At 32.5% G+C, this 72,089-nt stretch overlaps 2 protein-coding genes across 2 annotated transcripts; both read left to right on the forward strand.

The window, feature by feature from the left end:
- The first annotated feature begins 30,399 nt into the window (after nucleotides 1-30,399).
- Nucleotides 30,400-52,549, forward strand: LOC139889340 (synaptotagmin-3-like). The gene is made up of 13 exons (XM_071872298.1): nucleotides 30,400-30,452; nucleotides 30,549-30,621; nucleotides 40,530-40,580; nucleotides 40,656-40,706; nucleotides 40,773-40,896; nucleotides 40,982-41,100; nucleotides 41,193-41,267; nucleotides 41,349-41,423; nucleotides 41,798-41,874; nucleotides 42,004-42,151; nucleotides 42,478-42,612; nucleotides 51,673-51,740; nucleotides 52,048-52,549. Exons 1-13 carry the CDS (start codon nucleotides 30,400-30,402, stop codon nucleotides 52,547-52,549), a joined length of 1,551 nt encoding a protein of 516 aa, XP_071728399.1.
- A 78-nt stretch (nucleotides 52,550-52,627) lies between these two features.
- LOC139889346 (uncharacterized) lies at nucleotides 52,628-58,039 on the forward strand. Its single transcript, XM_071872304.1, has 3 exons — nucleotides 52,628-52,830; nucleotides 52,920-53,223; nucleotides 57,239-58,039. The coding sequence occupies exons 1-3, from the start codon at nucleotides 52,628-52,630 to the stop codon at nucleotides 58,037-58,039; spliced, it is 1,308 nt and encodes a 435-aa protein (XP_071728405.1).
- Nucleotides 58,040-72,089: the final 14,050 nt, after the last annotated feature.

The raw sequence follows: 72,089 nt of genomic DNA on the forward strand, positions 1-72,089 counted from the left end.
GTTTTATAAAATAAATAATATAAAAATAATATTTTTTATAAAAATTGTACTTTTTACAACTTTTAGTATATTTTTATATTTTGTCCCTTTTTATTCGTTTTAGCATAATTTTTGTATTTTTCGCTCATTTTTAGTTTTAAGCTTAGTTTTTGCCATAATTATTTTTACTTTTAGATTTTTAGGCTTTGCCGTAAAATCCCTTAAGTGCTTTTTCTTTAGACTAAGATTTAGGTGCTCTAGAATTTTGCGACGCCTTTTTAAGTTTTAGTTCCTTTTTAAGCTATTGCCATTTGGGATATAGTTTTACTTTTAAGCTTTAATATTTTTAGACGCAACTTTTAATTTTTAGTTTTTAGTTCCTTTTTAAGTTTCAACGCACTACTTTCTTATTTCTTATTTTTATTTTTCGACGCCTTTTACCTATGTATCAATTATCACTCCAATTAGTAATCTCAATTTGCAATTTTAATTTTAAGTTAGTGATAGTAATAAGGTTGGGTTAGTCGAGTATTTTAAAGTTTTATAAGTCACTCTTTTTCTTTCTTATTTTTCGACGCCTTTTATTTTTCAATTCTTTTCTTTTTTGACCTTTTTCGACGCGCTCTTTTTCTTTCTTATTTCTCGCCATTCTAGTTTTAGGACATAGATTTTTATTCTATTTCTTATCTAAATTTCTTAAAATTACAAAAATTAATTTTAAGTGGTTAAATTGATAGACATCAAAATTTTCTGGTTCGTAGTAATTGTTGGATTTGTACGTGGACCGGGTTATTGGAGCCAAACAGTACTCAATTATATTGAGACCAAACGAATCCTGCCCCTCTGCTGCATCTTTTGGCTATTCGAAACGTGGGCAAAATCAGAAAAGTCTATTAATTGGATAACTTATATAATTTTTCTTTCCTTTTAAAAACTAATATGATATTCAGTGAATGCACCGAGCAAGACGTTCACCACCTTTTGTACGTTCACCACCTGTAATTAGATCAAGACATCTAGCAAATATTACCGCCGTTGATTTTTCTTTAGAATCGTCATCCAGTCGACCAAGTACTCCAATTCAAATTTCCGATAATCCATTTTTTGAACCCGACCTCACAATTGAGAATCCGGAGAATATTCAGGGACAATTCATAGATCCTGAACCGTTAATTTTTCCTCCGGAACCACCAATCATTCAAACAGAGATTGTTGAGGAACGAACCATTAAATCAGAATCCTCTAGTGATTCAGATTCAACAAATTCAATTATGGAAGTAACAGAACCTTTAAGTATGGAAGACCGAATGCGAGCTAAACGCACTGGCCAAGGTCACGCAATTACTCATCCAGACATTAATGCGCCAGATTATGAAATAAAAGGACAAATTCTACATATGGTGACTAATTAATGCCAATTTAGTGGTGCACCGAAGGAAGATCCAAATGAACATCTTCGTACCTTTAAAAGGATCTGCACACTATTTAAAATAAGAGAAGTTGAAGATGAACAGATATATCTCATGTTATTTCCCTGGACTTTAAAGGGAGAAGCCAAAGATTGGTTGAAATCGTTACCTGAAGGGGCGATTGATACATGGGATGTTTTAGTTGAAAAATTTCTTAAACAATTCTTTTCGGCATCTAAAGCCGTAAGACTTCAAGGAGAAATTGTTACGTTCACACAGAAACCAAACGAAACTCTATATGAGGTGTGGATAAGATTTGGAAAGTTATTAAGAGGATGTCCGCAACATGGTTTAGATACCTGTCAAATAGTACAAATATTCTACCAAGGATGCGACATCACTACAAGGAAAGACATCGATATAGCAGCTGGTGGTTCTATTATGAAGAAAATAGAAATTGATGCTTATAAAATTATTGATAACACTGCTTCCCACTCACATGAGTGGCACCAAGAAAAAGATATCGTTAGATCATCTAAAGCAGCTAGAACCGATTCTAGCCATGACTTAGATTCCATTTCAGCAAAGATAGATGCTGTCGAGAGACGTATGGAAAAGAAGACTAAAGATATCCACTCAATACGAATTAGTTGTGAGCAGTGTGGAGGACCACATTTGACAAAAGATTGTCTCAGTATTGAGCTAACAATGGAACAAAGAGAGAATATTTCATACATAAACCAAAGGCCTGGAAATAATTATCAGAATAATTATCAACCGCCAAGACCAATTTACAATTATAACCGAAATGTTCCATACAACAACCAACAAGGTCCTAGCAATCAACAAGTATCCAATAATACTTACAATCAGCAAAGACCTAATTTTCAAAACAAACCACCACAAATCGATGATAAAAAGCCGAATTTAGAAGATATGATGACAAAGCTAGTTGAAACTCAAACGCAGTTTTTCACATCTCAAAAACAAACCAATGAACAAAATGCTCAAGCATTTAGAAATCAACAAGCTTCTATTCAAAACTTGGAACAAGAAGTAAGTAACCTAGCAAGGTTAATAGGTGAAAGAAAACCAGGAAGTCTACCTAGTGATACAAATGCTAACCCCCGGAATGAAACAGCTAAAGCCATTACCACAAGAAGTGGTATTACACTTAAACCACCTGAAATACCTGTAATTTCTGAGGAAGCTATTCCTACTCCACAAGAACCACAACCTGAACAAGATAAGGAAAAAGAACCGGTAGTTGAAAAGGTTAATGAATATAGCACAGTTAAGGCTAAACCTCATGTTAAACCATACCAACCACCACTTCCTTACTCGAGTAAATTGAAAAAAGAGAGACTTGAAGCCGAGCAATCCAAATTGATGTGATTTCAGGAGTGCCTAGATATGCTAAATTTCTGAAAGATCTAATCACAAATAGAAAGAAAATGGAAGAACTCTCGGCCGTTACTATGAATGCTAATTGTTCTGCAGTGCTGTTGAATAACATACCAGAAAAACTATCTGATCCAGGAAGTTTCACAATTTCATGTTTTCTGGGTAGTCTTAGTTCAATAGAAGCATTGGCAGACTTAGGTGCTAGTATAAATTTAATGCCGTATTCACTATACGCTAAACTAGACCTTGGAGAATTGAAACCAACAAGAATAAGCATACAACTAGCCGATAGATCAATAAAATATCCTAGAGGGATAATGGAGAACATGCTAGTTAAAGTTGGTACTTTAGTATTTCCAGTAGATTTTGTTGTTCTGGACATGGAAGAAGATTCTCAAGTTCCTCTCATATTAGGAAGACCATTCTTAAACACGGCTAAAGCAATGATAGACGTGTTTGGTAAGAAACTGACCCTAAGTATAGAGGACGAGAGTGTTACCTTTTCAGTTGATAGAGCAATGCAACAACTGCAATCTGCAGATGATACATGTTATTATATTCAAACTATAGATTCACATGCAGAATTGTTAGAAGAATTTCCAGAATTACAAGGAACAGGATAATGTTCTTTAGGAGAAGGAACTGAACAAATTGATGAAACTGAAATGTTAGCTACACTAATAGCTAATGGATATGAACCAACAACAGAAGAAATTCAAATGCTAAAAGAAGAAGACAGATATCGATATAAATCATCGATAGAAGAACCTCCGATATTAGAGTTAAAGCCACTTCCAAACCATTTGGAATATGCTTATTTACATGGTGAATCTGAATTACCTGTAATAATAATATCGTCTTCTCTTACTGAAAATGAAAAATCTCAACTCATTTCTGTGTTGAAAGCTCATAAACCAGCCATTGCATGGAAGATTCATGATATTAAAGGAATAAGTCCTTCGTATTGCACAAATAAAATCCTTATGGAAGAAGGTCATAAAACGTATGTGCAACGCCAACGAAGACTAAATCCTAATATGAAAGATGTAGTTAAGAAAGAAATTATTAAACTGCTAGATGCAGGTTTAATTTACCCAATTTCTGATAGTCCATGGGTAAGCCCAGTTCAATGCGTGCCTAAGAAGGGTGGCATGACTGTCATTACAAATGAGAAAAATGAGCTTATTCCTACTAGGACTGTAACAGGATGGCGTGTGTGTATTGATTATAGAAAATTAAATGACGCCACCAGAAAAGATCACTTTTCCTTACCTTTTATTGATCAAATGTTGGAAAGATTAGCAGAAAATAGTTACTATTGTTTTCTTGATGGTTTTTCCAGATATTTTCAAATTCCAATAGCACCCGAGGATCAAGAAAAAACCACATTCACGTGCCCTTATGGTACTTTTGCTTACAAACGCATGCCATTTGGACTTTGCAACGCTCCTGCAACCTTTCAAAGGTGCATGATGGCGATTTTTCACCACATGATAGAAGAATGCATGGAAGTTTTCATGGATGACTTTTCAGTCTTCGGTGATACTTTTGAATCATGTCTAGCTAATCTTGAACGAATGCTGATTAGATGCGAACAATCAAATCTAGTACTTAATTGGGAGAAATGCCATTTCATGGTTAAAGAAGGCATCGTTTTTGGACATAAAATTTCAAAGGAAGGAATTGAAGTAGATAGAGCCAAAGTAGATGTAATTGCTAAACTTCCACATCCCACCAATGTTAGAGGAGTTAGGAGTTTTCTAGGGCATGGCGGTTTTTACCGACGTTTCATAAAAGATTTTTCTAAAATTGCCACTCCTATGAATAAACTCCTAGAAAAGGATACTCCATTCATCTTTTCAGATGAGTGTATCAAATCTTTTAATATTCTTAAAGAGAAACTCACTAATGCACCGATCATGATAACACCAAATTGGAATCTACCGTTTGAACTTATGTGCGATGCAAGTGATTTTGCAATGGGAGCCGTTTTAGGACAAAGGATTGAAAAACGATTTCAACCTATATATTATGCTAGTAAGACGTTAGAAAGAGCACAAACGAACTATACAACTACTGAAAAAGAACTCCTTGCTATTGTCTTTGCTTTTGAAAAATTTCGATCATATCTCGTTCTAGCTAAAACGGTAGTCTATACTGACCATTCTGCTCTTAGATACCTATTTTCGAAACAAGATGCCAAACCACGATTAATCCGTTGGATCTTACTCTTACAAGAGTTCGATATTGAAATCCGAGATAAAAGAGGAGCAGAAAATCTCGCCGCTGATCATCTTTCACGTCTTGAAAATCCCGAATTAGAAGTTCTAAATGAATCGGCCATACAAGACAACTTTCCTGATGAATATCTATTGAAGATAGATTATAATGAAATTCCATGGTTTGCAGACTATGCAAACTACTTAGTATGTGGATTCCTTGAAAAAGGATTGTCGTACCAAAAACGAAAGAAATTCTTCAGTGATATAAAACACTATTTCTGGGAAGATCCACATTTGTTTAAAAGTTGTCCCGATGGAATAATACGCCGATGTGTATTCGAAGATGAAGCTAGTAAAATTTTAAACCATTGTCACACAGGACCAACAGGAGGGCATTATGGGCCTCAACTCACAGCAAGAAAAGTTTATGATGCTGGATTCTATTGGCCTACAATTTACAAAGACTCACACCTTCTTTGCAAATCCTGTGATGCATGTCAAAGGGCCAGAAAAATAAGTCAACGTGATGAAATGCCACAAAATGTCATTCAAGTATGTGAAGTATTTGACATTTGGGGTATTGACTTTATGGGTCCATTTCCAAAATCTCATAATAATCTCTACATTCTCGTTGCCATTGATTATGTATCTAAATGGGCGGAAGCACAAGCTCTCCCAACTAACGATGCACGAGTTGTAGTCAACTTTTTAAAACGTCTTTTTGCAAGGTTTGGAACACCGAAAGCTTTAATAAGTGATCGGGGAACTCATTTCTGTAATAATCAACTTGAGAAAGTTCTTAAAAGATATGGAGTAACTCATAAAATCTCCACTGCATATCATCCACAAACAAGTGGACAAGTTGAAAATACCAACCGAGCTTTAAAACGTATTCTAGAGAAAACCGTAGGATCAAATTCGAAGGAATGGTCCATTAAGTTGGAAGATGCACTCTGGGCTTTTAGAACAGCCTACAAAACTCCAATTGGAACCACACCTTTTAAACTCGTTTACGGAAAAGCATGTCATCTTCCAGTAGAAATTGAACACAAAGCATTTTGGGCTTTGAAGACATGTAATCTTGATTTACATGAAGCTGGACGTCTACGGTTAAGTCAATTAAACGAATTAGAAGAATTAAGACATGAAGCATATGAAAATTCGTTAATCTATAAGGAAAGAATGAAGAAATGGCATGATAAAAGAATCAGAAGTTCAAAAGAATTCAAAGAAGGAGACAGAGTTCTTCTTTTCAATTCACGATTCAAGCTATTTCCTAGAAAATTGAAATCAAGATGGTCTGGACCATTCATAGTCAAAAGAGTTTTCCCATACGGAACGATAGAATTAATAAATTCAAATGGGATTGAATTTAAGGTTAATGGTCACAGATTTAAACATTACATACATGGTCCGATGGAAGTTGACAATGAAGTTAATCAAAATTTCGACACCACAGCTAACTAAGTGTGGGGAGAATCAAGTCTTTAAAGGATAATATGTATTTCTGTTAGAGTTAGATTTTCTGTTTTCGTGTAATTCTCGAAAATGGAACCCGAATGGTCTTTCCCTAGCAGACCCTAAAGAACTAGTCTTCTCCCCCCATTCTGAATTTTTATTTTTTTTAGGTTTTTACGAAATGAAGACTTCCTGTGAACTAAACCATGGTCTAATGCTACACGCTTTGATCACTAAACGTAATAATGACACACTTCCAAGTGAAATAGTATCATTAATCAGAGGTAAATTGGACGGAGTAAGAAAAGAATCCAGATGCGAAGATAATAAGTTACAATTTGGTAAAGGAAAATTAAAATCCGCAGCGAAAAGAAGAGCACGACACCTTGAAAAATGTCATAAATGCGGAAAATGGTCACACGAAGGTAAATGTTCAAATAATCAAACCTATTCAAACACCGAATTTGTTACTTTATGCAGAGATGGACCGTTCATATGTTTAGAAGAAAAAACATTAAATGCTCGAGGTTACGCCTATGTAGCCATGGAAAATCAATTAGTCCGACTATCTTATGAGTGGGCTAGAGCATATCACTAAGAAATCTATTTCACAGGTAAGTATGTACAGTTTTTATTTTTATTTTTATTTTTAACCTTTTGATAATAAACGTTAATTTGTTCGCTATAAAGTATTAAATTGGTATTCGATGAAATTAGGTCTTGCGACAGAAATTATTGATATCATTCAAAAATTTATTACATCACTGCGAAATTTAACGTTTATTCTTAAGGTAAAAATATCATTAATCAATCAACCCAAAATATTTCAAAAATTTGTCATGAGTTAAATTAGGTCATGGAACCGAAATTACTTTACCGAAAAGAGGGGCGTATGTTTTTGATAATATTTGATTGATTAAAGTGGGATAAAAGACCAAAAAGATTTTAAATTTTATTTTTACCATATTTTTAAAATTAATATTAAATAAATATTGTAAACTTTTTAAAATCAATATATTTAAAATTGTAAATATTTGAAAAAATTAATATTTTTAATATAAGTTTGTATGTATAAAATTAAAAATATAATATAAGTTTGGTGTGAATTTTTAATTTTTAAAATATGAATTTTTAATTTTATGTATTTTAAATTTAAGTTTGGTGTGAATTTAAAACAAAAATTTACTTTATTTCGCTAAGTTAAAAATATGATTTTTAAAATTCGTCGTGAGTTGAAGACTAGGTCGTTGAACCGAAATTTCTCTACCCAAGGGAGGGACGAGAACTTTTATTATCATTATTTTTAATCTTATTGAATTAAAGTATGCCAAAAACATTAAAAAACCCAAAAATCTTAGCTTTTAAAACAATCGCTACAAAAAAACAAAATTTTAAAATTAATTTCTTAATTGTTTTATAAGTTAAAGATTTTTATTAAAAATAAAATAATAAAAAATAATAATAATAAACACCGCGACTCGCAGAGTTTTAAAGAGAAAAACACCGCAAGTCGCGGAGGATAAAAAATCCAGAAAAAAATAAAAACGCTGGAACAGATCAGTTTACACACAAACACCACAAAACTGCTAAAATACACCCGATAAACACACACAAATTCGCAATTTTTCACCATTTTTCATCAAATCTTTCACAAAATCATGTTGAGAAGGATGCTATCAAGGAATTACTCAATAAAAATGACTGAAAGGGGTGAATCTTCATCCCAAGCTCGCAATGCTCCTCCTGAGAATGTGCAACAACAGGATGTTGATAGCTATTATAAACAAGATATACCTCATCCTGTTATGACATTTTCAGATATGCACGTGGAAAATTTGCACCCGAACTTGAGATTAGACAGACGTTGGATAGATTATCCAAAATACCAAAGGGGCTTGCATACTCTTCATTCTAAAGCTGTTGAAGTACCTAGGGTAATAGAATGAGTACCATTAGAAGCTGTAGAATTGGCCGAGCCAATTAGAGAATTACTTACACAGAGGTATGGTAATTCTACTTTTAACGATTGGGTACGATTATTCAACATGCGTAGACCTGTATATAAAGTATGGTGTGAAGAATTATTGTGTAGTATAGAAATAAATGATCGGGTAGCTAGTTTAACCGATCGTTCTTTTATTAGATTTTTGTTAGGAGGTTCGATGCGCCACATGTCTCTACTAGACATGGCTCAGGCCTTACGTATATATACGCCTGAGGAGCTAGCATCTGCCGATTGTCGAGGGTTGATACTAAATGGTAGGAAAATTGATGAAAATTTTGATACGCATGGTGTATGGAGTCAAATGACTAGCCATCGCCGATTTAAAGGGGGAAATTACTCTTATTTGAATATAGATAGAGTTGAGTTAAGAGTAATTCATAGATTTCTAGCGAACTCGATTACACAGCGAGGTAAACATAAGGAAAAGGTAAATGAACAGGATTTGTTTTACCACATGTGTATTCGAGACCCACAAAGCGCTGTAAGTATACCTTATTGTGTGGGTTATTATTTATCAGCTATGGTTAAGGGGATGAGACCGCACAGTATAATAGGAGGTGGTATATTTATTACATTAATTGCTGAGTATCTCAATGTGGATATAAGTCGGGGAGAATTATTAGTCGAAGAACCAGAACCCCACGATACAATTGGTTTAAATGTATATCATGGTGCTAAAGTTTTAAAGAGGCGAAATAACGCCGCAGTAAGATATAATGGAAGACATCCACAGGTTGAGAGAAATCAACAGCAAGGTAATGTGGGAGGGGGAAATGAAATGACAGAAATGCAAAGGTTTATAGCTTCACAACAGTATGAAAATGCTAGACATCGAGCATTTGAAGATTGTCAAGTTCATCAAAACCAAATCATAGCTCATTGCCAACATGTAGGTAGAAACTATATTCCTACTCCAACGCCCATATTTCCTCCCTGGTCTATAGAGATGCAACCACCGTATCCTACTTATAACCCAGCTGAAGCATTTTATAACACATATGGTTATGCATGGAACCCCTACTGGTATCAGTAACAACCCTAGTTTATTTAGTTTTATTTATTTTATTTTTGTAATGTTACTACATTATACACTTATGTTGATATTGTAATAGTTTTTATAATTTTCTAACTTTTATTATTAGATTTTAATAATTTTTGAATGTGGGGTAATATACCAAACTTCAAAAATATGTATATATGTTTGCAGTTTATCTTATGTACACAACAGGGTAAAACAACGCATTTTCAAAAGACTGGCATTAAATTCAGCAAAAGCAACTAATTTTGACGACAAGATGCAAAATATATGTGATGTAACAACAAGACGGAATGAACAAATGATGTGCACCATTTATCATTCAACACAAAGAACAATATGTTTGGAAACTTTGGTAAAATTTAATCATTTTTCTACACTAATCACCCTCAACAATTTAAATTGTTACTGATTTCTTGCAAATGAGGGCATTGCAAGATCTTAAGTGTGGGAAGGGGTTAAATTCATTCAGATTTTTAAAATTTTTATTTAAACACTTGGTTACCATTAAAAATACTAGTAAAGCAGTAGTTGTATTAGAATCTAGTGCTCTCTGATAATAAATAACAGCCCTAGTCTTATATACTGACTACCCAATTCTAGTAAAAATTTTCAAAATTTTCAATTAAATGAACTCAAAATCATGTTTATACATATTTATGAACGATAAAACTAGGTGTTAACTCCGAAATTATTGTTACCTCGGAAAGGACATAAATTGAGAAACAAACCAAAATGTTAAAATTCATTTAAAATAGAATAGAGGACAATAAAAAGGAAAAATAAAAGCCAAGTGTGGGAAAATTTACCAAGTTATTTTAAACATATGTCACATATTTCTGTAACAAATAATTAAAGATACTTTTGTTTTGGACTAAACTAAACAGTTTTACCCGATTTACTGTAAGAAAGATGGATCTACACGATGAATCAATTCCATCATTTAAAAGGAAGTAAGTCTTCCGAAAAAGAAACGTGCTTCTTGATTTAGGTCATGAAGTTGTCGTCCAGACCAGCTGTAGGTTGACGAAAAATCTAGAAAAGTCATCTCTAAAATCAGCAGGAAATCCACGGACCTCAGCATAAAACAGGGTCGCCAAGTGGTCAGGCTTATCCTAACCATGAGAGGATCTGTCTTGTAAAATGGGGAGGACGCCGTGCAAATTAGCTGGATAAGACTAATGTATCAGATCCCCAGAAAGGATAATATCCTTAAAGATCAAAAATCAGCTTTTAAGACTGATATTACTCAATCCTTGAGATTGACCTTAAAGATTGAGAATTCAAACTCATGAAATTCAATGATATCTAAACTCGAGCTTGAACGACAAAATATTTTGATCAAAATTACAAACCGATTTGTTTTCTAAAAATCCATTTTCAATGCGTTCATTACCATTGAACGTAAAATCCTAGGAATTCACCTGGAATTCATTAGGTCATCTGAACCAAATCGGGTGTCAACCGTAAGAACGGTGGTTACATAGTATGGTCAAAGACAGGACCTTGTGCCAGACCGAAAAATTATAAGGGTGAGCTTTACTATTGCTCCTACCAAGGATATTAATTGCGTCCGACACGTTATAGACCATAATTAAAAGAATGTCAGGGGACATTGCCTTAACAGTTGCTTGTTCAACGCTTTCCTTTACAACCGAACGGTAGTTTATCGAAAGGTAATATACGTAACAAGTATACTGGACGTGTTCCTTTCCCAATACAAGGTTAGCAAGTGGGTGACACAAAACCACAAGTTTTGAGCTAAAGTTTTCAAATCTAAAACCCACCAAACCCATAAAAATATTTTGCAAACACCGGTGAAGGGTTATTCCGGAAAACTTATCTAGGGTAAAAGCTAGATTTAATTTTCAAAAAGATCAAATGTTTTCATAAAGATCCAATTTCCTTAATGGATCTAAATTTTATAGTCATGTGGGACTGTAAACCACATCGTTACTACCATTGTTTATACCGCCATAAAGAATTCACTGATGTACAAAGTGTGAAGAATAAAGAAGTGATTCTAGTATTTCAAGACTATATTGCTTGAGGACAAGCAACGCTCAAGTGTGGGAATATTTGATAATGCTAAAAACGAACATATATTTCATAGCATTATTCCTCAAGAAAGACAAGCTTTTAGTTGCAGTTATTCTATTTACAAGTGATTTTCGTTTAAATAATAAAAGGTGAAGACAAAAGACAGATTCGACGAATTGAAGACGCAAACGACCAAAAAGCTCAAAAGTACAAAATACAATCAAATAGGTTCCAATTATTGATAAGAAACGTCTCGAAATTACAAGAGTACAAGATTCAAAACGCAAAGTACAAGATATTAAATTGTACGCAAGGACGTTCGAAAATCCAGAACCGGGACCAGAGTCAACTCTCAACGCTCGACGCAACGGACTAAAAATTACAAGTCAACTATGCACATAAATATAATATAATATTTAAATAATTCTTATAATTATTTATATATTATATAATATATTATAAACCGTCGGCAAGCTAGGAGCCAAGGCTGTGTGAGCTGGAAATACGAACTCCGCGAGTTGCGGAGTTTGTAGTGAAAAAATTACGCGAGTCGCGGAGCTTCCCTGGACTAAAATCCCTATAAAAGCAAACGCATTTTGATCATTTTAACATCATCTTTTTCTTCTTCTTACTTATACGTAAGATATATATATATATTTTATATTTTAATTTTAATTTTAAATCCTAATAATAAGGGTATGTTAGCGAATGTTGTAAGGGTGTAAGTCGAAATTCTGTCCGTGTAACGCTACGCTATTTTTAATCATTGTAAGTTATGTTTATATTATTTTCATTAATGTCTCGTAGCTAAGTTATTATTATGCTTATTTAATACCGAAGTAATCATGATGTTGGGCTAAAAATATTAAAATTGGGTAATTGGGCTTTGTACCATAATTGGGGTTTGGATAAAAGAACGACACTTGTGGAAATTAGACTATGGGCTATTAATGGGTTTTATATTAACTAAATAATACCTTGTTAATTTAATATACAAACTTATAATTTGACGTATTTATATATAACCACATACGCTTGACTGGGTACGGTGGGCGGGATATCTATAAATACCAATAATTATTCATTTTACCGGACACGGAACTGGATTAATAGTTAATAGACTTGTTGAAACAGGGGTGAATTACATTCAAGGGTAATTGGTGTAACTGTTAACAAAGTAGTAAAACCTTGGTTTACACGCAGTCGATAACCTGGTGTATTCATTAAACAAAGTATTAAAACCTTGTTACAATTCGAATCCCCAATTAGTTGGAATATTTGACTTCGGGAATAAGAATAATTTGACGAAGGCTTTCGCTCTTTATATTTATGACTGATGGACTATTATGAACAAATCCGTATGGATATATTAAATAATCCAGGACAAAGAACAATTAACCCATGGGAATAAACTAAAATCAACATGTCAAACATCATGATTACGGAAGTTTAAATAAGCATAATTCCTTTATTTTCATATTTAATTGCACTTCTAATTATCGCACTTTTATTTATTGTTATTGTATTGAATTGCACTTTTAATTATCGCATTTTTTAATTATCGCAAGTTTATTTTATCGCACTTTTATTTATTGCAATTTCATTATCGTTATTTACTATACGCTTTAAATTAAGTCTTGTATTAATTTTTAATATTTTACATTAGGTTTTAACTGCGACTAAAGTTTTAAAAATCAACAAACCGGTCATTAAACGGTAAAAACCTCCCTTTATAATAATAATATTACTTATATATATAATTGTATTTTTTTTTATATAGCGTTAAGCTTTGTTTAAAGATTCCCTGTGGAACGAACCGTACTTACTAAAAACTACACTACTGTACGATTAGGTACACTGCCTATAAGTGTTGTAGCAAGGTTTAAGTATATCCATTCTATAAATAAATAAATATCTTGTGTAAAATTGTATCGTATTTAATAGTTTTTCCTAGTAAAATTTAATAGTATTTTATACCTCTTAGCGAAAACATCAATTAGTTACCAAGCTATTAGGGAAAAATATGCAAAGTGGTACAACTCAACGTAGAATATGTTTTAGTACTTGTGTCCATTTCGTAAAACAATTATAAAACAGTGCATGTATTCTCAGCCCAAAAATATATATAAAAAGGGAATAATGAAACTCACAATACTGTATTTCGTAGAAATTATGTATATGACGGCACTGAACAAGTGCAGGGTTTGTCTCGGATTCACGAACGTATCAATATTGTGATTCAATATTGCAGAAAAGTACGTAAACGCAACAAAAATTATAAACGTTAGGTTGACCTCACGAGCAATACCCTCGATCAATACCCATAACCTCCATAGCTATAACCCATAATTTCCTTAGCTCTATCCCGTTTGAAAACTTATTTTGAAATCATCTTAATATAACTCCGTCATAGTATTTTATGTATACTAATAATATCTTGAAATAATACAAAGAAAATATATATATGTAATTCGATTGAGAGAGTTTAGAGAAATATATTTTCAAGTTTCTATGAAATAATGAAACCTATTGAATTCTATTTATAATAGATTTTTGAATTATTAAAGTGAATTATTAAAGTATGAATTATTAAAGTGAATTATTAAAGTATGAATTATTAAAGTGAATTATTAAAGTATGAATTATTAAAGTGAATTATTAAAGTGAATTATTAAAGTATGAATTATTAAAGTGAATTATTAAAGTATGAATTATTAAAGTATGAATTATTAAATTTAAAGTAAAGTAAAAGTAAAGTAAAGATAAAGTTAAAGTATAGTAAAAGTATAAAACTATGTACGTATAATACGCGTATAAATATATATAATATTAATTTAAATCATTATATATATTTAATAAAATAAAATATAAATATCGTTATCTTTATCATACTGGTTAAGTAATGAGTTGTCAAAAGTGGTTCTAGATATTTATAAAAGATATATACGTTTTAATAATAAAGTTCTTTTTAAACTGAAAACGTTTTTTGTAGTTTTGAAACTAAATCAAATAAATATGATAATTTTGTTTTTCAAAACTAAATATATTTAATAATCATTTTGTTAAAAGGTTAAATTAATGGAAATCGTTATATCATAAAATATTTTAGAAAAGTAGAATTATATATATTCATAATAGGTTTCAAATTTTTAAATTACAGTCTGTTGGTGAAGCATGGGATAAAGTCCAAAGGTTAAATAAACGTATGAAATCATCTTAATGAAAAATGTCGAGTTACTTAACTTGTCGATATCCAACATCTAAGTTATTTACACTCCACGTTCTTATTTTCATATTAAATAAAATGAAAGTTAACATAGTTATCTTATCAAGGTCACGAGGAAAATATTATAAAACATGCCTTGGAAATTAAACAGGAATTTCCACTAACCATTGTCTAGTTCCCGTTAATTGACACATTTGTTCTTACTTATAAATCACTTTACCATTTTCCGAATGTTGTCAAAAAGAATAGATTTCTTAAATCACAGTGGACCTCATAACATAGGCCCGTAATCATATCATAATGTATCTGATAATTTAATCATTTGATATTATCTCTTAATTCTGTCGATAAATATATCGAAACAAATACGTTCATGTAAAGTATCATATATCTAATACTTTGTTAATGTTTTCAGTTAATATTATATATTATATATACATATCTATGTACTCATAATTGTTCATGAATCGTCAAACACGGTCAAAGGGTAATTGATTACATGAATGTAGTTCCAAACTTTTTGAGATTCAACATTACAAATTCTGCTTATCGTGTAGGAAACATATAAAGGTTAAGTTTAAATTTGGTCGGAAATTTCCGGGTCGTCACAGTACCTACCCGTTAAAGAAATTTCGTCCCGAAATTTGATCGAGGTCGTCATGGCTAACTATAAAAATGTTTTTATGACGAATATGAGTTGATAAATAGAGTTTTATCATTATTGAGTAATATAGATAAAACAATTTGATTACGCGAAGAGTATAAGTGAAGCTATCGCAAGAGAGTGAAATGAGTAAACGTATATTTGTTTTAACCGATGACATAGTTATGATTGATTTCCGGAATTCATGGGATTTAAAGAAAATCTTTGCAATAAGATTTGGTTCTTCGGCGATTAAGGAAATCATGATCTTCTTTGATTAAATGCGATAATCTGTCTCGATTTCTCTGTCTGATATTTTACTATAAATTCACCCCCTTCGTTTCTTTATTTCCACAGCTCACACCTTCTAGTCTTTCTCCCCAATTCATACTTTAAAGCATTCGTTAATATGCTTCATCTAGTATTGATTCTTGATATACTCTTAACTTTCATATCTGTCATTCTTCTTTTTTATCTACCACCGGAGGAAGTTATTTTCTTCTACCATTACCTTGGGGTTATTGTGTTTTTCATTCTCCCGTGTCTTTATATTGCTATACGCATTGATATACACAGTTTGTAATTTTGGGGTTGTTATCGGGCTTTATATTCTCCATTATATTTCGGAGCTTCATGCTTTCGTTTTCTCTTCCCGGCCTTAAGTCAAGCGGATAATGGTCCAGAATTCGTAGATATGAATTTTTGGATGAACATAGTTAATGTTCCAAGAAGAAAATTGTAATGGCACGATCTTGATTTGGCAAATTACCAGAATATCCGAAAATATAGAGCTATCAAGATGATATGTTCTTAATATGTTTGGAAATTGGGTAGAATGTAAGAGTCGTGTAAATAGTACATGATAACGGTATGCTCTGTGAATCATCACGTTCCATTAGAAACTCAGCATGACTTACTCTAATATAATCACGTTGATCAAGTGTCATTATATTATACTAACTCATGCTTCAGTTCCCAACACTACTTTAAAAACATTCCTATTTTAAATTTGAATTTTTTTTTTCCAGAATTTAGAAACTAACACAGTTTCTTTTTATGTTGTAACGCAGATATTGCGAAGAGATAAAAGATTTCGGATAAGAATAGTTGTGAAAATATCTTCAGGAATATCGAAGATATTTATAATAAAAGATACGATAATATCTTAGAATTCTTAACATAGATGGATGATGAAGAAGATTTGTCTGTGAAGGTTTAGAATAAGAAGTAAGGTGTTTGCTAATGATTTCAGTAGACACTGAATCATTTGGATCCTTTGAAGGCAGGTTTAGTCTTTGTGATTTGTCCACAGCCTCCTTCATGGTCTGCTCAATCCGTTTTCCAGTTTCAAACCTTCTCTTTTTCTCAGCTATACCACCATACTATTCTTTATCATCAAACTTTTGACTGTTAAAGTCGTTTACAGTTTTTGCAGCTTCATCGTCATTTTTCCAATTTCGGAGAACTAGTTCATAGTTTGGGATGTTTTTCAGAAATTTCACATTCGAAGTATGTAAGTCTAGGAGATAGACGTTATATGTATACATATAACTTTTGACGTAAAATTGTCGCGAAATTCAAAATACTGATTGCTAATTCCCAGTAGTTGGTGTGACAATTATTGTTACAGGATGTAGGTGAGTACATGATGGGGTTTTAATGAATAAGTATAGTGGCTTTTCGGAGAGGCTTAAGTCGAAGGTTAATGAAGTTGTTGATAAGTTTACTGCTAATGTGGCGAGATATGAAAGGTTCCTCGGTAACCATGATGAAGGGTTTATTCGTATAAACAAATGAAGGTGATTTACTGGAGCTGTGACAAAACTGTCTATTTTGGAAAGAGATTGAAAAATTATATTTGGTAATAAATATCAAAGGATCTAACACTGATACGTGTTAAACTATAACTTTGGTTTCGAGAGCTTTTCAGGTGCATGACAGTGGGTAATGTGTGGTTGCATCATCATCTCGCATGTCTTTAGGAATTTTGAAGTGTTTGAACACATATTGTAATTGTTAATATACATATGATGTTCTAAGATTTTGAATGATACAAATATTTTTGTGAGTTCCATGAATAGAAATGAGGTTCTAGGATAGTTTTGAAGTCAAAGTATAGTTTTGAAAGATGTAGGAATCTAAGAGTGATGATTTCGGTTATATCTTGAATCGAATTCTGAGATTTCAAAATCAGAATATGTAATTAGATTTTGAATGAGTATGGTTGTTTTGATTTCTATAAAAGAATGTATATTATTGTGAAAGTAGGGAGTATAATGGATGTCTTGCTGAATCAGATTCGAAGAATGTAACATATTAATTTTGAATTTATATATCTCTCGGGTATTACCTACCCGTTAAAAAAATTTCACAATTAATATTTTGTACAAAAGAATTTTATTACAGTCTTTATGGAAATATATATGTGTATATTTCTTCAGATGTAATATAGATTTAATGAGTTAATATTAAATTAAACTCATTTGATTTATGGTTAAGGCTAGGATAGATAATTTCTAAACTTTAGAAATTACATAATCGCCGTAGAATGTTTCCCCAATAAAGTTATAAATCAATACTTCATCGTTGTGGTATTCCTTGGTATCTACATGGCATATGACGTCGATGCTCGTGGGACAGATTATGAAGTTGAGGTTTGCGATGCGGTTGTTGTTGGTGATGGTAATGGTACTGTTGATGTTGTTGATGGTGGTACTGGTTATGCTGCTGGTGCTGCTGCTGGTGTTTGTAACCTTTGCACCATATTTTCCAAAGCCACTACCCGAGCGCAAAGCTCGTTGACTTCTTCTATTACACCGGGGTGATTGTCGGTTCGGACGGGTGGATAAATAAGATCTAGAATTTGGTGTAGTATATAATCATGACGAGATACTCTGAAAATGAGAGAGAAAATGGTGTTTCGGACAGGTTCGCCGGTAAGTACTTCAGGTTCATTGCCAAGAGGGCAATGTGGTGGATGAAAGGGATCACCTTCTTCTTATCTTAAATGGTTAAGTAGATTACGAACCCATCCCCAATTCATCCAGAATAGATGATGGTTAATTGGTTGATCCATTCCGGTCACGCTGCTTTCGGAGCTCATGTGGAAATCCATATCGGCATAGCTGTCGGAATCCGAAGAACTCGAACTGGTTGAGGGATCCATCTTGTATGATCAGGGAAAGAATTTTTTGTATGAAATAGATTGTAGAATTTAGATTTGGTATTCTTCAATACGTAATTTACATATGTATATATAATACCAAAATCCCATAAATTACGGAGGAATCTTTGAAAGATGTCAGTCAAAGTTCACAGTAACAGATATGCTAAGATAAGAATTCGTCTATACACTATTTTGCAATAAATGTAGGAAAACGCGTCTAGACTTAAGAATGATAAGTAGGTAATTTCCTAAGGATGGTAAGTAGATGATTTCTGACTAAAAATGATAAGCAAAACTTTTGACATGCAGACACGGTCGAAGTCCAGACACACTAATGCATCTTAACAACTATCAGTTAGACACACTAATGCAAGACCTGGTTCGCTAAGACCACCGCTCTTATACCAACTGAAAGAACCCGTTCATATACATTATAAACTATTCACAATAGTTGATTACATCGCGAGGTATTTGACCTCTATATGATACGTTTTACAAACATTGCATTCGTTTTTAAAAGACAAACTTTCTTTACATCAAAAATTGACGGCGTGCATACCATTTCATATTACATCCAACTATAATTGACTTAATATTAATCTTGATGAACTCAACGACTCGAATGCAACGTCTTTCAAAGTATGTCATGAATGACTCCAGGTAATATCCTTAAAATGAGCTAATGCACAGCGGAAGATTTCTTTAATACCTGAGAATAAACATGCTTTAAAGTATCAACCAAAAGGTTGGTGAGTTCATTAGTTTATCATAATCAATCATTTCCGTAATAGTAATAAACCACAAGATTTCAGTTTCCATAAATATCCGTACACTCGCAAGTGTATAAAAGTATTCTATAAGTTGTTGAGCGCTTCGGTAACCATACTTAACAATTAATGTGGCATATTCCCTTTATTATGAAATCTCCCTACACTGTACCAAGTGTAGTAAAAACGAAGTACTATGCAACCGTTTACGATACTAGAGCGACTAGCTCGATTGGGGTTGTCAAACCCGATAGATCTATCAATAGGATTCACGCTTACATGCTCTTACAACATGTAAATATTAGTTACCAAGCTATTAGGGAAAAATATGCAAAGTGGTACAACTCAACGTAGAATATGTTTTTAGTACTTGTGTCCATTTCGTAAAACAATTATAAAACAGTGCATGTATTCTCAGCCCAAAAATATATATAAAAAGGGAGTAATGAAACTCACAATACTGTATTTCGTAGAAATTATGTATATGACGGCACTGAACAAGTACAGGGTTTGTCTCGGATTCACGAATGTATCAATATTGTGATTCAATATTGCAGGAAAGTACGTAGACGCAACGAAAATGATAAACGTTAGGTTGACCTCACGAGCAATACCCTCGATCAATACCCATAACCTCCATAGCTATAACCCATAATTTCCTTAGCTCTATCCCGTTTGAAAACTTATTTTGAAATCATCTTAATATAACTCCGTCGTAGTATTTTATGTATACTAATAATATCTTGAAATAATACAAAGAAAATATATATATGTAATTCGATTGAGAGAGTTTAGAGAAATATATTTTCAAGTTTCTATGAAATAATGAAACCTATTGAATTCTATTTATAATAGATTTTTGAATTATTAAAGTGAATTATTAAAGTATGAATTATTAAAGTGAATTATTAAAGTATGAATTATTAAAGTGAATTATTAAAGTATGAATTATTAAAGTGAATTATTAAAGTGAATTATTAAAGTATGAATTATTAAACTATGAATTATTAAAGTGAATTATTAAAGTATGAATTATTAAATTTAAAGTAAAGTAAAAGTAAAGTAAAGGTAAAGTTAAAGTATAGTAAAAGTATAAAACTATGTACGTATAATACGCGTATAAATATATATAATATTAATTTAAATCATTATATATATTTAATAAAATAAAATATAAATATCATTATCTTTATCATACTGGTTAAGTAATGAGTTGTCAAAAGTGGTTCTAGATATTTATAAAAGATATATACGTTTTAATAATAAAGTTCTTTTTAAACTGAAAACGTTTTTTGTACTTTTGAAACTAAATCAAATAAATATGATAATTTTGTTTTCCAAAACTAAATATATTTAAGAATCATTTTGTTAAAAGGTTAAAATAATGGAAATCGTTATATCATAAAACATTTTAGAAAAGTAGAATTATATATATTCATAATAGGTTTCAAGTTTTTAAATTACAGTCTGTTGGTGAAGCATGGGATAAAGTCCAAAGGTTAAATAAACGTATGAAATCATCTTAATGAAAAATGTCGAGTTACTTAACTTGTCGATATCCAACATCTAAGTTATTTACACTCCACGTTCTTATTTTCATATTAAATAAAATGAAAGTTAACATAGTTATCTTATCAAGGTCATGAGGAAAATATTATAAAACATGCCTTGGAAATTAAACAGGAATTTCCACTAACCCTTGTCTAGTTCCCGTTAATTGACACATTTGTTCTTACTTATAAATCACTTTACCATTTTCCGAATGTTGTCAAAAAGAATAGATTTCTTAAATCACAGTGGACCTCATAACATAGGCCCGTAATCATATCATATTGTATCTAATAATTCAATCATTTGATATTATCTCTTAATTATGTCGATAAATATATCGAAACAAATACGTTCACGTAAAGTATCATATATCTAATACTTTGTTAATGTTTTCAGTTAATATTATATATTATATATACATATCTATGTACTCATAATTGTTCGTGAATCGTCGAACACGGTCAAAGGGTAATTGATTACATGAATGAAGTTCCAAACTTTTTGAGATTCAACATTACAAATTCTGCTTATCGTGTCGGAAACATATAAAGGTTAAGTTTAAATTTGGTCGGAAATTTCCGGGTCGTCACAACCAGCAGTATAACCAACACCACCAGTACCAGCAATACCGCCAACATCACCAAAACAGCAAGCACTGAAAGCACCAGCAGCATCACAAGCTCCACAAACTCCAAAACTACTGAAGACAGCAACACCATAGATATCAAGGAATATTAGTAATAATGAGTTAAGATGTATTGACTCATTCTTCCTGAAGAATTATATATGTATACTTTATATATATATATATATATATATATATATATATATATATATATATATATATATATATATATATATATATATATATATATATATATATATATGGTTTAAAATAATAATAAATCTTTTCGTACTAAGCTATTACGTGTGAATCTTAACTAGTATGTACTACTTGGTTAATTCATATCACTAATATGCTATGATGTACATCCTTCGTTAATGACTTAGCAATCGTTAATCACTGCTTCACCACACACACAAAAAAACTCCATTTCATAATAAACCAAGTGTATTATTCAAATACATGTTTGATTTTACACTTCCATTTTCGATGTACTCAAAACTTTCTAGAAAACATTATTTGTGCCTTGCAAATTTCACAAAAATTCCACGAGCACCAACATCATATACCGAGGTATATCAATAATAATGAACGATGAAGTATTGATTCATAACTTCATTAGAGAAATATTCCCCTACGATTATGTAATCTCTCAAGTTTTGAAAATTATTTATTCTCGTTATAACCGTAAATCAAATGAGTTTAATATTATATTAACTTATTAAATCTATATTATATCTGAAAAATACGTATATGAACGTATATCTTCATAAAGGTTGTAATTCTTCTGTACAAACTGTTAATTGTGAAAATATTTTAACGGGTAGGTAAAACCCGAGAAATTTTTATATATCACATTAATATGTTACATTGTACATTCTTCAATTCTGATTCAACAATCAAATTCAAAATCCTTGAAAACACCTTAGAACCATAACCAACGATTCAGATTCGTTAACCTTGATAATGCTGACGAAGCAGCAAAAGCTATAGATGGTCTTAATGGCCAAAAGCTTGATAATAAAGAATTGTGTATTGGAAAAGCTCAAAAGAAAATCTAGTATTGAAAGACGGATTGAGCAAAATATAAAGGAAACTGTGGACAAATCACAAGGATTAAAGCTATACCCAAAGAATCTAGATGATTCGATTTCTGAAGGAAATCACAGAAGATCTTCTCACTTATCTTAAATCCTTACAGGAGAATTTCTTCATTATCCTTCGATTTTAGAAATTCTAAGATATCATCGTATCCTTCATTATAAATATCCTCGATATTTCTGAAGATATCTTCATAACGATTCTTATCCGCAACTAATTATCTGATATCTTTATTACATCATAAATGAAACTGTTTTAGTTTCTATATTCTGTAAAATTCAAGTTTAAATTATGAATGATTTGAAGTAGTGTTGGGAATTGAAGCATGAGTTAGTATAATATAATGACGGCAGGCCAACGTGATTATATTACAGTAAGTCATGCTAAATTTTTAATGGAAGATGATGATTTATAGACTTTATAAATCATCATTTGCCATGTTACACAACTCTTACATTCTACTTAACCTCTGAACATATCAAGAACATATATTCTTGATAGTTCTATCCTCAGTAATTCTGATAATTTAACAAATCAAATCATGATATTATGTTCCTTTCTACTTAGAACATTATGTTCATTCAAAACTTCATACCTACGAATTCTGGACCATTATTTGCTTTACAAAAGCATGAAGCTCCAACATATAAGGAAAAATACAAAGCCCGATAACAACACCGAAATTACAAACTGTGTATATCAATGCGTATAGCAATATAAAGACACGGGAGAACTAAAAACACTATAAATCCAAGAGCATAGTAGAAGTAAACTGACTCTTCCAGCGACAGATGAAAAAGGAGAATGATAGATATAAAAGTCAGGACTATATCCAGAACTAGAACTGGATGAAGCATATTGACAAATCTTTTGGAAGTATGAATTGAGAGATAAAGTATAGAAGTGGTGAAGATAATGAAACGGAAGAAGCTAATTTATAGCAAAAATTCCTGACACATCAATCGAGGCAATTTACCGCATTTAATCAAAGAAATCCTAACTTCCTAAATTACCGGAAAATCAAATCTTATAAAGATTATAAAGATTTTCTTTAAATCCCTTGAATTCCGGAAATCAACTTTAACCATGTCAAAAGTTAAGACGAACATTTAATTTCCTCATTTCAATCTTTTACGATAGCTTCGTATACTCTTCCTGTAATCGAATCGTTTCATGCATATTACCCAATGTTGATAAAACTCTATTTTTCAACTTATATTCATCATTCTTGTTGTAAACAATGACGATCTCTATCAAATTTCATGACCGTAATTTTCACGAACTCCTCTCTATTTTATCAACCCTAATATTGTGGCATAAACGCTCAAGGTTTAAGTAAGCTCACTATTATTTATAACACATTTCATGTGTATTGAAATGCTTGTATAATGTCATCATCTCTTTCTGAGAAAACCTAATCAATGACACTCTTGTTAAATCCTTTAGATAACCTCCGCATTAATAATAAAATGCACTTCGTAGAATTTATGGATCGTAAGATTTAAACGCTCAAAACAAAACAATATTCTATTCGTTGAAATTCACGCAAGGCCTCGAGTATACCTAGGAACGTGAAAACCAATAAAACGAAAATATCCTCACCTGTTTACAAACAACGCCGATGGATGGCAACAACTAAATTTCGGGACGAAATTTCTATTAACAGGGGGATACTGTGATAACCCGGAAATTTCCGATAAAATTTAAACAAAACCTTTATATGATTTCATTTAACTACAAACAAATATTCGTAAATGATAATGCATTAGTATTAATTTATTATATTAATAATAATATTATTATTATTATTATTATTAATACAATGATTAACAATATTATCATTAATTATTATTGTTTGCAATTATCATTATCAATATTGTTATTATTATTAATAGTATTATTAACATGTTATAATGATTATTATCATTATTATTATTAATAATAATTAAAATTATCATTTTTATTATTAATATTTTCATATTAATATTATTATCATTATTTTTATAATTATCATTATCATTATTATTATTATCTTTATCTATTATTATTATTATTATTATTATTATTATTATTATTATTATTATTATTATTATTATTATTATTATTGTTAATGATATTATTATTAATATTATTATAAAATATCATTATTCTTGCTATTCACATTTTTATTATTATTTTTATTAATAATATTAAAATTATTATTATTATTATTAATATAATTATTATTATTATTATTAGTATTATATTTATTAATATATTTATATATAAAAAATAATGTGGCAGACATATACCAAATCGTTCCAGTTCTTTTCCTATTTTTTTATTTGTCCTCTGGATTGAAATACACAATTGAATCCACCTTCATTACAAACAAATTAGGTTTTAGGTCATTACATGCTTTTAATTTTTTTATCTGATTATGATTAGATTTTATAATTTTTTATTTCTCTACTGTGATCTATGTCGACACCACATCAATTATAATCGAACATCTAAGTGTAAACTAGTCATTCTCCATTATCATTATCAGCAACTTGAGTTTCCTTAAATTTAAAAACCAGAAAAAAAATATAAAAGGCCGAGACCTCTGTTCTTGAACTCAAAACACAAGAAAATCAAATTTGTAATCCATTTCAAATCCTTTAAATGTAGAGTTGTTAGGAATCCTCTAAACGATCTTTCTCTAAAATTTGAAGTTCCAATTTGTTGTATTAATCACGAATTTTTGAGTCAAAGTTTCAAAAGTTAAAAGTCAACAATTGTTCTTTGATTAAATTCGAGTTCTCTGTTGTAATTCAAGTCCAATTGATGATTGAGATAGTTTCTATGAGTGAATTACAAAGTATTTCGTGTTATGATCTTAGTCTAAAACGATCTCATAAATCAAAATCAATAAAATTAGTATTCGACTTAAAACAGAAAGGCAGAAAGGGAGGAGTGGTTAAGGGTGTTAACGGGTGAGCGAGAGGTCTCGGGTTCGAGCCCGGTTCGTGGCATTTTTTTAAAAAAGCTTATTAGAGGTAGTTTTTTATATTATTATTATTATTATTATTATTATTATTATTATTATTATTATTATTATTATTATTATTATTATTATTATTATTATTATTGTTATTATTAATTGTCATTATTAATTATTATTATCATTAACATAATTTATGATATTATCATTATTATTATTAGTATTATCTAATAGTATTATTATTAGTAGTATTATTATTATTGGATTATTATTAATTTTATCATTTTAAATATTATTATCATTATTAAGATTATAGTTATTACAATTATTATTACTAATAAAAGTATTAGTTACCACTTTAGTATTATTATTATTATTATTATTATTATTATTATTATGAAAACAAAACAACTTATTATTATTTTCATAAATATTAATATTATTATCATTTCCTAAATATTAAGATTATTATTATTATCATAAATACTATTATTAATATTATCACTAGTATTATTAGTATGATTATTACTCTTGTTATTATTAAAAAGTATTATCATTATTATTATTATCACTAGTATTATCATTAGTACTATTATTATCATTTTTAATATAAGTATTATTAGTATTGTTATTATTATTAACATTTTTATTACCAGTATCATTATTGTTATTATAAGAACTATATTATTATTATTTTTAACATTATTATGATTATTACCATTATTACTACAAATAAAGTGACTAAGGTTACTATCAAAATTATTATTTTCAATATCATTATTAAATCTAATTATTAGTATTATTATCATTACTTTAGTATTATTATAATTACTATTTTAACAAACAAATGATATATATATATATATATATATATATATATATATATATTTATATATATTTTTATATATTTATATATATATATATTTACACATAACATAATAAAATTTATATTTTTATCTATTTAGAGTATATAAAATAAATATAAGAAACTTACATGTTGTTAATATAAAAATGACATAACTAATAAATATATATATATATATATATATATATATATATATATATAAACTTATTCAATTACAAGTATATGTGTTAATATATATACTTGATATAGGTTCGTGAATCCGAGGTCAACCCTACACTTGTTCAGTGCCGTCATATGCATATTTACTAGAAACTATCGTATCGTATCGTGAGTTTCATTTGCTCCCCTTTTATCTATATTTTTGGGTTGAGAATACATGTACTATTTTTATAACTGATAGACACAAGTACAAACTATTATGCGACTAACATGAGTACTTTTATTGTGTTCATTTGAAACATGCAAAACCCTGCTTTGTAATATCATTAATTGCTAGATAATGAAGAGGTAAACGGAATTATTATAAATAGCGCTATTGGGAGTAATGTCTCGCACTGTTGACCTCAGGTCAATTGGTGGTATAATAATGATCTCGACAATTACATATACATTGTCTCAGGGTAAAATTGTTTAGTTTTGATATTATACGCTCATGGCATACTTTTGATATACATGATATATCGTCTTTTATTAAATCTTGTGATCTATTACTGAAATCATTATTTATGACAAACCTATGAAATCACTCAACCTCGTGTTGACTTTTTAAAGCATGTTTATTTTCAGGTACTTAAATATTGCTTCCGCTGTATATCTGCTGCTTTGATGATGATTTCTTGCCATGCTTGGAGTCTTCATGCATTACTTACTAATTCATCTAAAAACATTTAATGCTTTAAATACAACGTAATCTATTTATCTTCCTCTGCAAAACTCAATAAAAGGTCTCATATAGAGTCATTCTCGTTTATACAACTGTGATTTGATATAATTAGTCACAAATACCCCAGGCCCTATTTGGGGGTGTGACACTAGGTCAACTAGTCAACCCACCATCTCATCCACTCATTCACTTCTTCTCCTACTTCCCTCTTTTTCTCTCTAATCACCAAGAACACACTTTTATCATCTTCAAAGATTCATCATCTATTTCAATTCAAGCAAGCAAACATCAAAACAAATTGTACTTTTGTGATCCTTACATCATCATCTTCATTTTGGTACCAATTTCACTACTTGGGGTAAGGTTTCTAAAAACTCTAGATTTCTCTAAATTCGTTTTATAGACTTGAAATGGTGTTAATTAGTGTCTATGGCTCAAGTCTAACATGAATATGTGATTTGTTTGCTCGATTTGTTGTTTTGGCGTAACTTGCATGAACACTTGAAATGGGTTAGTTTAATCTTTGATTTTGGATGATTAAATGTTGTTTAAATGTTAAAGTTCACGTATTAAATGTTTTACTAGCATCATTAACTTCGTTTTGGTATGTAGGTTGATTTAGAAAAGCCTCATTTACAAAATGGTTGAATTCATGATTCTTGGTTAGGGTTTGATGAACTTTAAAATAAATTTTTGATGCATTTAATGCCATGAAATGTTGTTAGTAAGTGTTTAGTTGTATTGTATGTTTAATTACCTTCGAAACGGCGTATCATATGTGTAAATTGGATTCCCGAATCATGAAATTCATTTTATGAACTTGAAACTTTGATAATGAACTTTTAATGATCATTCAATGAGGATTTTGATTGTTTTAAATGCTAGAATTTATTGATGATATGTGTTTAGTTGTATTCGTCGTTAAATTACCTTTCCAATGATGTATGGTATGCGATTTAAGTGTTTACGGTTCATTAGTTATGCTTAAATGAAGTTTAGTTCGAGACTTGTCAAATTTCAGCATTTCCACTAGAGTCAGGTAGTGATGCAGCGCATCACTATTGGATGCAGCGCATCAGTGGACTGATGCAGCGCATCACTAAGGGATGCGGCGCATCAGAAGCAGGCTGTCCAAAATGGCCATTTTTCGTTTAATTCCAACTATGCTACGCACCTCCGATTAACCTGAAACTTGGCCAACATACTTATATATGCTTATCTTTCATAGAAAAATTATCGGATACCCGACCCGACCTGTTGACTTTGACTTTAACCAAGTTTGACTTTTAGTCAAACTTCCAAACACTTATGCAATCGTTCTAATCATCTTTTATACTTGATTCTTGCATGAAACTTGACAACGTGATTCACATGCTATATTAATCGAGTCGTAACGAGCCATAGGACTAACTGAACACATTTCGCCCGACCTTGTGTCGTAACCGGTTAATTGATACAACTTACTTGTTTAGGTCAAGACTAAGCAACTTTCATGCACACGTTTACTTTGTGAAGTACATTTATACTCGTGCACCCGAGGTGAGATCATAGTCCCATCTTTTCAACAACTTTTATACTTTTAAATCATGGGATGAGAAACATATACGTATCATACTTTTATACTTTGAACACAAGTACGAAAATAAACATTCCACGTACGAGTTAGAACAAAAATCTTCAATTCAATTATCATTAGTTACACTTGTAGGGTGTAAGCGAGTAATTATGTTGTGTGGCCATACGGGTTTGACGAACCCTCATTCGGACGGTTCGCTACCGTTAGCGGATGAAATATAATTTTATCGTCTATAGTGTAGGTTATAACACTATGGATTCAGAGGTACTTATTCAGTTAAGTTTTGATAATTGGGTGCTCGTGATACAAACAACAACTTTTGGAATGCAAACGATTTAGATAATCAACTTTATACTTGCTTGTGGTTAAAAACAATGCTTTACAAATACACTTATGATTTCACCAACGTTTTTCGTTGACAGTTTTCTATATGTTTCTCAGGTTCACACTTGGCTACTTGATACATGCTTTCGCACACTTTGATTACTTGCTTGGGGTTAAGCATACATGCATACGCTAGAGATAGCACCTTTGGATTCAAACTTAATTCTTACATGCATACGCTATTGATGGCATTCGTGATTTTCAACTTATATTATGTCGCAAGTTATTTCATTTATACTTCACAACTTTTGTAAACTTAAACTTGTTGTCGAACCGTTTGGTAACTTAAAACTTTGCAAGTCATGCACGTTTAAAATGAATGCAACATAATTTTGGTCAAACGCGTCTCATTTAGGGACTATGACCACGTAACGGGATCTAAGTTAATGGCGCCGTCAATGACGATTTTGTCGGGTCGTTACAGGAGCTTACCTTGAGAATTAGTCATATGCGAGGTGGCACCTGTGTCCATGTACCAGTTATTATCCGGCGGGTTCAAACTCATCGTGTACATGGCGGATTCAATGTCAGTAGCTGTTGGAGATGCTGGTGGGCCATAAGAAAAATTCGCTGACTGAGGCCGAGGGCCCAAAATTCCAGCTTGTGGGTTAGTATTCGACTGAGGTCTGGCCCAAGGGGTGGACGGGTGAGGGCAAGGAGGTGGAAGCTATTGTGGGCCAGCCCACTGAGATTGAGTTCAGTTAGCATTTGGGAAATACCCACCATAATTATTTGAGGACCCATTAAAGTAATATCCTGTAGATCACCCTCTTCCTCAATTATTTCCCCGTCCCCTTTTTGACCCTCGAAAATTTCAACCCATGCTACGGTAGTAAGTCGATTGCCCAGAACCACCGGAATTCCTAGGTGCCAGAGAAGAAGACGGCGGAGTAACGGTGGTCATGAGAGCAGAGTCGGCGATTGGAGGCTGAGATTGAGTCGATTGATGAGCCTTTCGTTGTTCTTCGAGTACAAGAGCTGATCGAGCATCATAAAAGGACGGCAATGGCTTGGTATAGGCGAGATGAGAAGCAAGCATCTGATAACTTTCGTTGAGACCGGTTATCAATTGCAAAACGACCCGATCTTCTTCGATGGTCGGACCAACGTTAGCTAATTGGTCGGATAAGTTTTTCAATTCCTGGCAGTAAGCCAACACATTTAGGAAGGTATCCAATTTAGTATTCGTGAATTTATGATTCAATTGAACTACTCGTGCGTTTTTGTTATCTTGAAATACAAGCTTGATTCGATCCCAAGCTTGTGCTGCTGTTGTTCCTGGTTTGAGAACAGTGGTACGAAGATTGGGAGAGATAGTGCCATATATCCATTGAAGGACAATGGCGTCAAGTCGATCCCAGGTTTCTTGATTTGGTGTTGTTTGTGCACCAGGAGGTGTTGCAGGGTCGGTAACAGAAGAAGAAGCATCAGTGGGTGTTTTAGGGATTATATGCTCGATAACAGAAAAAGCTCTGCAGTGTATCTGAAATAGCTCAGACCAAGACACATATTCACTTGTGTCAATGTCAAGAATGATAGGAACAAAATTTTTGATGTTATTAACAGTGATGGCAGGGTGAAATTTGTTAGAATCTTTCATTGTGAGAAGAGGGATAGCAGGCAGAAACGAAGCAGAGGTGGGAAGGTAGTTAGGATCGTAGGTATGATACCATGAAAGAATATGTCTCGTGATTTATTCTGTATGATCAAATGGCTTTATATAGCCGAGTACATGTCACAATACAACTGGAAAATCCTCTATTCTAGGTACTAATCTCTATCAATCTTTATCCTAAAATACATATGATTGACTTGCTAAATATATGCTAAAGTTTGTTACACAATATCACAAAATATCTTATGCAAATATACAATGATGTTATACGGTCTATTACTAAACAAAATGTAAGGTGTGACTCTCATGTGTCATGTTGACCAAAACCATTTAGTTGTGTATGTAAGTTCATGATTAACGATTTGTCTTTTGCCTGTAAATATAGTAAAATCTAAGGATAGAATAATTAGATTGTTTAACATCATCACAACTAGGACAAAGGCAGCAGTAGCAGCAACAACAATAAGCTGGACCTACTTATGGTCTTCAAAAGCCCACTGGGGTACGTTGTGATTGAGATGTGCCAGCAATGCTACAAATTTTGTTGGATTAGTGAAGGATATCAAAACAACAAGAAAAAGTGTGTTTTAGTGTTAAGGTGCGTCATGGCTCAACACATGGATGAGGTTCGAAAGTTGTAAAAAGGTTATTCTGAAATCATGCCTTAAGCCACGGCACCACTCCTCAAGCCACGACGCGGCTTAAGCCTATCCGTGAGCCTGACGAGGAAAAACGTGTTTTCTTGCTCTTTAAGTCGTTTCTTTGTTATTTTATGCCTATTTAAGGACCCTTATGTAACCCTAAAGTGTACCTACGAAAATTATAATAAAATCCTCTTTGTTTGACCGTGGAGTAAACTAATTCGTTAGAATTAAATGATTGGACATAACCACGTTAATTCCTTGTTCTTTACGTTTCTTGTTCTTATCTTTATTTCTGTTGGTGATTATTTGTTTGTTGCACAGTGGGTTGATAACTAGGGTTATCAAGTTCTTGTTATGGCTCACCTAGAATTCTTAACAAATTTATAAGGATCATACTCTTTCATATGCCCGGATAAGATCTTGTAAGCCTGGTAACTAGTCATGTTGATGAACATGGCATCGACGTCTTCCATCATCACGTCCACGAGGCTTCTTATCTCATAGTTGAAAGCAGCCTCAAATGAAAACAGAAGATTGTGAAGCAAATTAATTTAAAAATAATAAATAGAAAATAATACAATAGAAAATAAAACGGGTAATGTTCCGTGTTCAGGCATGTGTTTATCAATTAATTAACGTCAAATTATTAATTAACTAATTAAAGATCAGCGATTTCGCGAGTTTTATGAAATGATAATATTTTAAGACAAACTTCAACCATGATAAAACAATAAACAATCAAATATTCAAAAAATTCAAAAGTGTAAAAAGATAAATAGAAAAACCATCAAATTCGTAAGTTTTGTAAGAAATTTTATTATAATGGAGTAACACATTCAAGAGATAGTATTGTATGAAATATGAAGTTGCTCATTAATTAAAATCACAATAGACCGATAACTAAGACAATAGACGCTACATACTACACGGAAAATATTAAGCTTCAATTTTTGTTATTCTAACTCACCATAGTAGTGTGCTTTACATATGCTGTGTTTAATTTTTCACTTTTCCAACTCTAAATTGTGTGTGTGAATATAGTTGTTACATGAAACATAGCTAAAGTTTAAATAAAATAGGGTAAACCACCAGTCCATATATGTACTTTGTTACATTCTCAAAAATTCAAAATAATAAACACAATAAAAAGATCATGATTTTGCTTAAATAGTTTAGTACTAATGCAAATTACTAAGCACTCTTTTCATAACTTTTTTGACATTAAAACTAAAACAATTTTATCTTTGCTTTCAGTCCTAGCCCGTCATAATAGTTTATATGTGAAAACCCGTGGCCGTAAATAATAAAGTAGTCATGTTGACCGCCTGAAATTATTTCATAACAAACCTAGTGGTTCGATCCCATTTGTCTCATAAATATCCACTGTGACCTAAAACTTAAACAATCCACCCGTGTTAAAAAGTACTCATCCACCTCATTCTTATTAACACGAACGGTCATGGGTTGGCTTACCTACTTGAGAACATTACACCTCCTTCATTTTCATTCTTACCCTCACCCACTCAAAACGTTTAATATGCGACATAACGCTTTGTCTTGGTCCGTTTTCTATTGCCACCTGTCCCTACAATCCAAATTAATTCAACCAAGCGAAATATGTCAAGTAATCCCTCTGATTCAAACCTTGTTTTCAAATACAATGCTTCATATATGAAAACATATCATAATTTTGCATAAACATAATATCAAACAATAGAACCATTTTATCATTTATTTATAAAACTTAGTTCACAGAGGGTATGAACAAAGATACTTGAATATAAATATTACACTGTTTCTTGGCTAAAATAATCCTAAATATACTTTGTTTTTGGAGGGAACAACTTCAATGCCTTTAATGTATCAACCCGTCAATGATACCTTCAAACTCATATAGTCCTAAAAAAAACTAAACCACTCAATTAGTATTTTGTCTCATTTTATAATATTACAACAGTTCTCTAAAAAAAATGTCTTGCAAACAATAGATTATATAGGAATTTTTTTACGTATGTCTACTTCTATATCAAACTTATCTCAACAATCTCTCATTATTATTTTTTTTTTAACGGCCAAAATAATATATAACCAAACAACGTTCCTCAGCAAGACGCTAAAGGAAAAATTACAAAGGAAAAGACAACCATGTGTTCCAATTAGAAACAACATGGCCTCTATTCTTAAGCCAACGAAAAGAAAATAATCTAGTAACATCAAAAAGACTATTTCTACTAATATGCTCATTAAAAACAATACCGTTTCTAAATCTCCAAATGACCCATAAAAGAGTAGCCGTAACCGCGACGATCTTATGTTTAGAACTTGAAGTCGAACTCAAGCTCTCGATCCAACTAACTACTTCGACCCACGAATAGAAAAAGGGCATATTACAGTCCAACCAAACTCGAACTTTATGCCATAACTCCGAAGCTAAGCTGCAGCCGAAGAACAAATGAGACCTCATCTCTATACCATTATTGCAAACGGGACAGACGATCGAGTTTAATTCGAGACCTTTCGCGGATAGATTCCAACGTAGAGGTAAAGAGTCAATACGAAATCGCCATAAGAAAATGTTAACCTTTCGAGGTATGAACTTGTACCAAACTGTCGGGATGTTTGTGGAAGAAAGCAAAACCAAATCCATGGCCTTTCTCGCAATATTAACTGAAAAAAGGCCATCCGAACTGATGTCGAAACGCCACGAATCATCTCGGTCAGAAAGAGAAACGTTTTGAATTTCGTTCCGTAGACCATCTAGCCGAGATGAGTTACGACTGCCAATGTTCTCTCTAGCCCAAACCCATTGCCACGACCCATTAACCAACTTATTAGCAACAACATCATTCTGGTTCGTATCGAGATGAAATAACCTATTATAACGTGTAGCGAGACTCGTGCTCCCGGTCCATAAATCGTGCCAGAATCAGTGAGCATAACATAGATATATGAGGCCCAATAATGAAGAGATGGTCAAAGTGACAAAGTGTTTATTACTGTTAACATCAACAACTCAGTTAAAATCAAAACTTACCACTAAACATAGCACACAATAATGATAAAGATAATAGAGATGATGATAGAGATCATACTGAGAAACAGAAGAATTCCGTACGGGTACAACTTTTATTTGAACGAAGTGAAAAAAAAAAAATGCGATCTTTGTTGTCTAATAGAACAAAGACTAATACCTTAATTGAGTCGGTCAAGATCAAATCTATCAGTTCATTAGTATTTAGAAATTCAAATCAGTATGTTATAATATAAAAACTAAGGTGTACAATATGGAAAACGTAATACGGAGTATCACATATCACATATATCAATAAGCTGAACTTACTTCAACTAAATGCCTAAGATGCCTTAACGCAATAAGAAGTGACATTCTGCACTTTTAAAGCTGATCTCACTGTTACTATAAGACCGCTTGTAGCGGTGCACCACCAACAGCGTGGCAACCTAGGTGGCAAAGAAGCAATGCCGCTTTCATCCGTTTTGAGGCATTGGTCTGGGGCAGTTTGAGGACATTGGTTGGAATCCAACCCCACAAGCAACGGGTGTTGCTTTATTTTTTTAATTCATTATTTTTTTTAAAAATATTATTTTTTATTCCTTTTTAATACTTAACTCAATTATATTTTAACACATCATCACAATACTCTTAACTCACACTAAAAATCCACACTACCACTACTCCACACAAAAAACTCACACGTCATAATCATCAAAAAATTACAAAAATCAACACACACTACCAACCCACGCCCCCAACCACTACAAATAATCTAACAATCCTACCATAAAACATAACACTCTCAACCACGGTATCCCACAAGATATACCAGGAAAAATCAAAAATAAATTTATTTAGCAAGTATAAAAGGGAGTGGTTTACCATATAATGACGATGAAAAGACGATGAAAAGAGACGTGTTTCCAACATTTGGTGGCTTAACTCAACCATGCAATATCCCTATCCTTCCACCCACTTGGTAAAATTCTCAGCTCTGACAGAACCTAAGCTCAAGAAAGGCCTTTCAAGATAGCCTTCAGCATCACTCACTTGAAAATCTTTATTAAAAAACGATTTGATCAGCAAATACCCAATTTAGCCTCAACTTGAAAATTAATACGGATATTGCAGACCATTAACTTTCCGTATACATATCTCAAACTTAACTTTTGATACCAATCTAAAATTTTAAAAATTAAAGACTAAATCGGGTTTAGAGACATATCTACCTTCACGAGCTCGAAATGGTGGTCCCAACTGTTAAGGTGAATTATTATTGATAAATTGATGTCCCGTACAAGAATGCTCATACCAAATATAAATATATGACAACTTAAACCTAATGGGCTAACACTAGAAACTGGGCCCTTATAGAAATGGGCTTACAAAACATAAATATAATGATGATAATAATAATATCCGCTAACATCCCCCGCAGTTGGAGCGGGGGCTGAGCGGACGCTCAAACTGGTCCTGAACTCATCAAAAAGAATAGTAGGAAGGTCTTTGGTGAAGATGTCTGCATACTGATATCGCGACGGAACAAGAAGAACGCGCACATGTCCTTGCGCCACAAGATCCCGCACGAAATGATTATCAATCTCTATGTGTTTCGTGCGTTGGTGCTGAACCGGGTTACCTGACATATATACTGCACTCACATTATCACAATACACAATAGTGGCGGAAAACAAAGGACAATGAAGCTCGCGAAGTAGATTGCGGAGCCAACATGTCTTGGCAAGAGCATTAGCGACCCCGCAGTACTCTGCTTCGGCACTAGAGCGGGATGGCGTCAACTGTCGTTTTGAGGACCATGACAGAAGGTTATTACCCAAAAATACACAATATCCTGAGGTTGAGCGGCGAGTGCTGGGGCAACCAGCCCAGTCAGCATCTGAGTAGGCTGTCAGAGATGTGGTAGATGATGCAAAAATCTGTAATCCGAGATCAAGTGTACCCTGAATATACCGGAGAATCCGCTTAAGTGCGAAAAAATGTTGCTCTCGTGGTTCATGCATGAATAAGCATATCTGCTGTACAGCGTAAGCAATGTCTGGTCTCGTGAAAGTGAGGTACTGAAGAGCCCCAGCGAGGCTGCGATACAATGTCAGATTAGCAACAGGTGGACCTGACGTACTAAGCTTGGAGTTGGTTTCGACCGGGGTTCTGCTTGGTGACACCCCGTCATATCTGCGCGCTCTAGAATCTCGGTAGCATACTTCTTCTGAGAAAGAAACATCCCCGAAGAGGTACGGGTAACTGAAATACCCAAGAAATAATTCATCGGACCAAGATCGGTCATGGAGAACTCCCGGTGTAGAGGCACAATAACCCGCTGAAGAAACTCTGTCGATGAGGCAGTCAGAATAATATCGTCCACATATAATAAGAGATATGCAGTATCGGTACCATGTCGATAAATAAATAAGGAAGTGTCGCATCGACTTTGCTGAAAACCGACACTCTGAGCATGGCCCGCGAATCACTGGTACCATGCGCGTGGAGCCTGCTTCAATCCATAAAGGGATTTCTACAGGAGACACACATGATCTGGTCGTGAAGGGTCACGAAAACCTGGTGGCTGATGCATATAGACAGTTTCAGAAAGATGACCGTGGAGGAAAGCATTCTTGACATCTAGCTGATGAACGGGCCAGTGTCGAGAAATGGAAAGGCTGAGAACAGTCCGAATGGTGGCCGGTTTAACATCTGGGCTAAACGTCTCATCACAATCAATACCAACCTGCTGGTTGCGACCACTAGCAACTAGTCGAGCCTTATACCTACTCAAAGTCCCATCAGCGTTAAACTTGTGCTTAAACAACCACATGGAGCGAACTATGTTCGTGTCTGAAGGGCGGGGCACAAGAGTCCAAGTATTATTTTTAATTAAAGCATTATACTCTTGGGTCATAGCGTGTTTCCAGTTAGGGTCTTTAAACGCGTGAGAGTAAGAGGTAGGAATGGAAGAGGTGGTGGACACATGTAGATTTAAACGTTGTACGGGTTTAGTGGTGCCAAGGTGGTGACGGGTAACCATAGGATGAGTGGAGGAAGTGTTAGTATTGGTTAGATTTGGTGGATTTGTTAGGATATGAGGTGGTTGCGGTGGTGGTAAGGGAGGTGTGGCATTTTCAGGTGAGGGTGGTGTTGTGTGATCGGAAGTGGGTAGTGATGAGGAATGGTATTTTCAGCGAAGCTACGAGAGAAGGAGTTAGGTGGTGGATCTAGGAAATCATAGGAAGTATTAGTGGTGGTAGAAGCAGGCGAGGGTGGGGAAGAACCGTATGGAAACGAATTTTCATGGAAGGTAACGTGGCGTGATAATATGACTTTGTTGGAGGAGAGATCAAGGCATCGATAGCCTCGATGATTGGATGGGTATCCGAGGAAGATGCATGGTGTAGAGCGGGGAGCGAGTTTGTTGGTTGTATTTAGATAAGGGTAACAGAGGCAACCGAAGACACGTAGTGTGAAATAGTTAGGTGGATTTTTGTAGAGTCGTGTGTGAGGAATATCGTAGTTAATGGCGAAAGATGGAAGGAGATTTAGAAGGTAGGCGGCCATGTGTAGTGCCTCTGTCCAGAAAGTTGGAGGTAGGTTTGCTTGAAATAGAAGGGTGCGGATTAGGTTATTTATGGTGCGGATCATTCTTTCAGATTTGCCGTTTTGTTGGGAAGTTTGGGTGCATGATAATCGAAGTTGAATGCCATTTGATTGGAAAAGTTGGTGGAATGGGGTGTTGTCGAATTCCCCCCCCCCCCCTTGATCACATTGAAAATCTTTAATTTCAGTGTTGAATTGTGTTTTAACGAATGCGCGAAATTGTACAAAAATATTGAATACTTCTGATTTATTGCGTAAGGGAAATACCCATAAATAATGTGAATAATGATCTAAGAAAAGAACATAGTATTTAAAACCACTAAGACTTAAAACTGAAGAAGTCCATAAATCAGAATGAATGATATCAAATGCAGAAGTAACATGTGAACTAGAACTACTGAACGGAAGCCTCACGTGTTTGCCAAGTTGGCATGCATGGCAAAACTCGGGAGGCTTCATTTTATTACAAGCTATGTAATTATTAGAAACAAGACGACGAAATGATTCAACGCTGGGATGTGCGATACGTTGATGTCATGTAGTGGAGGTAGTGAGGAGGGCATGTTGAATAGGTGTAGGTGACTGAGGTGTGAACGGGTAGAGATCTCCGGTGCTGTCACTTCGGAGGAGCAGGCGATGAGTGAAGTAGTCTTTGACAGAAAAACTAAACTCGTCAAAACAAACCGACACTTTATTATCACGGGCAAAACGACGAACAGAAATAAGATTTTTTACAATGTTAGGTGTTACAAGTACATTAGAAAGGTAAAGTGGTCGGTGGATATTAGGCAACACGCTATGGCAAGTGTTAGTGACGGGAATAGTGTTCCTGTCGCCAACGGCAACCGAAGGGTACATGCGATAATTAAAAATTGTACTCAGATTATTAATGCTAGATGTAAGATGGGTGGAAGCACCTGTGTCCATGTTCCAATCTGCTGCACCACTATGTTGACTGCCCCAGTTAGTAGATTGAGGTGTTGAGGTTTGATTAGTGGGCCGACTGTGCGGTCAGGATTGCATGTAAAATGTATGAGGCTGTCCACTTTGACCCAAGTTGTAAGTTCCAACTCGAAAAGAAAACCCAGATTGGTCAAAGGAATTTGGTCCAGTGTTAAAATAAGTCCGTGATCTATTTTGGGCTATGCCATATCGGGCGAAAAGTTTACGTTGCGCTTTGATTATGTTCAAGAGCTGAGTTGAATTTAAGGAGTTTTGATGATAGGCCATCGAGATTATTTGTTTGGTGAAAGCTTAGTGCTCAGATTGCAAAAAAAAAAATATATTTATGGTTCAAGTTTATGATCACAAAGAAAATTGATAAAAGATGCTTACAATGCTGATGACGTATGCAACCTTGTTGAGAGAAAAAAAAAAATTGAATTAAGTATTTCGATAAAAGAGCCACCGATGCTTTCTGCATATATGATGACATCCACGTGATTTGTCTTCCTAATCTTTACAAACAGCGGGTCCCACAAGTAGAATACATTGAAATATTGAAATATAAAATGGATTAAAAAAAATTTCCACCAATGAATAAGAGATATGATGATGAATTCATTGATACTAGCAGCGGCGGTATGGCGACCATGAATTTTAGGTATTAGGTTAAAGCTCTATACCATGTTAAGGTGAATTATTATTGATAAATTGATGTCCCGAGAATGCTAATACCAAATATAAATAGATGACAACTTAAATCTAATGAGCTAACACTAGTAACTGGGCCCTTATAAAAATGGGCTTACAAAACATAAACATAATGATAATAATAATATCCGCTAACTTTATCAATAATAATTCACCTTAACACCAACTACCCCGTTTCGACGATATATTAGTATATATGCATAACCCAACCCGATTGTGTAGCGGACTCGGTCCATCATTAAGTTAAATTAGGTTTAAGGTTCTATATACTCTATACGTATTGTAATCAATAATATTAACCAGTTTCATCATTCAACATGATATCATAGGCCACACTAAAAAACCTACCTTGAAATTACGCCTGCACGTTTACTTCCTTGTTTTTTTTCCTCTGTCGATAGGTTTTATCCCCAATATGTCGATTGCTGTCACTCTCACCAACCATCTTTTTGTGAAGTTTAAAGAAAGTTATAGCACGGGCTTATAGAATGGGAAACGAGGTCCACTCCCTTTGTCTCTTTTGTGCTTTTTATCGTGAGCAAACAAAAGTAACAAATTAATTAATAGTTTTTTTTTTTTTTTTTTTTTTGGGCTATGCATATATACTAATATATCGTCTAACACATTTATTACTTCAATATTTGATCATAATCGTAAACTCATATCATTAATTAGTGCTGCAGTCTGCAGAATCCAGATTCGTTGATTGATATTCTGCTTGAGCTTCCAGACTACGAACGAGTCAGTATTGCGTTATAGCATGCTTACTAGACATATTTTATGTTTTAGGAACAGTTTAACAAAATCGTTTTACAGGTTGATTGGTTAAATGATGTATTTCGTGATATGTGGCCTTACCTTGATAAGGTGATTCATTTTATGGCTACATATAAGTTATTTTACGCTTGTTATACTGATTTCATTACTGTATAGGCAATATGTGGTATGATTAGAAGCATGTCGAAACCAATATTTGATGAATATATCGGCGTGTATTATATAAGATCCATAGATTTTGAAAACCTTACACTTGGAACTCTTCCACCTTCAATTCAAGGTATGTATAACATATGATCCACATATTAGTTTCGAATGTTTTCTTAAAATCTAATAATTGTAGGCTGTTTTTCTTTATGTTACAGGTATAAAAGTGCATGAACAGAATAAGAACCATCTCGTATGTGATCTTGTGGCTAAATGGGCAGGGAATCCCAATGTGACTCTGGTTCTAAACGTGTTATATCTACCAATTAAAATTCAGGTTAATAGAATTTTTATTCATATGCCATAAGGTTAGTAAGCAACCTTTGTTTTATGCAATTTATCTAATCTAATAGCATTGTTTTTTGTTAGTTGATAGATATACAAATAACTGCAGCAATGAGAGTAACTCTGAAACCGAATGTTGTTGTGTCTTTGCTAGAAAATGTCAGTATAAAGTGTGATTAAGGCCTAAGGATTAGGTTTTGTGGAGCAATGTACTAACACATTGATGAATGTTATGTTTAGCCTGATGTAGATTTCGGTTTAAAAGTAGTGGGGGGTAATCTTATGGCAATTCCCGGACTCTCTCACTTTGTTCAGGTGCGTTTTTTCTGTTTCTTTTACTTGGGGTATGTTTGGTAAAACTAACTGGTAGTTGTGTTAGCTGTTAGCTGGGAGATGTTGGCTTTTTAATGTATTTAGTTGTTTGACAGAGTAGCTGAAACCGTTAAAAATAAGAGTAAAATGACAAATTTAGGAGCTTTTTCTCAAATGCTAGTTTTAGGTGCTTCCAGCTTCTACCTTTTTCCCTCCGTCTAAAAGCTTTAAGCTTTTAACCAAACGAACTTTTTTATTAGAAAAAAAAAGTTTTTTCATAAAAGCTAGAAGCTCCTAAAAAAGCTCCTTACCAAACATACCCTTGGTCGAATCATAAACCTTCTTGGCTAAATTATTGTGATTGTTGTTGAGCGCAGAATTCAATCAAGAAACAAATTGCTAGACTATATCTTTGGCCCCATGCTTTAGAGATACCGGTTCTTGATGCTTCCATGTAAGTTCTTAGTTGGGCTATAGTTAGATTTGCGTTTTAAAAACTGATTATTTATCTCTATTTTTTTTTGAAAGACAATTATTTATCTATTGTGACTTTTTTTTTTGTTGAATCATGATTTGGGGACAGTGGACAGTTTTTGTCACTTAGGAGATCACTTGTGAATAAGCTCGGTTTACTTACGGTGACAGTTATTGGTGCAAAGGGTGTTGAAGGCAAACACCACACTAATCCTTGTGCTTTGGTCATTTTCAAAGGAGAAACGCGTAAAACGAAGGTAAGGTTTTGGTTTTAGCTTTATTAAGTGGGCGGGTTTAGGTAACGGGTCAAAAGAAGTAATCTTTTGGTACTCGTTAAAATGGATCAAGTTGGGTTTGTACCCCTGTAAATAATTGTACTGTATAAATAAGAGGATATGAGAACAAAATTTATTTAGATAAAATGACTTAGGAAGTTTTATGCATTGAAACTAAGCTTTGAGTGACTTCAACCTGTTTGACATGCTATCTTTTAATATTATCCTGTTATTTGATCCATTAGAGATAAGGAATAATAGAAATGGGTCAAAATTGCCACTTATTGATTATGTGTTCTGAAGTATAGTTATTGAAGAAGACTTGGGATCCAACTTGGAATGAGGAATTTCAGTTTATGTTAGATGAAGCTCCATTAGAGGAGATTATTCATATTGAAGTAATAAGCAAAAAGAAGCATAAATTTGGATTTGGGTCATCCAAGGTAATTAAACCATCTTTATCGTCAAACAAAATATTATATATGACACATTTTTTTCGAGTAACACCTAGTAATATATATGCAGGAATCGTTGGTGTAACGACCCCGACAAATCGTCAAGTGACGGCGTCGTCTACATGGGTCCCATCACCTGGTCATAAGTCTTTATGACAACGTTTGACCAAAATATGTCGCCTTCATTTCAAAATAAAGATTGTTTCCAAAGTTTACAAGAATTGTTCAACCAAAAGTTAAGTTACAAGGTTATAAGTACAAATGAAATCTAGACGACACGGTTTAAAGTAAAGTCAAAAGACGCTCCATGAAATGCATGTATACTCGACATCCAATGCAAGTATCAAATAGTAAGCGGAAGCATGTTTCACATATCGTGCAAGCCCTGAGAAAAACATAGAAATCTGTCAACGAAAACGTTGGTGAAATCATAGGTTTAAGTAAGTAAGTGAGTAAAAGTAAGTAAGTCGAACCACAAGGTTTGAAAAGTTGAAATAATAGTAATACATTCTAAAAGTTAATATTCACGAGCACCCAATTATCAAAGCTTAACATTCCATCCATTGTATACCCCATCCATAGTGCTAGAACAAACACTGATTCTCGAAAATATATTTCATCTGTAGACGGTAGCGAACCGTCAAAGATGAGGGTTGTCAACCCATATGGCCATATAACATAAGTTCTCGCTTACACCCGTCAAGTGTAACTAATGATAATCGAATTGAGGATTTTTGTTCTAAACTCGTATGTAGAATGTTTGTTTTCCCGTTCTTGTGTTCACTTAGTTCAAAAGAATCGTTTATGTTTTCTCATCCCAAATATAAGTTCAAAAAGAGTAAAAGTGGGACTATGATCTCACCTTGCGTGCAAGAGTTAATAAAGTACTTCAACAAGTAAACGCGTGCAAAGACAAAGCTAGTCTTGACCTAAACATATAGGTTATATCAATAACGGTAAACACAAACGGTCAAAGATGTTCAATTAGTCCTATGGCTCGTTACAACTCGATTATGTAGCATGTGAATCAATTAGTCAAGTTTCATGCACGATACAAGTAATTAAGCATGTTAGAACGATCGTATAATTGTTTGGTTAAGTTTGACTAAAAGTCAAACTTGGTCAAAGTCAAAGTCAACGAGGTCGGGTCGGGTGTCCGAAAATTTTCTCATGATGAGAAGTCATATACGAGCATAATAGTCAAGTTTCATGTTAATCGGAGTTACGGTTAAGCGGGAAACATTTTGGGAGCGTTTAAAGACAAGGAAGTTGGCCTGGGCCATTTGCGCGGTGCGCAATGGGTTGCGCGGCGCGCACCCATGTGCAATACCAGGTCAGAACTCGACCAAGGGAACCATTTATTTGGTTTTTCTGATTTGCGCGGTGCGCAGGTGCACGCGCGGCGCGCATAACCTGGGGAAGTGCTGATTGCAGAAAAAAAATAACTTAAGTAACGAACCAAAACTCATTTTAACATATTTCATGCACCGAAAACACTTAAAACGCATATCATATAACATGAGAAAGGTAATTTGACAAGGAGAATAACTAAACGCATTTACTCAATCAAAACCAAACAACTTATATCAAAATCACCATTAATGCTCATCATTTATTACTCCAAGTTCATAAATGCCATATTATGATTCGGTAAATTAATGCACATGTGTAATACGCCGTTTTGAAGATAATCAAGCATACAACACAACTAGACACTTACAATTAACATTGCTAAGCATTTAATGCATCAAATATTCAATTTACTTTTATCAAACCCTAACCCAAAATCATAAAATCAACAATCTTGCTTATGAAACTAATCCATGTCAAACTACATACCAATTTGAAGCTAGTGATGTTAGGAACACAATTAAAACATGAATTTTCATCATCAAATAACATATGTACACCTAAAACTCAAGATTAAACAAGCATTCTTTCAATATGAGCTAGTTACACCAAAATAGCAAGAACAAGCATACAAAACACATAATCATACTAGACTTGAGCCATAGACACTAATTAACAACCTTTTAACTCAAGAACATGAATTTAAAGAAATCTAGTGATTTAGAAATGTTACCCAAAAGTGATGAAATTGGTACCAAATCGAAGAGGATGAAGAGAGGATCACGAATATATAATTTGTTTTGATGTTTGATTGCTTGAATGGAAATAGATGATGAATTTAGTGAATGGGTGTTTTGAGTTCAAAAATGGTGGAGAGAAAAGAAAAAAAGAAAGTGGGAGGTGAAATGAGTGGATAAGAGGAGGTGTTGACCATTTGACCTAGTCAAATATTTGGCACCTTGGCGAAACTAGTCCCTCAAGTTTATTGTCGGGTGCGGGAATTAACCAAACGAAATATTTAACTTCACGAGAGTACGGGGGACGTTATAATCCAATAACGAAAATATTTTAAGAATGTAGCTAAAAGAGGATACGAATCGAGATGCTGAGGATATTAAATAAATAAAAAAAAAAGACGGCGTTAAAATAATTTAACGAAAAAATGCGGGATGTTACATTATCCACACCTCAAAAGAAATTTCGTCCCGAAATTTAGTTGGAAGTAATAATCGATGCCTCTCACTCGAGACCGGAGATGTTAATGCTATGAATAAGTGAAGGTACGTCCTTGAGTGTTCTCATGAATTTGGATAGTTAGGGTTTCACGTTGTATTAAGGTTTGGTTTTTACGATCCCTGGTTTCAACTGGTTTTCCTATGAAGAGTAGTTTGTCATCGATAGTTGATGTATCTAGCAGGATTGCACGTTCCTGTTCCGCAGGACACGTTTCTAAGTTTGTTACACGAAATGTAGGGTAAACGGAAACTTAATTGAGTCGGAAGTTCTAAACGGTAGGAAGCGGTTCCAATACGCCCCAAGGTTTCAAAAGGTTCAATATTGCGGATATAGCCTTTCTCGATTTCCCAAAATGGATTTCACCCTTCCAAGGTGCGGTTTCTCAATATTACGCGGTTACACACTGGGTTTGGTGAGGTTTTCATCTAAGTTTGGTATAACTCTTCTGGCGACAATGGGTTGTCTCGAGCCCTTCTCGGACTTGAACGATCTCAATTGTTGTTTCTTGATGGAGTTCAGATTTCGGTGGTTGATGCTTTGGTTAAATGAACAGGGGTATGACATTAGCGGTCATATAGGGTTTCGGAAAGTGCGTGTGAACACACGAGTGGTATCTACTGTTGTAAGAGTGATCTACTAAAGGTGACAATACGAGTTTGTGACATGTCTTTCCAAGACGTAAATCGTTCGTTTGCTCGGTTCGTCGGTTTGTGGGTGGTACGCGGTACTCATGTCTAAGCGGGTCTCCAAGGTTTCTTGCAAAACTAGAAGTGAAACGAGTATTTCGATACGTGATAATTGACAAAGATGCACCGTGTTGGAATAGAATCTCTTAATATACGTTTGAACAAGTTAGTTAGGGTTCGAAAATGTTCGTTAGAACTATTCACCCTCGTGGCGAATACTATTGTAATATGAAGAGTTTCTCTATCCATGGAGAAATGTTACAAGGAGTTTCCTTAAACGGAAATGCGAGCGATAAAGATAGGAGTGAAATGAGGACTTAGAATAGGATGAGCTTACATCTCGGGGTCGCCATAACGTGCCTCTAGTTGTCAAAAGTTGAAGTCTGAAAGAGAAACGAGGTAGTACACGTAGTTGTATAGTTCGGGGTTGAATAATGGTTGGACGATTATCAGCAACGCAAGGGCGTTAAGTCAAAGAAGAGTGAAGTATCGTTGGATTGTGTGTTACCTTAAATTCCAGTAATATCAGACGGTAACGGTGAAATAACATAGGTATGTAGTGTGGTACGTGTTACGAGAAAGTTGATCGGATCCACAATTTAGTATTCGAATTCTTCGCGCAAAATAACGAATTTTAGTTACGTTGATTTTGAGTCGAGAGAGTATGCCTTTCGGCGTTCAAGTAGAAATATTTCCATGTTTGAGTTCCATCTAGTGCTATACGAATTTAGCTAGGAAGGTTGGTGTGAAGAATCACGTTCAAGGCTCAGACATGAAGAGGTTTAAAGTTGTGTAACACGAGAAAAGTCAGAAATGAATCTTCGGTAACAACCGGTGAGATCTAAGATTTTTACGAATACAAGTCTGAGTTGGGAGAGTTTCCTGATTACATGTGGCTTGATTTCGAGATTGATTGTAATGCCTTGACCATTAACATCATGGTCTAGAAAATTGGACTTCGTTCAACAGAAATTCTCACTCGGAGAATTTGGTATAAAGTTGCTCTTTTCTCAAAAGTTCGAGCGTAAGATGGTGATGTTGTTCGTTTTCCTTCTTTACTTAAATAAGTTAAGATGTCATCTATAAATACGATAACAGATTTGTCTAGATAAGTTGCATACGTGGTTTAGGAGGTTCATGAATACGGACGGAGTCCTAAATAAATCAAACGGTACTAAGAGAGATTTACAACTAACGTTGCGAGTTCGGAAATGGCTTAGGAGACATCGTCTCCCTTAACCCCCAATTGATGATAACCGGAACGGAGGTCGTTTTGGAATGCACACGGGATTCATGCAAGTAATCAGGTGGTCATGGATACGAGGAAGAGGGTATCGGTTTTCAACCGAAAATTATTTAGTTCACAATAATCTATACCTAGTTGTAGGGAAACAATTTCTCCTTAACGAATAGGTTCTGAGCTCCCTAGTTCTATAGGTGTCAAGTCAATATTCTTAACGTATATCCTCCGATAGAATTTATAGACACACAATATCTTTCCGTTGGTCGCTTAAATTGCCTAAGTAGTATCTAAGGGAAAAAGGTGGAATGTAATGAGTACAAGTCAAAGTCTTGGTTGTAAAACGTCTAGCGGTAATTGAATCGAATAAGTATGAAACATACGGTTTGTTGTGAAGAAACGTACCCGAGACTAGTCCATCGTCGTCTCGGGCATCCTAGGCGTTGATGTTGAAAGTTCAACGGCGTGCGTTGGGGTTGATTTTCTTATTTGGGCATTCATTCCTAAAATGACCCGTTTGGCCACATGCGTAGCAAGTGACCAACTTTCGTGGGTTGGGTCCCTTTTGAGTGATGGGGGTGGCACTTCCACAATGTTTGGCGATGTGACCACTTCCTTGGCGCCGGTGGCGGAACCTGCCACATCCTTCAAAGTGATGCTTGCGGCATTCGTTACAAAAAGGTAGTTTTCCGGTATAGCCTTTCTTGTCGTTGGAGGCGAAAGGCTTCTTGGAGAGGTTGTTGTGGTTGTGGTTGCTTGATTGAGAGGCTTCCCATGTTCTTTTATTGCCGCTCGATTGGTTCTCGACCATTGGTGCCGGCGTTTCCATTTCATTCGCCGTGTCTAAAGTATGGCGGGCCATTGTTAAATCCTCTTGTAGGTTAGTGGGTCGAGGTGTCATTACCCTATGTTGAATGCTCTTAGGGAGGCCATCCATGTAAAGTTCGACTCTTAGGGATTCGGGAGTCATGATATTTGGACACATTGTGACTAGTTCGGTAAACCGTTGATTATAAGCTTCGAGGTCGTTCCCGACCGTTTTTAAATTCCTTAGACCCTGCTCAAGCCTTCGAGTCTCGTCGCGCGGGAAGTATTCGGTGATCATTCTTTCTCTTAATTCGGTCCAAGAGAGTGTGTGGGCTTCATCGCTTCCCACCAATTGTACATACGTGTTCCACCACGAGAGAGCAATGCCGGTGAAAGTGAGGGTGGAAAACTTGACCTCATCTCGGTCTCGACAACCGCTTGTGTTAAAAACGGTCTCCATTTGTTCAAACCATCGGGTGAGAGTAACCGGTCCTCCGGTTCCATCGAAAGTGGAAGGATTGTACTTCATGAAGTTCTTGTAGGAGCAACCTTCGTTTGAATTACCGGTTCCATGATTGTTGTTGTTAGAAAAGTGATCGGCCACGGCCGTACCCACGGCGGTGGTTATCATTCGTTGAAGAGCTTGTTCTAGGGTTTCGAGAGGAGTATTGTGTTGACCTTGGTGAGCCATTGTTCCTTCATGACACAAGAATATTGTTGGTTAGTATTTTCAACAATACTAACCGGAGTATGGAATAAGGATAGAGAGGAAATTTTTCCTTGACTCGCCTTAAATTCTTTACGTCATAATGTCGGAACGTCCATGTGAATCACCGTAATATAATCCCGGAAATTATATTACCCTGATTCACATGTGCATTTAACATTACTTTATAAAGTCAAGGTTGCGCGTCAACAAAATTTATCAACGTAAGATCAAGATCGAATACGAGTTAGATATGATAGAAGAGTTCGAGTATAAATGCACAAATAGTCAAGTAATTCCTACTTCAGTCTATATGCCGGTTGTAGTCTAGATTCACCTATGTACCCTATGACTCGGGGGGACACAAATGAACTCTAAATCCCTACAACCAAGGCTCTGATACCACTTGTAACGACCCCGACAAATCGTCAAGTGACGGCGTCGTCTACATGGGTCCCATCACCTGGTCATAAGTCTTTATGACAACGTTTGACCAAAATATGTCGCCTTCATTTCAAAATAAAGATTGTTTCCAAAGTTTACAAGAATTGTTCAACCAAAAGTTAAGTTACAAGGTTATAAGTACAAATGAAATCTAGACGACACGGTTTAAAGTAAAGTCAAAAGACGCTCCATGAAATGCATGTATACTCGACATCCAATGCAAGTATCAAATAGTAAGCGGAAGCATGTTTCACATATCGTGCAAGCCCTGAGAAAAACATAGAAATCTGTCAACGAAAACGTTGGTGAAATCATAGGTTTAAGTAAGTAAGTGAGTAAAAGTAAGTAAGTCGAACCACAAGGTTTGAAAAGTTGAAATAATAGTAATACATTCTAAAAGTTAATATTCACGAGCACCCAATTATCAAAGCTTAACATTCCATCCATTGTATACCCCATCCATAGTGCTAGAACAAACACTGATTCTCGAAAATATATTTCATCTGTAGACGGTAGCGAACCGTCAAAGATGAGGGTTGTCAACCCATATGGCCATATAACATAAGTTCTCGCTTACACCCGTCAAGTGTAACTAATGATAATCGAATTGAGGATTTTTGTTCTAAACTCGTATGTAGAATGTTTGTTTTCCCGTTCTTGTGTTTACTTAGTTCAAAAGAATCGTTTATGTTTTCTCATCCCAAATATAAGTTCAAAAAGAGTAAAAGTGGGACTATGATCTCACCTTGCGTGCAAGAGTTAATAAAGTACTTCAACAAGTAAACGCGTGCAAAGACAAAGCTAGTCTTGACCTAAACATATAGGTTATATCAATAACGGTAAACACAAACGGTCAAAGATGTTCAATTAGTCCTATGGCTCGTTACAACTCGATTATGTAGCATGTGAATCAATTAGTCAAGTTTCATGCACGATACAAGTAATTAAGCATGTTAGAACGATCGTATAATTGTTTGGTTAAGTTTGACTAAAAGTCAAACTTGGTCAAAGTCAAAGTCAACGAGGTCGGGTCGGGTGTCCACAATTTTCTCATGATGAGAAGTCATATACGAGCATAATAGTCAAGTTTCATGTTAATCGGAGTTACGGTTAAGCGGGAAACATTTTGGGAGCGTTTAAAGACAAGGAAGTTGGCCTGGGCCATTTGCGCGGTGCGCAATGGGTTGCGCGGCGCGCACCCATGTGCAATACCAGGTCAGAACTCGACCAAGGGAACCATTTATTTGGTTTTTCTGATTTGCGCGGTGCGCAGGTGCACGCGCGGCGCGCATAACCTGGGGAAGTGCTGATTGCAGAAAAAAATTAACTTAAGTAACGAACCAAAACTCATTTTAACATATTTCATGCACCGAAAACACTTAAAACGCATATCATATAACACGAGAAAGGTAATTTGACAAGGAGAATAACTAAACGCATTTACTCAATCAAAACCAAACAACTTATATCAAAATCACCATTAATGCTCATCATTTATTACTCCAAGTTCATAAATGCCATATTATGATTCGGTAAATTAATGCACATGTGTAATACGCCGTTTTGAAGATAATCAAGCATACAACACAACTAGACACTTACAATTAACATTGCTAAGCATTTAATGCATCAAATATTCAATTTACTTTTATCAAACCCTAACCCAAAATCATAAAATCAACAATCTTGCTTATGAAACTAATCCATGTCAAACTACATACCAATTTGAAGCTAGTGATGTTAGGAACACAATTAAAACATGAATTTTCATCATCAAATAACATATGTACACCTAAAACTCAAGATTAAACAAGCATTCTTTCAATATGAGCTAGTTACACCAAAATAGCAAGAACAAGCATACAAAACACATAATCATACTAGACTTGAGCCATAGACACTAATTAACAACCTTTTAACTCAAGAACATGAATTTAAAGAAATCTAGTGATTTAGAAATGTTACCCAAATGTGATGAAATTGGTACCAAATCGAAGAGGATGAAGAGAGGATCACGAATATATAATTTGTTTTGATGTTTGATTGCTTGAATGGAAATAGATGATGAATTTAGTGAATGGGTGTTTTGAGTTCAAAAATGGTGGAGAGAAAAGAAAAAAAGAAAGTGGGAGGTGAAATGAGTGGATAAGAGGAGGTGTTGACCATTTGACCTAGTCAAATGTTTGGCACCTTGGCGAAACTAGTCCCTCAAGTTTGTTGTCGGGTGCGGGAATTAACCAAACGAAATATTTAACTTCACGAGAGTACGGGGGACGTTATAATCCAATAACGAAAATATTTTAAGAATGTAGCTAAAAGAGGATACGAATCGAGATGCTGAGGATATTAAATAAATAAAAAAAAAAGACGGCGTTAAAATAATTTAACGGAAAAATGCGGGATGTTACAGTTGGGGCACGTGGATATAAATCTTGTGGATGTAGTTTACAACAATCGGATGAACGAAAAGTACAATCTTATTAACTCAAAGAATGGTGTGATACATGTTGATATAAAATGGAACGCGACATGATGCATGTATAGATGTACATTTCGAGTTAGTTTTTCTGGTTAAACAGATTGAATGTGTATATAAAAATCATGCTGTAAAGGATAGTGTCTTGAGTTCTAATGTCACTGGTTCCGTGTTAGTTACATGTATAGTTTCATGGTAACTTTTGAATTTTGTATAAAACTTTGGTTTATGAAGAAACATTGCACAGTGAATTAATTGTTACCCTTTTATATACTTTCTTCATCATACAATTAGTCCCATGTTAGCATTTAAAATAATGGGTAATCGATGGGGATGAAAACAGCAAGTATTTTCACTCGTTCATTAAAAGGAGGCAAAACAAAAACAACATTAGGGGTATTAATTTAAACGGTTTATGGACGGAGAACCGGGACAAAATCAAGTTGGCCGCCTTTTCATATTTCAAAAATCGTTTTAGCAACACAAACGAGCGTACTTTCAAAATTCGGGGTCCATTAGAAAAAATTCTCAACATCGATGAGGCATCGAGCCTTGAAGTACCATTTACACTTTCCGAAATTCACGATGCCATTAGAAATTGTGGGGGCGAAAAGGCCCCAGGGCCCGACGGTTTTAATATGAAATTTTTTGCAACACATTGGGATGTTGTAAAAGAGGATCTTCTCGCGGTGTTTACTCGTTTTTGGGATGTCGGCGAAATTTCTAAAGGTTGTAACTCTTCTTTTGCCGCCTTAATACCGAAAAAGAACGACCCACTAGGATTCGGGGATTATCGACCAATTAGTTTAATCGGTTGTTTATACAAAATACTATCAAAAGTTTTGACTAAAAGGCTTCAAAGGGTGATATCTTCAGTCATTGATTTCGAGCAAAGTGCATACATCAAAAATCGGTATATTCTAGATGGCGTCCTAATTGCAAACGAAGTTCTTCATGATGTCAAGGTTAATAAAAGGTAAGGCTACTTATTTAAAGTCGATTTTGAGAAAACCTTTGATAGTATTAGTTGGGACTTTCTTATAATAATCATGGAACTAATGGGGTTTGGTCAACGTTGGCGGAAATGGATTCACGCTTGCCTCTCATCCGCGGCTGTCTCAATCTTAGTCAACGGGTCCCCAACAAAAGAATTTGCTCTTCAGAAAGGCGTGAGACAAGGGGATCCCCTATCCCCTTATCTTTTCACCATGGTTGCCGAAGGTTTAAACCACCTCACTAAATTGGCCGCCTCTCACGATCGGTTCTCGGGGATTCCTATAGGGCGGGGGATGTTCGTGTTACGCACTTGCAATACGCGGATGACACCTTGTTTTTTGGCGAATGGAATAGACGAAACGTGCAAAACCTTACTAAAATTCTTAAATGCTTTGAATCGACATCGGGATTAAAAATCAATTTCCATAAGAGTTGTGTTTATGGTCTCGGGGTATCCAAATCTGAAACTGAAAATATGGCAGCCTGGCTTGGTTATGTAGCAGGCACATTCCCGATCACCTATATGGGTCTTCTGCTTGGTTCGTCTATAAAGAAATCTAAAGCTTGGGACCCGGTTTTCGATAAGTTTGGTAAGCGACTCGCGGATTGGAAAACTAGATCATTATCATATGGCGGGAGGCTCACTCTAATTAAAGCGGTATTATCTAGTCTACCTCTAAACTTTTTTTCATTATATTTATCCCCATCGTGTGTCATTGAAAAATTGGAGGGTTTGAGACGACGTTTCTTTTGGGGTGGGTCCTCCGAGGTCTCAAAAATGGCATGGATTAAATGGGATTCATGTCTATTTCCTCGTGAGTATGGTGGGTTTGATATTGCCCCTCTTGCATTTAAAAATCGGGCTTTGCTTTCAAAATGGTAGTGGCATTTTTATAATGAAAATGACTCGCTTTGGGTGTCGATTATAAAAAATATTTATGGTGAAGATGGGGGTCTAAGTTCGTCATTTTCTCTGTGACAACCCGGAAATTTCCGACCAAATTTAAACTTAATCTTTATATGATTTCGATACGATAAGCAAAGTCTGTACATGTGAGTCTCAAAATTTTTGAAATGCTTTATATATTAAATTACCCTGTGACTATTTCCGACGATTCACGAAATTGGTGTGTAATTAAACATGTATATATATATATATATATATATATATATATATATAAATTTGAATTAATAAAATACCCTTTAATCTATTGAAATTAAAAATGTAAATAAATAGGTTGTAATTAAAATGTATATCTATATGATTTCAATGTATAATCATTTTTATATTGTATGTACGAATAATAAATATTTGATACATGTTATTATATATTACATAATTAATAATATTTAATATTAATATGATTAGTCTGAGTACAGGTTAAAAATTAATATGTTATATGATTAATAGATATCCCATAATTAATGATATAAAATACAAGTTAAAAATATAGTTGTTATATTAAAATTATTACTTATATAAATATTGATATTAGTAGTAATATCAGTATTATTAATATTATGACATGTATATGAAATTTGGTATATTTAATTCATGATTATTATTTAATATTAAAGATGTCATTAATAAATATTGTTAATATCATTATTATTATAACTAGTTGAAAATTTAAATTTTTATTTATTATGATTAATATTTGTATTGTTATTAATTATTATTAATATTGATATTAAGAACTATTATTATTATTATTATTATTATTATTATTATTATTATTATTATTATTATTAGAGTTATTAATTATTTTTATCATTAAAATATAACATTTCTATTATTATTGTTATTAGTATATTTTTTATTAGTGATATATTATCATTACTATTACTCCTATTACCATTATCATTATTATTTAAGTTACTAATACTTATATATTTAATATTGGTATTAATATTATCATTAATATACGCATATATTCAATAATACAGATTTCAAGCATACAGATACATATACATACCAGATACTGAACGTACTTATATGCAATACATATACAGTTAACTATATACAACAAATAATAAATAAATACAGTTTTCATAAAATACATATATATTATGATTCAGGCATATCGCGTAAGGTTATCTATCACAATCAACCCAGTATATATGCTGCGCACGATGTGTACTATAAACTGTTGTATATTCGATTCCAAACCAGCTATCAAACAAATTCTGTTAGAGGTATCGATCAACTGCTTTATTTTTTATTTATTCGTTTTGTTTCTGTCTAAAAATTCTGTCAACCACTTTTATTATAAATCAAACAAATAACTTACGTTATCTGGGAAAAAACCATTCGATTATTACACCAATATTATCAATTATCAATTACAGCTTCATTTAACTGAGAATTTAAATTGAAATCCAAGAAATTTAGTCGACAATCTCTGTTTTAAACTCAAATTGCAAGAACCTCAAAATCAAATTCGATTTCAAATTGTATAAATGCAGTTTAGTCATAAATCCCTCACTCAAACTACCTGTAAAGTATCAAATTTCAATTGTTCTTATCGAGTACGAATTTTGGAGGTCAAAGTTTAAGTTTAAAAGGTCAAACGGGTTGTTCATGGCAAATTCGAAGTCAATTCGATGTATCTGTTTTAATTGAGTGTTCAGAAAGATTATAGAGGTGATTTAGAGACTTTTTCATGTTATAAGTATCGACTAAAACATTCTAAATTTCAAAAACCGAATTCGAGTTCTTAAGCGTATTTCATCAGGTGTGTTTCAATTTTTTTTTTAATTTCTGTAAATACAACCAATCTATCACAGAACGTTTATGCTTCAATTTCTAATATAATTTAAACCTTAAAAACTTAATAATAAACGGGATTGATCCCTGGCCGATTCAGTTTGGGGAGGAGAAGAAGAGGGTACAGTAAAACATGATATATAGATTTTAGACTGATATTAAAACAGAAAGAACGATTATGGCAGAGTGGTTAAGGTGTATTGCGGGTTAGCGGGAGGTCATGAGTTCGAATCCGGTCTGAGGCATTTTTTTTCTAGAAAACCATTTTGAGGTAGTAATTATACTTTTAATTATTATTACTTCCTTATTATTATTATTATTATTATTATTATTATTATTATTATTATTATTATTATTATTATTATTATTATTATTATTATTATTATTATTATTGTTATTGTTATTGTTATTGTTATTATTATTGTTATTATTATTATTATTATTAGTATTAAGTATTATAACTATTATTATTATTATTTATACAAGTATTAAGTATCATTTATTATTATTATTATGATTAGGGTTACAATTACTAATATTATTATTAATTATTAATTATATTATTATTAATGTTATTATTAAGTATTAAGTAATATTATGAATATTATCATTATTAGTATTAAAATGATTATCATATTTATCATTATAAATATTAATTGAGTATTACTATAATAATTATCTTAATAAACAAATGATATATATATATATATATATATATATATATATATATATATATATATATATATATATAAAGATATATTTAATACTTATAACATAACAAAATTAATATTTTTATATACAAAATGAATATATGAGACGTATATATATTATTAATATAAAAATGATATAATTAGTAAATTATATATATATACAAACTTATTCGATTAAAAATATGAATATTAATAAATATACAAATGATATAGGTTCGTGAATCCGAGGCCGACCCTGCATTGTTCAATATAGTCATATGTATTTTTACTACAAAATACATTAGGTGAGTTTCATTTGCCTTTTTACCCTTTATATTTTTGGGCTGAGAATACATGCGCAATTTTTATAAATGTTTTATGAAATAGACACAAGTAATTGAAACTACATTATATGGGTGAATGACCGAAGCCGAATATGCCCCTTTTGCTTGGTAACCTAAGAATTAGTAAACCAATCTACTAATTGACGCGAATCTTAAAGATAGATCTATTGGGCCTAACGAACCCCATCCAAAGTACCGAATGCTTTAGTACTTCGAATTCATTTTTATCATGTCCGAAGGATTTCCCGAAATGATAGGGGATATTCTTATATGCATCTTGTTAATGTCGGTTACCAGGTGTTCACCATATGAATGATATTTTTGTCTCTATGCATGGGACGTTTATTTATGAGAAATGGAAATGATATTCTTGTGGTCTATTAAAATGATGAAAATGATCGTTTATGATAAACTAATGAACTCACCAACCTTTTGGTTGACACTTTAAAGCATGTTTATTCTCAGGTATGAAAGAAATCTTTCGCTGTGCATTTGCTCATTTTAAGGATATTACTTGGAGTCATTCATGACATATTTCAAAAGACGTTGCATTCGAGTCGTTAAGTTCATCAAGATTATTATCAAGTCATTTATAGTTTGGATATATTATGAAATGATATGCATGCCGTCAACTTTCGTTGTAATGAAAGTTTGTCGTTTTAAAAACGAATGCAATGTTTGTAAAATGTATCATATAAAGGTCAAGTACCTCGCGATGTAACCAAATGTAATGTATTCGTCCAGATGGATTAGGACGGGTCGCTTCATTCTCCCCCTTCTTCTCGAGCCTCTTCCACTTGGGAGGGTATTCTTAAAGTGGGTAAAAATATTTTCATTGATAACTCTGCTTTTGCACATTCGTTTAAAAAAAAGATTTCTGATGGTTCTAGCACTCGGTTTTGGGGTGATTATTGGGTTGGGGATTGTTTACTAAAAGATAAATTTAATAGACTTTTTCGACTTGATTCCAATAAAGATGCCACTGTCCTTGACCGCGTCCATTGGGAGGGCACTAATATTCATACCTCTTGGTGTTGGTCCCGTGATATCTCGGGGAGATTGGTCGGGGACCTCACCAACCTTACTAACCTTTTATCTAGTTTTGTTCCATGCAGCTCAGGTCGTGAAGAATGGTCATGGTCTTGGAGCAAGGATTGGTCATTTTCGGTTAAGAAGCTCACGGATCTCTTGATTCGTGCCAATCTACCCAACACTTCTTCGTGTATTAAGACGCTTCGTAACTTTCTTGTCCCGCTTAAAGTCGAATTGTTTATTTGGCGTACTCGTCACAAACGGTTACCTACGAGAGTCAAACTTGATAAGCGTGGGATGGATTTGAGTACGGTTCGATGCCCGGTTTGTGACAACGGACTTGAATCGGTGGATCACTCCATCATTTTATGTAGTTTTGCTTTCGACGTTTGGAGTAGAGTTTTCGATTGGTGGAATCTTGGTTTTTTTTCAAACATGAGTATAAATAAAGCTTTTCTCGGGAACGATCACACGTTTACTACCGATGTTGGTAAACAATTGTGGCAAGCACCGAATGGGTTACAGGGTATTCGATTTGGAAGAATAGAAATGCTTTCACATTCACTAAAGCTAAACCGACTAGCACTTTGGTCTTTAAAGACATCCAACTTAAAAGTTTTGAATGGTTCTCTAATAGGATAAAAGGCATCAAAATCGAATGGGATGTATGGTTAGCAAATCCACGTGCTTACGATTCTCTAGCTCTTTCATCAAAGAGATCCGGGATTGGTTAATATGTTGTACTCCACGCAGGTTTTTTGCCCCACTCCTGGAGTAATCGTTTTGGTCGAGAGAATTTGGGATGGTTCGGGGTGCTTTGTCGTTAATTGGCAACACTGTTCCCCGTTCCCATTCCAGCTTGGTAAGTTAATTCTTTTCAAGTCCAATCTCGCCATTAATGATAATGAACGGACTAAGGCGTTTTCCTGCCATCTGTGGAGTCTTTTCATCTCGGCCTCTATAATTTTTCTCGTTTTTGGTTTTATAGATGTAGGTGCTTTTATGTAATTGGAAATCCTTGTAAATGTTTCGTTTTCATATATATATATATATATATATATATATATATATATATATATATATATATATATATATATATATATATATAATATACTGTTTTGCCGTTAAAAAAAAATCTTAATTGGGGCCATTCTACTAACTCTCATGAGTTCTTTTTGTTCAATTCTACCTCATTTTTAATTGTTATTGATTTTTTAATTCAAAGATTGATCTTAAGTATCGGGTAAATGTGTTAGCTGGTTTATGCAACTTATAAAGCTATTGTATCAATCAAAATACAACGAACTAAGAAAAGGTTTTAATTCCACAAGAGAAATTTTACTTTTATGTAATAAATTTGTGTACTGGTGATTAAAGGTATGTGCTAAGTATCATCTTAGTGAAAAAAAGAAAGATTAGCATCTTAAGCTATAACTATCAATGAAATCCTACACTTTCATTACAACTAGAAAAATACCGACCTGCGTGATACGGCGGGACTTTCGGGTTGCAAATTTATATTTAGCGTAGCCATGGGCGGAAGGAGGGGGTGCAAGTGGGGTCGGCCGCCCTCGACGGTCGAATTTTTTTAGTTTATATTTATGTTAAATTTAACGTTTTTCCAATTTTTTACGTTTTGCCCCCATCGAAAAAAGTTTCTGGATCCGCCTATGCGTAGCGTTATGTATTTACAGAATTAAAAATGGGTTGCTACGAGTGTGTTTGGATACACGTAGTTAGTACATAGTATATACCTAATGGTCTGCGCGTTTTAACGCCAGGAAAAATGAGTAAAAAAGGGGACGGTATCATCGATATGATGTAATTAGTTTGGATTGTTTATTGTACGTGTACGTGTATGTATGAAATATAACCCGAAATATCTAGCGTTCTTTAAAAAGTATTCGTTTTGCGTGTAGTTAGTTGCGTTGTGTTGGTAAAATTATTTCGAGTTGAACAATGACGTCGGAGAAACTTAACTCGTGACGAGCGGGAAGATACAGCCCGTTAAAAATTTTGGTGGAGTTGGTTTTACTTTTTTTTAATAAAATTATAATTTTACATTTGAGACCCGGGGTTGAAGTTGTATGTTGGATAAGGTTTGGGAGGTAATTTACTTTGTTTTTTTTGGGTGTTGATGTCGTTTTGATGTTTTTTTTGAGCACCATTAGATTAAAAGTTAGGTGCCATTTAGTATTATAAGGAAATGAAAATATTTATATTTCCTGTCCTTTCGTTTGTGATGACCCGTCCTAATCCCTCCGGACGAAGTCCCTATCGATTATAAACGATTCACAACAGTTGATTACATCGCGAGGTACTTGACCTCTATATGATACATTTTACAAACATTGCATTCGTTTTTGAAAAGACAATCTTTCATTTCATCGAAAGTTGACGACAGACATACCATTTCATAATATATCTAACTATAATTGATTTAATACCAATCTTGATGAACGCAACGACTCGAATGCAACGTCTTTTGAAATATGTAATGAATGACTCCAAGTAATATCTCAAAGATGAGCAAATGCACAACGGAAGATTTCTTTCATACCTGAGAATAAACATGCTTTAAAGTGTCAACCAAAAGGTTGGTGAGTTCATTGGTTTAACATAAATAATCATTTCCATCATTTTAATAGACTACAAGATTTCATATTTCCATTTCTCATAAACATACGTCCCATGCATAGAGACAAAAAATATCATTCATATGGATTGAACACCTGGTAACCGACATTTACAATATGCATATAAGAATATCCCCATCATTCCGGGATCCTCCTTCGGACATGATATAAATTTCGAAGTACTAAAGCATCCGGTACTTTGGATGGGGCTTGTTGGGCCCGATAGATCTATCTTTAGAGTTCGCGTCAATTAGGGTGTCTGTTCCCTAATTCTTAGATAACCAGACTAAAAAGGGGCATATTCGATTTAATAATCCAGCAATAGAATGTAATTTTAGATACTTGTGTCTATTTCGTAAAACAGTTATAAAAGCAGCGCATGTATTCTCAGCTCAAAAATATAAAGGGTAAAAAGGCAAATGAAACTCACCTAATGTATTTTGTAGTAAAAATACATATGACAATATTGAACAATGCAGGGTTGGCCTCGGATTCACGAACCTATATCATTTGAATATTTATTAAAACGTATATCGTAATAGAACAAATATATATGTTATTATTAGTGATATAATTTTTATATTAGTAATTTTTATATTTCATTATTAATATATATTAATTATATATATATATATATATATATATATATATATATATATATATATATATATATAGATTTTGTTATGTCATATGTATTAAATATTATATATATATATATATATATATATATATATATATATATATATATATATATATATATATATATATGTTTCATTTGTTTGTTAAATAGTAATTGTAACAATAATATTAGTAGTGATTAAAATAATAATATTGGTAATATTAGAATTAATAATAATGATAATAATATTAATGATTCTCATAATAATAATATTAATGTTAGTTTTATTTATAATGATTCGTTTAATAATAATACAATTGTAATTATAATAAAAATTATAATTTTTAATAATAATACTAATTCTTAATAAAAATGAAAATTTTAGATAATAATATGTTAATGATGATAAATATAGTAATATGCTTAGTAAGTATAATATCAATACTTTATATAATAATTTCAATAATAATAACGATAATAATATTAACATTGATATTAAAGATACTAATAATAGTAATTATAATAGTTTTACTACTACCAATAATATTAATGATAATAATGATAATAATTTTAATAATAATGATAATACTAATAACAATTAATATTAATAATAATAATGGTAGTATTAATCTTAATAATAATAATAATGTTAATGATAACAATAATAATAATACTTGTAACATTAACCATAATAATAATAATAATAATAATAATAATAATAATAATAATAATAATAATAATAATAATAATAATAATAATAATAATAATAATAATGTTAAAGAAATGGTAATAATAATAAAAAATAAAGTAACTACCTTCTAATGCCCATTTTTAAAAAATTTTGCACCAATCCGGAATTGAACCCGAGACCTCTCACTCACCAACACATCACTCAAACCATCCCGTCTGTTGTGCCTTTTCTGATTAAACTCTCCAACCATATTTATTTAAACCCGATAAAGTTTTTCCTTCATCTTCTTCCATATATCACTCGACCAGAGAATTTTAATAACTAAAAAAATGAATTTCTGATTTTATTTAAGACCTGTAAACAACCACTAACTAGAAAGGGTTTCTTGGAAATCAAAAAAAATAAAATGCGAAGGATCCATGAAACATCTTATTTGTTGCTGTCGCTAATAAAGAAGGGAAAAAAAATATTGATCTTGGATTTTAGAACGTTTTGGCCAGAGATTACAACACGACTTACAATTCAAATCACCTCTATAATCTTTCCAAATCCTTAATTTATCCTGAAACATCAAGTTGAATTCAAATTTTCCAAAGAACATGATGTTTGACTTTTTCAAAAATTAACTTTGACTTGATAATTGGAACTCGATTTCGTGAATTAAGACTTGAAAATGTACAGATAGTTTGAGTACACGATTCCTAACACTACTGCATCCTTGAATTTTGAAAATTTGATCAATTAGATATATTGAATAAAAGTTATGGCGACAGGGTATTTAGAATTCAGTAATTAGTTTTTCTTGGCTGTGAAGATGTATTAATGATTTAAGAAGTTTAGAAATCATAGAATGGACGACTTACAGAGATTACTTCGTGTTGAAAAGCTTTAGATATGGATTTTGGATCCGACAGACACACACAGGAAGTTTTAAACATTTTTTTTAACTGATAAAATAGATATTCGATATAGATGATAGGGTTGATCGTTTGATTGAGATGAAGGTTTGTTACATATGGAAAAGTCTCTCGACATACAATCACAGATACACAGAACAAGAAAAAGAAAAAATTGATTGATATAGGTAACTAATATTTGTTCATACTTGCTTTATATATAATAGTAATTAAATATAAATATTTTAATAATAATAATAGTCTTAAATAATAATAACTAATACTGATAATAATATTTATTAATAATAATGTTCATAATAATAATAGGAATATTGATAAAGATGACATTAATCATAATAATTATAAGGATAATGATAAAAGTAAAAAAAAAATAATAATAATAATTTTTGAATAAAAATGTTGATCTTTAGTAATAATAATATTAAATAACCATAATAATAATTGAAATTATAGTTTTAATAAAATTTATATTTATTATTTTTTTATATCATACTTTTTTTTAATTATAATATTAATATTAATAATACAAATTTTGACATTAATATTAATAATAGTTATGAAAGTAAAAAGTAATATTATTATATTAACTATACTTTAACTTGTAATTACCTTTAATATATTAGTGTCACAATTTATTACTTAAGTAATGTTTACTGATTACATAATATATAATTTAGTATTTATATACTGTATATATATTACAATATACATTTAATAATAATTATATATAGAAACCATCTATATATATATATATATATATATATATATATATATATATATATATATATATTAATATTTGTTTTTAAAGGTTCATGAATCGTTGGAAGCAGTCAAAGGGTATTTGCTTATATGATAACAGTTCTATAATTTTTGAGACTCAATATTATAAATTTCGCTTATCTTGTCGAAATAATATAAAGATTAGGTTTAAATTTGGTCGGAAATTTCCGGGTCGTCACAGTACCTACCCGTTAAAGAAATTTCGTCCCGAAATTTAATTGGAATGGTCATGACTGATAATAAGTATGGTTTCATGACGCATACGAGCTGAAAATTGGAGTTTTATCATCAGTGAGTAATATGGGATAAACAATTCGTTTATCAGAAGAGTACGAGTGAAGCTATCACAAAAGCATAGAATGAGTGAATGCAGGTTCGACTTAACCGGTGACGTAATCATAGTTGATTTCCAGAATTTAAGGGATTTAAAGAAAATCTTGGAAATCTATAAGATCTGATTTCTTCGAGATTTAAGGAAATTAGGATCTCTCTAATTAAATGCGATGATCTGCCTCGATTACTCTTGTCTGATATTTCCATTATAAATTAAACTTTTCCGTTCCATTATTCTCACCATTCCTATACTTTCTTTCATAGTTCATACATCCAAAAGATTGCGAAAATGCTTAATCCCGTTCTAATCCTTGATATTTTTTTTTTAATTATCAATTCTGTCATCCTTCTCTTCAATCTTCCACCAGAAGAATCTGTTTACTTCTACTATTACCTTGGGGTGATACTATTCTTAATTCTACCGTGTCTTTATATTGCAATTCGTATTAATATCCACGGTTTGTAATTTCTTCGTTGTTGTTAGATTTTATATCTTCCCTTATATTTCGATGTCCTTGCTTCTATTTTCTATAATCATTGTCATCCCCAGTTAATACTCCCCCCTATTTGCTGTGATTTATACTCCAATTTCTATTTCGAAGCTTTGTCCCTTCGTTTCTTCTTCTTGCGATTGGGCATCTCTTGTAATGGTCCAGAATTCGCAGATTTAAGTTTTAGAATGAACATTGTTAATGTCCTAAGAAAGAAACGGTAATAGCACAATTTAACTTGTCAAATTACCAGAATTCAAGGAAAAGATAGGACTATCAAGAAAAATATGTTCTTGATATGTTTATAGATTTAAACAGAATGTAAGAGTCGTGTAACATGGCACATGATGACGTTATGATCTGTGAGTCATCACGTTCCATTTAGAAACTCAGCATGACTTACTGTAATATAATTACGTTGATCAAGTGTCATTATATTATACTAACTCATGCATCAATTCCCAACATTACTTCAATAACATTCATATCTTAAACTCGAAAGTTTACAGAATATAGAAACTAACAGTTTCTATATGATGTAACACTGATATCATGAAGAGATTAATGATTTCAGATAAGAATAGTTATAAAAATATCTTCAGAAATATGAAGGATATTTATAATGAAAGATACGATAATATTTTTAAAAATCTAAGATCAGAGGATGATGAAGACTATTGTCCGCAAGGGTTTAGAGTAAGGAGCAAGATATTCGCTAAAGACTTCAGCAGCCATTGATTCATTTAGATTCTTTGAAGTCAAACTTATCCTTTGTGATTTGTCCACGGCTTCCTTCATAGTTTCGCATAATCCGCTTTTCGGTACTAAATTTTCTATTGGGTGTTTCCAATACTCCATGCTTTATCATTAAACTTTCGATGGTTAAGGTCGTGTATAGTTTCTGTTGTTGTATTCAGCTTTTTCAGAATTGGTGGTATTGATTGGTAGACTGGGTGCTTTTTAGAATTTTAGAATGGAAGATCATAATTCTAAAAGATAAATGTTATATGTTTACATATAACTGTTGATGTAGATATGCTGCAAGATTTCAAAATACTGATTGCTGATTCTCGGTATTTGGTATGGCAATTATCGTTACAGAATGCGGATAAGTATATGATAGGGTATTAATGAATAAATATAGTGATTTGTCGAAGTGACTTTCGCCAAAGAGTAGTGAAGTTGCTGGTACGTTTACTGTTAATGTGGTGGGATTTAAACAGTTCCCCGGTAACGAAGGCGAAAAGACAACTTATATATCAGGGTTATAACAAGCTAATACGATTGAAAAGTCGAAGTTGACTTACTGGAGCTGTGACAAAACTGGCTATCTTGAACAGCAGATGCAAAGTTATTTTCGGTAATAATAACGCTAAAGGAATTAGTACAGCTACGTGTTAAACGTTTACTCAGGTTCCGAGTGTTTTCAGGTGCATAACTATATGCATCAATCTTTTCTCCCGTAAATGAAGTGCGGTTGGTTCATCCTCTCGATTGAGGTGTTTTCAAGAATCATGAAAGGTTTGAACGCAGAATGTAATCGTGAAGATACAAATGATATTTAAGACGAAATCAAGTGGCAAACTTAAAGAATTATTTAGTTTCATATGTTATAATCAATATTTTAATTCATTTTAATTGTCCAATGTCATTAGTCCACAGTCGATAATCCACAATTAACAGTTCAATAATTCATATATAATTTAATATATAATATTCGAAATAATTAATACGTATCGTGACCCGTGTACATGTCTCAGACTCGATCACAACTCAAAGTATATATATTATTATAGAATCAACCTCAACCCTGTATAGAGAACTCGATCATTACTGCATATAGAGTGTCTATGGTTATTCCAAATAATATATATATATATATATATATATATATATATATATATATATATATATATATATATATATATATATATATATATATATATATATATATATATATATATGCGTCGATATGATATGTCAAAACCTTGTATGCGTGTCCCGATATTTACAGTGCGTAAAATAAATAACAGAAATTAAATGACGATAAATAAAGTGCGTAAAGTAAATAACAGAATGTAAATGACAATAAATAAAATTGCGAGAATTAAATTGCGATAAAATAAATTGCGATAATTAAATGTACAATAAGGAATTAACAGTTAGCTAGGAACAGTTAGCTAGGATTTTGTTAGCGTGGATTCTTAACAAAATTTTTCATAGTTAATTTATTTGTTTCTAACAAATTTTATTTTGTCCAATGTTTTCTTCATTATGCCACTTGTCGGATTCTGATAGGTCAAAATCCAAATATGAAATTGAATAAAAAATGGTTATTCTGTGATGAACGGATTCGTATATCTGTGGATGTAAGTAGGATAGTAAATGAATGTTGAATCAGATTTGAAGAACGTACAATGTAACTTATTAATGTAATATCTAAATATTCCTCGGGTATTACCTACCCGTTAAAAATATTTTCACCATTAACAGTTTGTACAAAAGAATTTTTAATTACAATCTTTATGAAAACATATATACATATATATTTTCTTCAGATGTAATCATGGATTTAATGAGTTAACATAATATTAAACTCATTTAGTTTTTGGTTGGAACTAGAATAAATAATCTCTAAAACTTTAGAGACTACATATTCGCCATGTCGAATGAAGATAAATGAGGTAGAATGATACGTAGAATGAAGATCATACTTGAAGTACAGATGGTGATATTGAGGCATGGATTGTTGATGGTACTGATGCTGTTATTGATGGTACTACTGGTGCCGGTGATGTTACTGAAGCTGGAACGTTTTGCACCATATTTTCCAAGGCTACAACTCGGGCTCGAAGCTCGTTGACTTATTACTCCAGAATGATTGTCGGTAGGAACGAGCGAATGAATAAAGTTTTAGAATTTTTGATATCATAATATCATTGCGTGGTATCCTGGAAATGAGTGTGAAAATGGTGTTTCGGACAGGTTCGCCGGTAAGTGCTTCAGGTTCTTCACCAAGAGGTGAATTTGGTTGATGGAAAAGATTGCCTTCTTCGCGTTTCCATGGATTAAGTCGACTATGAACCCATCAGATGAATTGAGGATGACTGATTGGTTGATTCATTCTGGTTATACTCCTTTCGGAGTTCGAGTGGAAATCCATATCGGAATAACTGTCGGAATAACTATCGGGATATCTATTGGAATTTGAGGGACTCGAACTGGTTGAGGGATTCATATCATACGATCAGCTGAAGGATTTTCAATAAGAAACAAATTATAGGATGTAAATTAGTACCCTGCAATACATAAGTTACATATGCATATATAATACTAAAATCTCATAAGTTACGGAGGAATATACGGAGTATGTGAGGCAGAGTTTACAGTAATAGATATGCTAAGATATGAATTAGCGGATACGCTAAGATATGAGTTTTGTCTATACACTATTTATGCAATCAATGCAGTAAGATGTGTCTAGACTAAGATGATAAGCAGGTAATTTCCTAAGGAGGATAAGTAGATGATTTTCGACTAGAAATGATAAGCAAAACTTTTGACATGCAGACACGGTCGAAGTCTAGACTCACTAATGCATCCTAACGACTATCAGTTAGACTCACTAATGCAAGACCTGGTTCGCTAAGACCTCCGCTCGGATACCAACTGTGATGACCCGTCCTAATCCCTCCGGACGAAGTCCCTATCGATTATAAACGATTCACAACAGTTGATTACATCGCGAGGTACTTGACCTCTATATGATACATTTTACAAACATTGCAATCATTTTTGAAAAGACAATCTTTCATTTCATCGAAAGTTGACGACAGACATACCATTTCATAATATATCTAACTATAATTGATTTAATAACAATCTTGATGAACGCAACGACTCGAATGCAACGTCTTTTGAAATATGTCATGAATGACTCCAAGTAATATCTCAAAGATGAGCAAATGCACAGCGGAAGATTTCTTTCGTACCTGAGAATAAACATGCTTTAAAGTATCAACCAAAAGGTTGGTGAGTTCATTAGTTTAACATAAATAATCATTTCCATCATTTTAATAGACCACAAGATTTCATATTTCCATTTCTCATAAACATACGTCCCATGCATAGAGACAAAAAATATCATTCATATGGATTGAACACCTGGTAACCGACATTCACAATATGCATATAAGAATATCCCCATCATTCCGGGATCCTCCTTCGGACATGATATAAATTTCGAAGTACTAAAGCATCCGGTACTTTGGATGGGGCTTGTTGGGCCCGATAGATCTATCTTTAGAGTTCGCATCAATTAGGGTGTCTGTTCCCTACCCAGACTAAAAAGGGGCATATTCGATTTAATAATCCAGCCATAGAATGTAATTTTAGATACTTGTGTCTATTTCATAAAACAGTTATAAAAGCAGCGCATGTATTCTCAGCCCAAAAATATAAAGGGTAAAAAGGTAAATGAAACTTACCTAATGTATTTTGTAGTAAAAATACATATGACAATATTGAACAATGCAGGGTTGGCCTCGGATTCACGAACCTATATCATTTGTATATTTATTAAAACGTATATCATAATAGAACAAATATATATGTTATTATTAGTGATATATCTTTTATATTAGTAATTTTTATATTTCATTATTAATATATTATATATATATATATATATATATAGATTTTGTTATGTCATATGTATTAAATATTATATATATATATATATATATATATATATATATATATATATATATATATATATATATATATATATATATATATATATATATATATATATATATATATATATATATATATATATATATATATATATATATATATATATATATGTGTGTGTGTGTGTGTGTATGTGTGTGTGTGTGTGTGTTTCATTTGTTTGTTAAATAGTAATTGTAACAATAATATTAGTAGTGATTAAAATAATAATATTGGTAATATTAGAATTAATAATAATGATAATAATATTAATGATTCTCATAATAATAATATTAATGTTAGTTTTATTTATAATGATTCATTTAATAATAATACAATTGTAATTATAATAAAAATTATAATTTTTAATAATAATACTAATTCTTAATAAAAATGAAAATTTTAGATAATAATATGTTAATGATGATAAATATAGTAATATGTTTAGTAAGTATAATATCAATACTTTATATAATAATTTCAATAATAATAACAATAATAATATTAACATTGATATTAAAGATACTTATAATAGTAATTATAATAGTTTTACTACTACCAATAATATTAATGATAATAATGATAATAATTTTAATAATAATGATAATACTAATAACAATTAATATTAATAATAATAATGGTAGTATTAATCTTAATAATAATAATAATGTTAACGATAACAATAATAATAATACTTGTAACATTAACCATAATAATAATAATAATAATAATAATAATAATAATAATAATAATAATAATAATAATAATAATAATAATAATAATAATAATAATAATAATAATAATAATAATATTAATGTTAAAGAAATGGTAATAATAATAAAAAATAAAGTAACTACCTTCTAATGCCCATTTTTAAAAAAATTTGCACCAATCCGGAAGTGAACCCGAGACCTCCCACTCACCAACACATCACTCAAACCATCCCGTCTGTTGTGTCTTTTCTGATTAAACTCTCCAACCATATTTATTTAAACCCGATAAAGTTTTTCCTTCATCTTCTTCCATATATCACGCGACCAGAGAATTTTAATAACTAAAAAAATGAATTTCTGATTTTATTTAAGACCTGTAAACAACCACTAACTAGAAAGGGTTTCTTGGAAATCAGAAAAAATAAAACGCGAAGGATCCATGAGACATCTTATTTGTTGCTGTCGCTAATAAAGAAGGAAAAAAATATTGATCTTGGATTTTAGAACGTTTTGGCCAGAGATTACAACACGACTTAAAATTCAAATCACCTCTATAATCTTTCCAAATCCTTAATTTATCCTGAAACATCAAGTTGAATTCGAATTTTCCAAAGAACATGATGTTTGACTTTTTCAAAAATTAACTTTGACTTGATAATTGGAACTCGATTTCGTGAATTAAGACTTGAAAATGTACAGATAGTTTGAGTACACGATTCCTAACACTACTGCATCCTTGAATTTTGAAAATTTGATCGAATTAGATATATTGAATAAAAGTTATGGCGACAGGGTATTTAGAATTCAGTAATTAGTTTTTCTTGGCTGTGAAGATGTATTAATGATTTAAGAAGTTTAGAAATCATAGAATGGACGACTTACAGAGATTACTTCGTGTTGAAAAGCTTTAGATATGGATTTTGGATCCAACAGACACACACAGGAAGTTTTAAACATTTTTTTAACTGATAAAATAGATATTCGATATAGATGATAGGGATGATCGTTTGATTGAGATGAAGGTTTGTTACATATGGAAAAGTCTCTCGACATACAATCACAGATACACAGAATAAGAAAAATAAAAAATTGATTGATATAGGTAACTAATATTTGTTCATACTTGCTTTATATATAATAGTAATTAAATATAAATATTTTAATAATAATAATACTCTTAAATTGTAGTGACCCGAACTTTTCCATGTTTATATATATTAATTGAGATTGATATTTACATGATTAAATGTTTCCAACATGTTAAGCAATCAAACTTGTTAAGACTTGATTAATTGAAATATGTTTCATATAGACAATTGACCACCCAAGTTGACCGGTGATTCACGAACGTTAAAACTTGTAAAAACTATATGATGACATATATATGGATATATATATAGTTAACATGATACTATGATAAGTAAACATATCATTAAGTATATTAACAATGAACTACATATGTAAAAACAAGACTACTAACTTAATGATTTTTAAACTAGACATATATGTAACGATTATCGTTGTAAAGACATTTAATGTATATATATCATATTAAGAGATATTCATACATGATAATATCATGATAATATAATAATTTAAAATCTCATTTGATATTATAAACATTGGATTAACAACATTTAACAAGATCGTTAACCTAAAGGTTTCAAAACAACACTTACATGTAACGACTAACGATGACTTAACGACTCAGTTAAAATGTATATACATGTAGTGTTTTAATATGTATTTATACACTTTTGAAAGACTTCAATACACTTATCAAAATACTTCTACTTAATAAAAATGCTTACAATTACATCCTCGTTCAGTTTCATCAACAATTCTACTCTTATGCACCCGTATTCGTACTCGTACAATACACAGCTTTTAGATGTATGTACTATTGGTATATACACTCCAATGATCAGCTCTTATCAGCCCATGTGAGTCACCTAACACATGTGGGGACCATAATTTGGCAACTAGCATGAAATATCTCATAAAATTACAAAAATATGAGTAATCATTCATGACTTATTAACATGAAAACAAAATTACATATCCTTTATATCTAATCCATACACCAATGACCAAAAACACCTACAAACACTTTCATTCTTCAATTTTCTTCATCTAATTGATCTCTCTCAAGTTCTATCTTCAAGTTATAAGTGTTCTTCATATATTCTACAAGTTCTAGTTACATAAAATCAAGAATACTTTCAAGTTTGCTAGCTCACTTCCAATCTTGTAAGGTGATCATCCAACCTCAAGAAATCTTTGTTTCTTACAGTAGGTTATCATTCTAATACAAGGTAATAATCATATTCAAACTTTGGTTCAATTTCTATAACTATAACAATCTTATTTCAAGTGATGATCTTACTTGAACTTGTTTTCGTGTCATGATTCTGCTTCAAGAACTTCGAGCCATCCAAGGATCCGTTGAAGCTAGATCCATTTTTCTCTTTTCCAGTAGGTTTATCCAAGGAACTTAAGGTAGTAATGATGTTCATAACATCATTCAATTCATACATATAAAGCTATCTTATTCGAAGGTTTAAACTTGTAATCACTAGAACATAGTTTAGTTAATTCTAAACTTGTTCGCAAACAAAAGTTAATCCTTCTAACTTGACTTTTAAAATCAACTAAACACATGTTCTATATCTATATGATATGCTAACTTAATGATTTAAAACCTGGAGACACGAAAAACACCGTAAAACCGGATTTACGCCGTCGTAGTAACACCGCGGGCTGTTTTGGGTTAGTTAATTA

The sequence above is a fragment of the Rutidosis leptorrhynchoides genome, chromosome 1 (genome assembly GCF_046630445.1).
Source record: "Rutidosis leptorrhynchoides isolate AG116_Rl617_1_P2 chromosome 1, CSIRO_AGI_Rlap_v1, whole genome shotgun sequence".
Classification (NCBI taxonomy): Eukaryota; Viridiplantae; Streptophyta; class Magnoliopsida; order Asterales; family Asteraceae; genus Rutidosis; species Rutidosis leptorrhynchoides.

Coding starts and splice junctions, on each gene's coding strand:
- LOC139889346 (XM_071872304.1), top strand. CDS start 52,628: ATGGGGTTTGGTCAACGTTGGCGGAAATGGATTCACGCTTGCCTCTCA. Junction 52,831..52,919: donor TTGGCCGCCTCTCACGATCG/GTTCTCGGGGAT, acceptor CGAATGGAATAG/ACGAAACGTGCAAAACCTTA. Junction 53,224..57,238: donor GGCTCACTCTAATTAAAGCG/GTATTATCTAGT, acceptor TTTAAAAAAAAG/ATTTCTGATGGTTCTAGCAC.
- LOC139889340 (XM_071872298.1), top strand. CDS start 30,400: ATGGTCGGACCAACGTTAGCTAATTGGTCGGATAAGTTTTTCAATTCC. Junction 30,453..30,548: donor AAGTTTTTCAATTCCTGGCA/GTAAGCCAACAC, acceptor TTGAAATACAAG/CTTGATTCGATCCCAAGCTT. Junction 40,707..40,772: donor TGTGGCCTTACCTTGATAAG/GTGATTCATTTT, acceptor ATTACTGTATAG/GCAATATGTGGTATGATTAG.